Source organism: Muscardinus avellanarius, assembly GCF_963383645.1.
Source record: "Muscardinus avellanarius genome assembly, chromosome: 3".
Taxonomy (NCBI): Eukaryota; Metazoa; Chordata; class Mammalia; order Rodentia; family Gliridae; genus Muscardinus; species Muscardinus avellanarius.
In genome coordinates this window covers 27,856,356-27,928,444 of record NC_137788.1, presented here as the reverse complement: position 1 = coordinate 27,928,444, position 72,089 = coordinate 27,856,356, and the positions used below count along the sequence as shown (strand labels likewise).

Genomic DNA, 72,089 nt, shown 5'->3' with positions numbered 1-72,089 from the left:
ATATTTGCTTTATTTTAGAGGTCTGGAATCAAACCAGCACTATCTCCAGGGTAAATCTGTATTAGTTTTCTCTTGCAGATGTAACATATTGCCACCAATTTAGAGGCTTAAAACGATGCAAATTTATTAGTCTATAATTCTGTAAATTCACAGTCCAACACAGGTCTCATTTAGCTAATGTGAAGGTATCAGCGAGGCTGTGCGCCTTCTAGAAGCTCCGTGGGAGACTCTGTCCAGGCTTTTCCAGCTGGCAGGGGCCGCACTTTCCCTGTCTTGTAGCCCCCTCCTTCATCTTCAAATTCAGCAATAGTAAGTCAAGTCTTTTCCATACAGCATCACGCTAACTTCTATTCTGCATCCACTTCCGCTTTTAAGGACATTTATATTTTTTATTGGTCAGGTCCAGATATTCCAAGATAATCTTTCTACTTTAAGGCCAGGATATTAGCACCCTGAACTCCATCTATAACCTTAATTCAGCTTCTCTCTGTCACGTGACATATTCCCAGGTTAGATTTGGACATCAACATCTTTGGGGGAGGAGAATATCCTATCCACCACAAGTGCCAACCAGATGATGTTAGTTCAACTGGATATCCATCTGGAAAAATCAACCATATCCCAGCTACAAAAAAAAAAATGTTATCTTGAAAAGGAACAAGCATGAAAACTAAAACTTCTAAGAAATCTTTATAACCCAGAAGAGGGCAAAAGCTGTAGAAAGAAAAACTGGTAAACTGGTTTATGTCAGCATTAAAAATATTTGATCACAGGTTAAGCGAAATAAGCCAGACCCAGGAAGTCAAGGTCAAATCTCATATATGGAAGCCAGAGAGAAGAGGAAAGGATTTCATGAAAATAGGAGATGAGGAGAGGAGGGAAAGGGAGAGAGGAGAGAGTAAAACAGACCAATGTATGCTCTGTGCACGTGTGAAGAGAGCACAATGGGTCCCACTACTCTGTATAATTATGTCAATTAAAAATATTAAAAAAGAAAGTTGCTATTTTTAAAAATGAAAAGGCAAGTCTCAGACTAGAAGAAAGTCTTCACCTGCCTGTGCCTGACAAAGGGTTTGTATCCAGAATACATAAAGAATTCTTAGAACTCAGTAACAGGAAGATGACTCTCAGTTTAAAAATGAACAAAAAGTTGAAGAGACATTTCTCAAAGATTATCAAAGAATGGGAAATAAAGACATGAAAAGATGCTTGACATAATTAGCCATCAGGAGAAATGAAAATAACAAGATACCCTTACACACCCGATAGAACAGTTACAATTCACAAAATTGATAATAACAAGTGTTGCCAAGGACATGGAAAAACTGGAATTCTCGCTGATTCCTGGTAGGAATGTAAAATGGTGCAACCACTAGGTAAAACAGAAGTTTCTTTTAATGTTAAATCTCACTATCCTTACAACCCAGCAGTTCCACTTTCAGGTGTGTACCTAAGAGACATGAAAACATTTGTGCACACAAAGGCTGGTACTTAAATGTTCATGGCAGTTTATCCGTATTAGCCATTTGTCAGAAACAACCCAAGTATCTATCTTTAGAAAAACTGTAATGATGTACATAGTGAAATATTATGCAGTAGTGCAAAGGATAAGCAACTCTAAAAATCACATCAACGTGAATGACCCTTCTACACATAATATTGATTGGGGAAAAAAAACAAATCTCAGAAGAACACAAAGATTGGAGTCCATATATAAAGTTCATAAACATATATTTAACTTATGTGTTTTAAGTGTGTGAGGAAATTATAAGAAAAAGCGAGAAAATGGCTACATCCGTGCAGCATAGTGATGACCTCTGGGGCAGCTGAAGGAATATGGGTTTCAAGTGGGGCACCCAGGAGGAGGTGAAGGTTGGCAATATCCCTTCCCTTACACTAAATCATAGCAGTATTTTTAATTCTTCTTTATGAACATCCATTGTAATTATTTTTGTATGAATATAATATTAACATGTAAACATTTTAAATCACACAGCATTTTAATGGCGGAGCTGGAACATTAACCCATTCCTCTTGAACCCTGAAATCTCTGAACTTCTTGACCCTGAGCACCGAGGAGAGAAACAGATTTATCATCTTACCTGCAGACTGAAGTTGAATGAGGATACAGGTGGTGTAGCAGGTGGCTGGGGGACAGCTCTCACCCTCCTCTCTCCGTCATCCATGGACATAGTCGACACCATCTGCAGTCCTTTCAGAACTAGGACATTGGGCAGCAGATCAGATCCTGCACAGGCTAGGTCACTGGGAAGGGTTTTCTCTTTCCTAGTGGTGGTAATAGACAGCAAGGGTGCTGGTTTCCAGCACGTGTTCATTGTATCCCAAGACAGCTAGAATCTCAGGGTCCAGCAAGTCACATAAGAGGAGCCATCTTTGGGGCCCCCTTCCTAATCATAAGCAAAGTAGAAAACCACCTCTGATAGAAAGAGAGGGCTCATAAGATTTCCTAGGAAAGGTTATCGACCTACTACCCAACTTCCTGGTTGAAAGGAAGGGCTTATCATTTGTTCCTCCCTGAGGACTATATTAAGATGCACTTTCTTTACTTTGGGAAGCCTGCAGGCCCTCTCCCATTAGCTCGTCTACACTGATGAGATCAAATCTCTTTAGAGACTACTCCTTCATCCACTCATTAGTCCCAACATTTATTAAGTGCCTACTCATTACAGTCTCTGGCTTAGTGGAGGAAGAACAACTATAATAATGCAGTCAAGGTATTTTTTTTTTTTTTGCACAAAAAGCATCTAAATCGAAGGGGAAAACATGCCTACCTATAATTGCGACACAATTAACTTTGGTTCTAATTGAGTTTCGTACCAAGGAGAAAGTAGTCAAGCGCTGTACTCATTAGAAGAGGTGACATCTCAGATGGGGCCTGTATTAGGCAAGGTTTCTGGTGTAAGAGCATTCAGAGGATGTACCTATTATCAAGTCGGCTTACACTACAAAGCAGTGTAGTCCCAAGGGGCCACCTGCACCAGAGAGCCGAGGAAGCAGCAGCTGGTGGAGCCGTCCAAGAGCTGAGTCCCAGAATACAAGCGCAGCCTCAGTCCGTGATGGCAAGGCCAGGAAGCTCCCCAGAGAAACGTTGGTGCGAGTCCAGTTCAAGGAGCCAAAGGGCTGAAGTCCGATTTCCCAGCCTTAAGCTGACAAACCTTCGCTCTTCGCAGACACTTGCTTGCCTTCAGGCTGCTTCCTCTTCCTTTTTATCCGGGTCTCCAGCCTATCAGAACGCGCGCTGCCCACATCCAAGGCGGGACTTCCCCTCAGTCTGCTGTTCCACATGCCAATCATCTAAGTGACAAGCCCAAAGTCACAACAATCTTAGATGTTTTCTAAACCAGTCAAAACGGACATTCCAGTTTAACCATCAGAGGGCCAGAAAAGGGAGCGGGGCTGGATAGATATTTTCAGAAGGTGCAGAAAGTTCTGGTGTCTTCTGGTGAAACTAAAAAAGGCCCTCTGCTGGATCTTGGATCTGCATGGGAAGGTGGTCTTAAAAGAGGCCCTTTAGCCTGGTGTGGTGGTGCATGCCTGTAATCCCAGTACTTGGGAGGCTGAGACAGGAAGATGGCAGGTTCGCAGCCAGCCTCAGCTACTTAGTGAGGCCCTTCACAATTTAATGAGATCCCGTTTCGAAATAAAGAATAAAAAATAGTGCTGGGCATGTAGCTTGGAGGCAGAATTCCTATGGGTTAAATCCCCAGTACATGCTGGGCGTGGTGGCGCACGCTTATAATCCCTGCGCTTGGGAGGCAGAGACAGGAGGATCGCACTGGTTCGAAGCCAGCCTCGCCGGCTTAAGAGACCCTGTTTCCAAATAAAAAAATATAAAAAATAGGTCTGGAAGGAAGGAAGGAAGGAAGGAAGGAAGGAAGGAAGGAAGGAAGGAAGGAAGGGAAAGGAAAGGAAAAAAGACCCTTTAGGAGTTCTAGAGGTGCAGGGTACAAGAAGTTTAGGATTCAAGTTCCAGGCCAATTATTCCCAGCCTCCGAGTTCCCAAAGACCTTCTGGAGGCTATGAAGTCATATAAGGGGAGTCTTCAAATTCTGTGCACTGAGTATTTCCTGTTGAATGAATAAACATTGCAAATATATATGTGCACATATACATATTTATTATGTTAGTTTTAAATGTAAATAAATATTGCAACGAGTTTTAAAACTCATGCATTTAAACATCAGCATTTCCAGCAGAGCGTGGTGGCGCACACCTGTAATTCCAGGACCTGGGAGGCAGAAACAGGAGATTCACAGGTTCAAGACCAACCTTATCAATGCAGCAAGATTCTCAGCAACCTAGGAAAACTCTTGTTTCTAAAACAAAACAATAAAGAAAAAAAGGGGGATGAGGGTGTATCTCAGAGTGGAATACTTCTGGGTTCAATATCCAATACCAGAAATAATAAAAATAAAAAAGGTTGCAGGTATAGCTCAAAGGTAGATTGCCCCTGGGTTCAATCCCCAGGGCCAAAATAAAAATAAAAGTCAGTACTTTTCACCATCATGAATTTTGCCAACTGACAGTTACTAAATGTACAGCTGCTCTCATGGGTTCAGGTTCAGAGAGGTGTCTAGAAACTTTATGAAGTTAAAGATGGGGTTGATGGGCGTCCTAATTAAAGCCTGGGTCTTATCTACAGCAGCTAGGAGAATGAGACAGTTCTAAGTAGGGCCAGGACATTCCCATGTTTCTGTTTGGGAAAGGTCACACTGACCCCAAGGGGACAAGATGCATGACAGAGAGAACCCTCTTCCCCTGGAAAAAGAGCTGCCCATCAGCCTGGACACTCCTGCAGTGATAGAGAGCGGAGAGAAGGGTAGCCTGAGCTGACAGATGGTGGTGAAGATGAGGAGAGAGAGGCGTGCTCAGGTGACATTAAAAGGTAGTGATGATGGAATTTCGGGACCAAGTGGAGGTAGGAGGCAAAGGAGACCAAAAGGTCCGGGATGACTCCAGGTTTCTTGCTGAGGCCGCTCATCAAGGCTTTCTGTGTTACTTCCTGTTATCCTCATAGCCACCTGTGCTGTGGTCCAATGGTCAGCCTCATTCTAGAGATGGCCTGGGCCTTGATGTTGGGAGATCACTAAGCTCCACATTGAAAAGAAAAACCCGAACCAAACATTTCAGGCGTAAGGAAGCAAAAGGAGTCAAGTCACAGGCGTCGCTGCTGATGCATCCTTCAGGGGAGAGAGACCCAATGGTAGGTGGCTCAGTGCAGGTGAGCCCTTGCCATCTGCATCCTGCTGGGCCTCCAGGTCACGAGGGCGGCCTGTCAGCTGCTCCCACTTGTTCATGAAGTGATGTGCTGCCGCAGGTGACAAGGAGGATCATTTTGAAGCCAGGGCTCAGACTAAGTCACTGGCACATGGTTTCACAACCGGTAAATGGAAGAGGAAAGATTCAAATAATAATAATATCTGACATTTCCGGAGCACTTGCTAGGTGTCAAAAGCTGTTCTGAGTTCCTAACACATATGAATTCATTTAATAAACCTTCTAGCTACCTCCTCAAGGCAGTTTCTATCATCCCCATTTTGCAGATGAAAAAAACTTAGGCCCACAGAGGTTAAATAACCTATCCAACAGAACAGACATGGTCCGTGGAGAAATTGGACGTCCACAACCTCGCACCAACACCTGCTCCCTTAGCCTTGGCTCTATACCCCAGGTCTGTCTGTCCAACTCCAGGGACTGTACCCAACTACTGAGCCACACTTCCCTGGTAGAGCAGGAGCCCAGGTGTAAAGTGAGAAGGTGAAGACAATCCAATCCGAGGTGACTTTGTTCAGTGATGGGGGTTCTGGGTGGGCTTCTCAATCTAGGGAGCAGAGCAACAGCAGGATTGATGGCTACAGCCTACTCTGGACAGAGGATGAAGACGGCGAGGACTGCCAGTGTGCGCAGTTCCATCGGGGCCCAGGCAAAGGCATGGGGTGGGAGGGGCTGGAAGACTGGGGGCAGGAAGCTTGTTGGGATTCTATGGGGGCACTTTACAAGAAGAATCAGGTTTTCTGGGTCTTGTGAAATTGATTTTATTTTTATGTCTTAAGTTGGTGCCAGGATGTTATTTCTCAGTTGAATTCCTTTGACTACTTCTATCTTCAAATTACACTCTCATCTTCCTCCTGTAGCTGTGTATTCGTTCCCACTTGCAAACAGGGACTGCGAGCAGACAAGTCTTGTTTCCTGTAGGCTAAACATGGTGTCTGCCCGTTGGCCCTGACCCATAAGAGGAGCGCTCTTCTGACTCCGGCAGCCCTATGTTAAGCCAGACCTTTTCCCTTAGCTACTCACTGGTTTTATTTATTTATTTATTTTATTTTTTTGTTTTTTGTACTGGGTATTGAACCCAGGGGCATTCTGCCTCCAGTCTACACTTCTGGCTTTATTTTTTATTTTGAAACAAGATCTTACCAAGTTTCTGAGGGTCTCATTAAATTGCCCAGCCTGGCCTTGAATCTGCAATCCTCCTATCTTAGTCCCCCACGCCCCTGCCAAGTACTGAGATTATAGGCATGAGCCACCATGCCTGACTCCTTTTTATTTTTTCTTATTTGATTTATTAATTCTTTACTCCATAGTCCTTTTTTTTTTTTAACTACAGAAGTTCAGTGATATCAGCGCTTAAAAGTTCCAGAAGCAATCACCTTTGCTTCCTGCTTTTGCCCTCAGCTAACAGATACCATCTAAACTTCTGGGCAAGGCTTGGTTCTGCTTAAGGCTACTCCACCAACCCTCACTACGAAGATCTGATGCAAGAGGCTCCCTCTAATGGGAGCAGCCTCTGGAACAGCAGACGGGAAGCAGGGTAGGGGCCTGATAATGTGCCCTCACATACTGGATACTCTCCAGTTTAATATTCAGATTTTCTAAGTGTCTAAATCCATGGCAAGTACTTTATATACCAAAGTGAATTTAAAAAATACTAATCTAAGCATATTCTGGTGAAAACCATTCCAGACTCTCCCATCACTACCAAGATGGAGTGTTTACCAGGGTCTACAAAGCCCTGTGTGTTCTGTTCCCTGGCTATATCTGTCACCTCATTGCCCCCCCCCCTCCAACTTAATCCTAATAGTTATCTTGTAGGTCTCAAACCCAAAGCCATACAGTATGAGAGTAGAGTGATTTTCTACATGGCCTCTAAGGCCAAACTGGGTTCAGATCCCAGCTCCGGACCTGATTGGCCCCACCCGGATCAGGTGCCCAGGCATAAGCCAATCAGTGGGCAAGATGATGGGATATGCTAATTGGCTTAGCCAAGCTTCCAGTGCTGCCCCCTAGAGCTCAGGAAGGAAATTACTTTTATGGAGCACATGGGAGAAGAGATAATTGGCCAAAGCAAATCAGGAAATGTTGCCCCAGGAAGGGAACTCAAGAATAACAAATGACTGCTTCGATGTCAAGCTGTATTTTCCAGGCTTTGATCTTATGTTCCTCCTCCATAATATTTAGTTTGTTCATGTACCAAGCATACTATTATTTAATTAGCATTTTCCAGGCTCCTTTTGTACTTAGAGCTTCATTTTTAAATACATCTTTTTCTAATACTGCCGTAAATGGAAAAACCAATATCACTTGCCAAAAATAGGAGGTAATCTTCAATTTTTTTTGCAGTGAAAACAAAGCGGTGTTATTAAATTTATACTAGGGCCGGTGGCCTGCTAAAAACACGGAGACAGTGGCCTTGTTCTCTCTTTGTTAAAAAGAGAGATTATCAAGTGTTCGAGAGGTGTAAAGACATACTAACACCAAACTGAGCCTTCCTCCCTGATGTAATCAGAAGGCCTAAGAAAGAATTGAAAAGGAAATTACTTTCTCACTATGTGATCCAATGTGATGTGGTGCCACACGGCACCGGGAAGTCGTCTCCCATGCCACTCACGATCATCTGACGTCCCACTGGTGCTACCTGCTCGACACTTGAGAGAACACTGTCTCGGAGTGTTTGAACTTGGTCAGAATTGTTAAATGAATGACCACAGACAGGGAGACTGAGGACCAGTTGGTTATCAGAGAGGATGGTGCAGAACAACCAGTACATTCCATCAACAGAAAATTTCCTCTTTGTCTAATTTGTGTTTCCAGTAAAAGGAGGTAACTGACGTCATCTAGTTTCTCTCCCTGCAGGAATATCCACATATCCCCCTCGGTGTCCAGTGCCACTCTTCTCAGATGGAACCCGCCCAGTCTTCTGAAAGAATGGCCCCTCCTTCTGCCCAACCAGAAACTCGAGCTGTATCCCCGACACCTCCTTCACTCAAGCCCCTCACCCAGGTGATTTTTCTGGCACAGTCAGTCATTTCCACAGTCAGTCATTTCTTAAATGTCTTCTCTAATCTGTCCATTTCTTTCCCTCACCACTGCAATCACCATTATCTCCCTTCTGGGCCTCTACCACTGCCTCCTGTCATTCTGCTTCCTCTTTGCCCTCATTTCTCAATCCACTTTCCACCTGTCATCCGGAGTACCCTTTTTAGAAAGCGAACGGGAACATTCACTCCCCTGCATTAGGACTTCAATGGTTCTTTGAGGTTGGAGTGAAAGCTATAGGAAGGCCTACTAGCCTGTGTCATCAGATCTACCTTGATGTCACCGCTAACCCCATATCACCCATCTCCTTGGTCCCTGGGCTGGAGAGGGTCTGCTCCTGCACTCTGGTGCTGCTTCTTCTTGTCCTTATTTCAAATGTTGCTCCTTCAATAAAGACTTCCCTGTCCCCAATACAAAGCATATTAATTTGTCACAAGACCCCCGTTCTTTGCCTTTGTCGTGATTTTCATTATTTTAATTCTATATTTGTGTGTGTGTGTGTGTGTGTGTGTGTGTGTGTGTGTTTAGTGTCATTCTTCCTAGTCAGACAAAAAGCACCTTGGAGGGAGGAAAAATAATCTTTCTTATTTGCTGATATATTCCCATCCATTAGCCCAGAACTGGCACGCATCTGTATTTGTTAAAAGGCATAAATAAATACTTTCCATAAAGCAAATAATGTCCTTAATGTCTAAATTGGCTAAGAGGAAATGTGTTGGCTTAGAAAAAGAGAATTTGTAGGTTAAATATTAAATGTATTTTGTAAGAGATTTGGTGGTGGGTAAGGTTTAATTATGTGGCTTAAATATGTTTAGGGATGATTGGTGCTTTATGCTTTGTTGATGGAAATAAAAATATTTTAAGTTAGGAAATTCAACATGCAGAGTCCATTGAGACATTGGCAAAAACAGGTAAGAGAACTCAAAGATGTCAAGTGTTTGCCTTCTTGAGACGCAGGATTGAGAAAGAGGATGGAAAGAGGATGGATCTGAGAAGAGGTTAAGATGTGATACCATCTGGAGATGAAAAAGGGGTGACTAATATAAGGATCAGCAAGCCCATGTGCTTGATAAATGTTGAGCAAGATGCCTGATTACATGCTTCTGCTTTGAGCACGTGGCAGCCTGTGTTCGCCAGTTAAAGTTTGTGAATCCATATCTCTTCCTTTTCCTCATTGCCACAGCTACCTGTTGAAGAGCCCCATGGGGAACAGGGTAAGTAAAATCCAGTAGTATTCACCAGATTGTAGAAATCAGGAATCTTCTTCCCATCTTATTGAGATGATCAGTAAGGCCTGAAGATGTGATATGTAGACGGGATAAGCTTTCACGGGATTGGCGCGTAAATACTATGTGTGTGTAGGTAATCCACTATCTCCAGAACTTCCAATAAGTTAATTCTTTGACAGTGGATCATTAAATGTGTGAAATAGAGAGGGATTTTGACCATCAGCATGAGGCCCCAATTTGATAAACAAATAGTATGCTGAAGCCAGCGTATATGGCTTGCAAGAGTCAATTGTTCCAGAATTTGAACTATTTATGAAGCACAGACACTTGTGAAAAGTTAAGTTCTCTAAGTCCTCAACTAATTACATCTTATTAAAAACAAAGATAAGTATGCAGAACTCACCACATCCTAATTATTTGATACTTAACTACCATCTCTGCTCTTGAGATGAGTTGCATCTATTATATCCATATGGTGAAAATAGATGTCATGGCATGCTGCTACGCATCTCCTCCCAACTCAGTGTTCATTAATATCACATTGGTCGCTTGAAATGGCCACAGTGGAATATTTATACTGTGGAAATCAGAAAATGCTACAAATCAAGGCTTCATTTGTTGTTTTGTTGATTGTTAAGAAAGTGATAGAGAAAATTTCAATAATGCAGATTAAAGTTAAAAGTGTTGCTAGGCGAATGAAACAAAAATTGAAGATACATTCTTCTATTATTTGGAACACATTGTTCACTTCAGCAAAGCAGTGGCATCGTTAATAAACCACGGAGAGCCAGGATACTCATTGTTTTACTTTCATCTTATATATCAATGTAAAAGAATAAATCAACCAACAGTCATGTTGGAACTATATTATTCCTCAATTGTTTCCAGAGGTCAGCTATAGATAAAAGAGTTCAGTAAAAACCAATGGGAGTACTCTATGAGAACCAACTGGCTATATGAAACTGATATGAAACAGTAATGTGTATTTTATGATTCACATAATGTGTGCTACCTACCTTTTCTATCGGTGACTTTTTAATAAACTTACATATAGTCTGTGCACATCTTTTGGAGAGCTGCTATTTAAACATTGACTAACATACTACTTGTACTTCCCATACCAGAGCAGCAGATTGAGCATAAGAGTTCATCTTGTTCTAATCAATGACATTGATAGTTCTGAAGAAAAAGAAAAGCCAATGAAAGAAAACTATACTTCCTGAAGCTCTAAAAGAACCCAGGAAAGGGGAATATCACTATTTTTTCCATCCCTAACAGATGGAAGACACACTGTGACTGGGAGTAATAAGCATCAACAAGTTGCTTTATTGGGGGGAGAAAAAGGTTTCATTAGGTCTAACCATTGTCTAGATCATGGTTTCTCAGCCTTCATACTATTTTGGACCAGGTTATCCTTTGTTGCTAGGCAATGTCCTGTACATTGCACAATGTTTAGCAGCATCTTTGGTCTCACCCACTAGACGCCAGTGGTACCTCCCAGTTGTGACCACCAAAAATGTCTAAAGATAATTGCCCCAGGGTTACAAAATGTCCTCTGGTTAAAAATCACTGGTGCGGGTTACATATCACTTCAATTTCAATCAACTCAACAATCCCTGGTATACAGGATACTAAGTGAACAAAACTGACAAAGAGGCCTGTTCTCATGAAGCTCCGTTGTGTGTGTCTTTGATTACCCACTGAGTGGATTTTTTCCACCAGAATGTGAGGTTACTGAGAGCAGAAATTGGTTCTTATTTTTGGGACTCCAGCCTATCGGGGCACAAGGCCTGCTACCAAGATGCTTAGTGAAGGTGTTGTACTGAACAGACCTGAACTCCATATCCAGGTTGAACATGCACGTTCTCTATGGACACATTTCCCATCCCCACCCCCCACCCCTGAGCCCACATTAGGCATGCTAAGTGCTCTGCCCTCTTTCCCTTGGAAACCTCTCTTAATGTTGTTCCCTGGATGTGTTTGCTTCCCACTGATGCATAGAAAAAGTACTGCAGACATAGTCCCTTTAAAACAACACCCACTTATCATTTACCATCTCAGTATTTCAGGAGGCCAAGTCCAAGCACAGTGGCAGGGGTCTCTGCTCAGGGTTTCACACAGCTGAAACCAAGGTGACAGCTGCCTTTCTTCTCATCTAGAGCTCAGGGTCTCCCAAGCTCATTCAGGCTGTTGGCAGAATTGAGTGGCCTCCTCTCCATGGGGAATCACTCTCAGCTCCTGGAGGCTACTCTCCTGTCTTTGTGGCCTGGGCAACTCCATGTTCAAAGCCAGCAGTGGGGAACCTTCCCTGCATCTAATTCCTCTCATGCTTCCAATCCCCCTAATTTTGAGTGTCTCTCTCCAGAAAAGGGCCTCACCAATGTGTGTGTGTGTGTGTGTGTGTGTGTTAGTGGAGATTGAATCCAGGGGCATTCTACAGCTATACCCCCAGCTCTATTTTGTATTTTTATTTTGAAACAGTGTCTTGCTAAGTTGCTGAGGGCTTCGCTATGTTGCTGAGGTTGGCTTTGAACCTGTGATCCTCCTGTCTCAGCCTCCCTAGGACTGGAATTTTAAGTGTGCACCATCACACCTGGCTGAGCCTTGTCCCTTTTCAGGGCTTTTGTGATTGGGTCATTTAAAATGCCTTCTAATATAACCCAATCATGGAAGTGATATTTCATCATGTTCATAGATTTCTTCCTGCTCAGGATGGAGGAAGTTATAGAAAGGTATGGGCCTTTGAGGGTCATCTTAGAATTCTGCTGTCCACACTTAGGTTCCCCCAGTCCCCTTCAATTTCACTATCCCAACTTCCTCCTTTTAGTTCTCAGCTTAGATGTCTCGATTTAGTATTTACTTAATAACAGTTTGTGCTGCTTTTATTTTTTTCTGAGAGCCATGCACCACATTTTATATATATAATATTATATTTTCTTTTCTTAACAACCATAGAAAGTAGATGTTATTTTTATTCTTGGCATTTAGAATTTCCTCTGCCTAGCACTCTTCCCCCACATTATCTTCATGTTAATTCCCTCGCTCTTTTCTGGTCTTCATTCAAATATCTCCTTCTCAGAGAAGCCTTCCCTGATGACCCTCTTTAAAAATAGCTCATAGTAGAATGCCAACTAATGAATTCAGAAAAGAATGATGGAATTAAAAAATCACCATTGGGCAACCACTGAGTTAGTAACTTATTCAAGCAAGAATAATCAGTGGATGCTAAAACCAACACAACAATTATATAAGCTCAAAATATCCCCCCACCAAAAAAATACTTAATGGCTATTAGGAAAGAAATAGTGCCTTTATGCTGGAGAAAGTTAGTGAGCAGCACCTTAACCAGAGGATCAGAGTTAATATCACCAGTAATGGGATAAAGCTACCTCATGAGCATCCTAATATGATGTGCTGAGAGGAACACATCACTTCTGCAGTCCTCCTGTCACATCAGAAGTGCCCATATTGAGAGGTCACTCTGCAAAATAACTAGCCTGTACTTTTCAAGAACTTCAAAGTCATGAAAAGGAAAGAAAAGCTGAGCAACTACTCCAGATTAAAGAGAGATGACAACAAAGTGGAATGTGTGATCCTGGATGGGTCCCGGGCCAGGAAGGAACAAGCGCTTTAAAGGAAAATAAAGGACTTTATTGGCGCAACTGTTAAATTGTTAATGAGGTTTGTATATTGAGGAATAGCATCAATATTAATTTTGTGATTTTTCAAGCTATATTGCGCCTACGTAAAAAAAAAATGTCCTTGTTCTTAGAAAATTCATATTAAAGTACTTAGGGGTAAAGGAGCATCATATCAGCCATTTACTGTCAAATGGTTCAGAAAATAATAATATAAAAGAAAGAAGGATAAAGCAAACACAGCAAAATATTAAGTCAGGGTACCTGAGTAAAAGATACATGAGAGCTGTTTCTTGCAACTTTGCTGTCTATTTGAGATTACTTCAAAAAACAAAATTTACCAAAAGAAAAGAAGAGCTCATCACTCCATTCTTCACTCTTTTTGTGTGTGTGTGCATGGTCCTTATCATTACTGGTTATATAAATATAACTGTTTATATAAATGTATTTGGTACTGAGGATTGAACTCAGGGGCATTCTACTTCTGAGCCACACCCCCATCCCTATTATATTTTATTTTTTTATTTTGAGACAGGGTCTTGCTAGGTTGATGAGAATCTCATTAAGTAGCTGAGGTTTGCCTTGAACTTGCAATCCTTTTTTCTTGACTTGAAATTACTGGGATTACAGGCACACGCCACCACGTCCAACTAGAATGTATGTTATTTAACTCTTAGAACCAGCACAGAAAGTAGTATGTATTCCTCCCTGCCTTTACAATGGCCTCTAGCTGGAGCACTGTCCTCCTCCGGGTGCCTGCATGGACTCCCTCCCTCACCTCTCTCTGTTCTCCACTGAGCTGCATGGATAATAGCGGCCATGGCAATTTCTTCCTTGACTAGACTGCAAACTCCATGGGGGCAGGAATTCTTTGGCTGATGTTTTCTCAGCATTTTCCACAGCACCTGGTAAATCATAGACACTCGATAAATCTGTGTTGAGTGAAACACCTCCACTTCAGAAGAGAGACAGGAAAAATTGTAGATGGCAGAACCTCAGGAAAAATTGCAGATGGTAGAACCAGGCTTTGAATACAGATAGGATGATTTTGGAATCATTACCTACTCTGCTGTACTGACTCTGCTTTTCCAGGAAGCCCCTGGTTTGCCACATTCATAAGGAGACAACTATAGTAGGTAGCGTCTCACCTGACCTCCAAAAACCTCCACTTCCTGGGACTTATGCCTTTGGTGTGGACTAAATTTTGTAACTCACATCTAACAAAGTGAATGTGGAAAAAGTGTTGATTAGGTTAGATCCCAAATACTATGACTCCTTGCTGCCATGTTGTGAAATGCTCTCTGGAGAGGCCCACACCAAGGGAGGCCTCTAGCCAATGGCATACAAGAAAATGAATCCTGCCAACAGACACAGAAGTACTCACTTGGGAAGCAAATATTCCCCAGTCAAACCTTCCAATAAGACCACAACCCCGGCAGACAGCTGGGGAGATCCAGAAGCAGAGAACCCAGCTAAGCCATGCCCCAGTTCCTTACCCATAAAAAATTGCAAGACAATAAATGTTGGTGTTTTAAGACACTAAATCTTGGAGTAAATCATTCTGGTGCAATGGATATCAAATACTACAACCCTCTGCAGCTCTACAGTCCCTGTCCTTCCCTACAATCATAGAAATGCGTGGTATCTGTGTTTATCTGCATCTTCCACCCTCCCCATCGCGCACACTATAAACCCCAAGGGCACCAACTGTGATTTGCTTACCATCTTAGCATAGCACAGTGATGCTATTATACTTGGAACTCAATAAATGCTTGTTAAAAATTACTGAGGAGTATCTTGTTAGAAGTACATTTGTAGTTGGGTTTATACGTTAACCTATGAATGTAGTCCGCCCTCAGGCTCTGATCATGTTCTTGAATTTACAAAGCTTAGAAGCCAAACCTGAACCATGGGCACTTCTCCATAGCTTGGCTCCCCATGAGGCCCCATCTGGGTGGCCAGCTGGTCCCCTAGACAACATCTCTTCTCATCATCTCCAACATCGTAATTCTTAAAAATAGTGTTTGTAGTATTAAACCACACGAAAGGACAAAGTGACCTGCCCATCCGCCTGTTCTAATTAATATACTTTTAAACCTTTCAAGGAAAACCATTTCTCCTCCTTCCTTTACACCACAGAAAGATTTAGCCATAAAATTTCGGCTTAGAGTAATCACATCCTGAATCAATGGCTTCTTTTTTTGATTTTGAAAAAAAATCCCTCTAACATGTTCATTTTAATTTCAAAAATGCTATTTTAAATGGTAGGGAGCCTTTTAATTCCCCACTCCGGGTTATAAAAAAAATAATAGATAGGCAGAAATGTGTTATTAAAGCTATTTTTCTTGGCATTCTGGTAATTTAATAAACTGCTGAAGCTCAGCCTTAAGACTTTATGATGCAGCAAGAAGAAGACTTGTCTGTTGATTAATAGTTTCAGATCATCCCTCGCCCAATCCCTCTGCCTGCTGGGGTGATTCTTGAAGGACAACAGGTAATTTCTGAAGAATGAAGATTTGGGGAAACATCGTGTAAAAATGTCTCGTGCTAAGATTTTAATCGCCTCAGAAACCCTACCTACACTTCTTTGAGGCTGGAGGCGATAGAGAGCTGGTTGAGGTGAATCCCAGAAGATGGTCACTTCCATATTTGACAACTTCAGAGCAGTTCAGCAACCATGAGAAGTCTCCATGTCAAGGTCAATATCAGTTGTCTTTCTCTTCCCGACTGCCAAGACAAAATACTATAGACTTGGTGGTTTAAACAACAGAACTTTATCGCTCACAGTTTTGAAGGCTGAGAAGACCAAGGTCAAGTTGCCAGCAAGTAGGTTCCTTTCTGAGACCTCTTCTCCGAGCTCGTAGGTGGTCGCCATTTCACTCTGGTCTTGTGACCTCTTTGGGAAAATCTTCTGGAATTGTTGTTGTTTGGGTTTGTGAATGTTGTTTGGGTTTGTTTGGGTTTGTGTGTATATGTGGTACTAGAGATCAAACCCAGGGACGCTCTACCTGTGAGCTACACTTCCAGCCCTATTTTAGGGTCTTGTTAAGTCACCAAGGGCCAGCTTAAATTGCTGAGGCTGTCCTTGAACCTGTGATCCTTCTGTCTCAGCCTCTCAAGTACTGATATTACAGGAGTGTGCCACTGTGTCCCGTTTTGTATGTCTGTCTTATAAAGACACTAATTCCCACTTTCAAGACCTCATCCAACACTAATTATCTCCTAAAGATAACTAGGCCCCACCTCCAAAAACCATCACACTGGGGTTAGGAATTCACACCTGTGAATTGGGGGAGGATTCAAACATTCAGTGCATAACAGTGGGCGTTCCAGTTACTAGGCCTGTTACTTGGATCCAAACCCACTCCTAATGATTGTGAAACTATAAACCATCTCTGTTTGCCTGCTGGTCCTCTGGTAGGCTCTGCCAATAAGGGGCCCTACAAGGAGAACGAAAGCTAGAGGGTCAAGAAGGTTGTTTATTCCTGATTGGGTCCTATTCTGCTCAGCATCGACAGTTTTTCTCCCAATGTTACAACCAGTTTGCCATTTTCCAAACACTTGCAAAACCAGCCTCATGTGTCTCCATTGAAACTAGTACCAGTAGGCTACTGCCATTTTCTCACAGATATGGGTCCCTTCCCTACAGGGTCCTCCCCTGAGCCCAGATACAGGAACCAGGCAAATAGCCCTGTTTCCCAGATCCAGATGTTTGATTTCCAGCTCCCCAAGGCTCCACCTCCAGCCTTTATGGCTTTTGGTTTGGTTTGGTTTAGTTTGATTTGCTACTGGGGATTGAACACAGAAACATTCTACCTCTGAGTTATACCTACAGACCTTTTTTATTTTTTATTTTGAAACAGGGTCTCAAGTCGCTGACGATCTCTCTAAGTTGCTGAGACTGGCCTCTAACCTGTGACCCTCCGGTCTCAGCCTCCCAAGTACTGGAATTATAGGCAGCCACCACACCTGGCTGCCTTCTCAGTGTTAATAATTCTACCTGCTTCCCTTTGAGTGATAGCTGCTTCTTGCAGTTGCTACTTTGGGTTACCATTGGGATTCTTTTTATGCCGTTTCAATTTTTTAATACAAAGTTAACCATTATTTATATTAAATTCTTTCTGCTAAAATAACCAAAGTCACTTCTGGCTCCTGCCTTGGCCCTGACTGATAGTGGGAGCTTGGCCCCATTCATTCGAAAGAAAGATGCAATCCTACAAAATATAGACAGGCCACCTTTGCCTTCTCTAGGACTGTTTCTTCCTTTGTAAAGTGAAGCAAACCATAAATATGTTTCATTTATGAGACTGACCCCAGTAAGCCAAAATTCTATTTCTTACTTTGGTAATGCCTGGGCAGTGTGGTTTGCTCCTTGTTAAAGCCGTTCTTCTTTCAGCCAGTTAGCTCTGTGAGGGCAGAAAATATGATTGCCCATCTGTGCAACTCAGCACCTCACATCAGCCTGGTGCAAGGGAGGTGGTCAATAGATGTCTGCTAAGTAACTGAAGGAGCAAATAGAAGAACGGACAGGTGGGAGGAGGGATGGACGGAGGGAGGGAGGGATGGCTGTTTTGGTGGTACCTCATCTCAGGCACATCTAGTAGTGGGAAGAAGAAAGACTTTTGGAAAACTTAACATTCCTTCACTTTTGACCACATCAGTTAGGATTAGGATTGACTGAATAAAAGAGGGTCAAAATAACTCTGGTTTCTAATAGGAGTTCACTTGCCTCTCATGGAAACAAAGCCCAGGAATGGGCTCCGGGGCTTGTCTGGCAACCCTGCTGTCAGAGAGGTTCTAAGAGGCCCAGCCCCTTCGGTCTTATTGCTCTGCTGGCTCATGATATATCTTGTCCCTCCAGAAATCACACAGGGCACTTCTGCCGCTATCCCATTTGGCCAGAAGGGAGCTGCAAATTCTAGTCGGTCAGGCGTCAGTTTGAAAGTGTGGTTCAGTTACAAAGGAGAGATTGTGCGATGCAAATTTGACACCAACTGGCAAGCCATGTCAGTCCAAGGAACAAATGACACAGAGTGAGATTGCTCTCCCAAAGGGACTTTGGAGGATGATTTGAAGGCTTAGACGCCCTTGCTCCAGGCAGCACCCCACCAGCACTCCCTACAGAAGGGTCCCACACCACTTCCCTGCGGTCCTCAGTTTCTGCCCTCCACTTCTTATGACAGTGGCTTAATATTGGAAAATGACAGGCATCTTTTTTCTTTGTGCATGGTACTAGGGATTGAGCCCAGGGATATTCTACTTCTGAGCTTTAACCCCAGCCCTTTCTGTTTTTTTTTTTTTTTTGTTTTGTTTTGTTTTTTTGCTTTGAAATAGGGTCTTATTAGGTTGCTGAGAGTCTCAATATATTGCTGAGGCTGCCTTTGAACTTGTAATCCGCCTGTCTCTGCCTCCCTAGTACTGGGATTACAGGTGTGCGCCACCATGCCAGGCTACAGAAATCTTAATTGTCTGAAAATAAAGCCATTAATCATATGATGTAGGTTCTAAAAACATTTGTTCACTTAGGCTTGCTGCTAGCAGCAGGGAGACAGGAGAAAAAGTGGGTGAGACTGTTGAGTTTTAGTCACTTGCCAAATACTGTAAATAACTTAGTCACTCTGAACCTTAATTTTTGCATATGCAATAAATATATATCTCACAGAGTTATTATGAACATTAGATAATAAAGGTGATGTATATAGCACAGTGCCTGTTCCCTTGAAAGTGCTCAATAATTAGTAGCTGTGATTATTTTATAAAGAATTTCTTGAACCCACAGAAATACACTAATCCTTAACTTTGTTACTTAAGCCAAACATGGGTTATCACTAATTACCACTAGTTTTTGAATTTTGTTTTTGTTTTGTACTAGGAATTGAACCCACGGTACGTTCTACCTCTGAGCTACACCCCTAGTCATTTTTAATTTTTAAACAAGATCTCACTCAGTTACTGGGGGACATCACTAAATTGCTAAGGCTGGCCTCTAACTTGTGATCCTCCTGTCTCAGTCTCTCAAGTCCTGGGATTATGGGCACGGATCACTCTGCCCGGCTTTGTTGCTAGATTTAAGATTTTCAAATGGGGTTGTCCCAGAGAGGGAGGCTGTGGGGGTTATGACTTGAAACAGATTATAAAAGAGTTAGATGCAGGGACCCAGGATGTTAGGAGAGCAGACATCACTTGTCGGACCCTCTGAACTGAGCTAGGCGTGCCTGACACATGTTCTCTTAGTGCCCAGTCTGTGCCCTTGATAAGATCATCAACTTTTGTAGTAATTATTATTTTAATGACCATGCTTAGAAATTCCGTGTCTGTCTTTCCCACCACTGGACCTCATAAAGTAAGTTTACAGAAATATGTACATGCTTGAATGAAGGAGGTGGGGATGGGATTGTTTTGAAGGAAAGCAGAGAGGGGCTTGGAGTTTGTGATCCCCCCTCAGAATTTACCATCCTGAACTAGGAAAAGCACTCAGGGTGCCTCTTCACAGTACTCCCAACCATTTCTGGGATCCCCTGAGAGATGATCAGGGTTGGGGAGGGCAACATGTTGAAAACACATTGGGCATTGGTGCCGGGCCCTCCCTTAGCTAAGTTTCCTCTCAAGAACTTCCTAAAATGTTCCTAAGAACTTCTTGAGGCTATAATGGCTCTAAAGAGTCTGATTCTCACACAGCCTGGGACAAGGGCTTGGGCAGCTCTGGCCTCCAGCTGTGTCAGAAGGGAACGCAGCACCATTCAGCAAGCATTTTGACACCTACCCTACCGTGCGCCAAACATACTAGATGACATTCCACATGCAAATCTCTCTCTTTAATGTATATACTTATTTTTTAAAGTAATACATGCACATGGTTTAAAAATGGTAAAAGGCTCACAAAAAAAGGTATCAATCCTTGTGCCACTCTCCCTCCCCTTCCCCCGCCAAACCCATCCTGCATCTCATGGGCAAATCTCTCACCATCCTACCCCTGTATTCTGGTGTTCTTTTAATTCATTTGTTTAATCATTTATTTATTTGGTACTGAAGATCGAACCCAGAAGCACGCTACCACTGAGCTACAACCCAAGCCCTTTTTCTTTTCCTTTTTTTCTTTTTCTTTTTTGGTGTGTTTTTATTGGTGCATTATAGTCTCCCATCATAATGTAAATCATTATGGATTGGCAATGACATACATGTACACGAAACTTGGTTTCTCCCGTCCCCATTTCCCTCCTTCCCAATACAGAGTACCAGATTGACATTGGTATACAGTCACGCGTATACACATAGTCTATGGTAGTATTTTCATTAATGAAACCCAGTCTTCCTCCTCTCCTACCCTTATATCGTCTCCCTAAAGCTAATCTAGGTATCCATCAACAGATGAATGGATTACAAAACTATGGGAAATACACAGTGGAATTCTACTTCATAATAAACAAAAATAAAATTATGTCAATTGCAAGAAAATGGAAGGACCTGGAAAACATTATGTTGAGCGAGACTAGCCAATCACAGAGAGTGTAGGGTCATATATTTTCTGTAATATGTGCTGGATAGGAAGTAATTGGAATACAAGAGAGATTTTATTCTGGTGTTTGACTCCAGATTTCGAAATGATTCTGTGAACTCCACTGTTTCTTTAATGTTCCATTCTAGATGTTACTTCCTCTTTTGACAGACAAGGACTTTGCCCTTTTCCCACTCTTCTTTCTGCTCCCATCTCCCCACCATAGTTATCCCCCCATTCTCACTTATATCTACATTTGAGCCTTGTATGACTATGACCACGTAAATATTGTTCACTGCTGAGTTAGTAACACTTGTGTCATTTTTTATAAATTTATAGTTAAATCTTCCCACCTCACCAGCTGCTATAGAACAATTCTCAATACAATTTTACAGACTCAACTCTGAGTAACCTACCGTTTTTTCTGTCCTCCAGCCCTGCACCAACACACTCCTTTCTGGAAGTCGCTCACTTCCTGCTCCAATCTGTACCAGCTCACCCAGGCTGCTCTGTTTCTTGATTCCTAAACTAAGTCCTTTCTTCTTCCTCACCCCGGGAATCACCTGACTTTCCCTCCAGAACTGGATGTGCTTTCCTGGAGTCCACGGCTCCTTTCTTGCTTTAGCCCCCTGTCTTACTGGAGCATACCCTTTCCTAGCTTCTGTCAAAACTTCAAGGAGGCAATTTTTCTTTGCATATCTGAACACATCTTCATTCTACCTTCTCTTCTGTTAAGAGTTTGTGGTTATAATTCTAGGGGTTTGAATATCATTTCCACTCAAAGTTTCAACCTCTTTGTCCCAGGATCTTGTAGGTTCCGGTGTTACTGTTGAGAAATCTGATGCCAGTCTGATTCTTGAGCATTTGTATGTTCAAGGTCTTTCTGAAGATTTTAGCATTTTGTCTTTATCCATAGTATTCTCAGATCTGAAATTCCATAAAGATATGCCTTGATAGAGGTCTTTTTCATTCATTTTGCTAAGCCCTGGGTTGGACCATCCCATCTGGGAAGTTTTCACGCTTCTATTTTTTGTAACCTATCTGCCCTTCTCTATTTTTACTCTGAAGCCTAGACTTCTGTTAGCCAGATATTGGGTCTTTTGGACTTACCCTTGCTTTTTTTCATTCCTCTTATCTCCTATAATGTGTCCCATGTCATTTTTCATTCTTTTCATGAGATTTCGCTGATGTAACTTCCACCCCTTTCACTAAATAAATCAAACCACTTATCACTGTTTTAATTTCCAAAAACACTTTCTTGTTTTTATTTTTCAAAAAATACACATGCAGATATTGCCCTTATTTTTAAAACACGGTTTTCTCTTATCTCCTATATTGTGTATCTCTCTCTCTCTCTCTCTCTCTCTCTCTCTCTCTCTCTCTCTCTCTCTCTCTCTCTCTCCTTAGTTCCCTTTCGCCTTTGCTTGCTTTGATGTATTTCTTTCTTCTTGGAAACTTCCTACTAAGTATCACATCCTGAGAGTTGATTGGAAGCTCTTTGGGTTTTTTGAAATGTTTATTTGTGTGTTGCAGTTGTACAGCACAGTGAGGTTCAGTGTGATACAAACACACACGCATGCACAGCTTTGGTTGTACTTCCCTCCACATCCCATCCCAATGTCCTGTTCTTCCTCACCATACCTGCTGGTGAAACTAGCAGTACCTTCCTACATTGCCATTTATACTTGAACTCTTTCTTCCTCATCCCTCCCTTTCCCCCTCCCCCCCTCACTCCCCCAATTCCTCTCCACTATTCTACTGGTCTATCTCCACATTTATCCAAAATTCTTTGTGTTTCCTGTTTGCTTTTTACTTCCACAGGTGGAAGAAAACAAACAACCCACGACAAAGGGCATGGATTATAGGTTACAGCCACAGTTACCTTCAAGGATGATTAGGGCAATTCAGGGTCCAGGGGACCCTCCAGACTCCTGCTTCTTGGCGAGAACCTAGCTGCTGCTATCTGGCTGTGTATGCATATTTCACTGGATCGCCTTTTTCCACCTGGATCCCTCATCTCCATAATCCTAACACATGGTCCTAAGTCACCTCCCCTCCAAAAAAATGTCTGTCTCCTATAGACCTGTCTGTGGCCCTTGACTCTGTTGGGGCAGGATAGGAGCTACTTATTCCACCAACCCCTTGTCTCCAGGCTCAACTCTCATGCTGGCCAGCACCTGGAAGCTTCATCTCCTGGGACTTTCAGGGCTGTGCAGGGAACCATGCCTTGCTCCTCGTTGATGTCTCCTTGGCAAACACTTCAACATGATCTTCTCACTTACCATCCTTCCACTTAATTTCTGCCTTTGGATATGGGACAAATTGCTGACTTCTCCTGGTTCAGTGAGGTTAGAATTTGTATAGGTTTTCCTGATATTTGGGAGTGAGTTTCAAAAGAAGAGGAACAGAAACAAAGCATGCGCGTGTGTGTATGAATGGGGACTGACCCCAGAGCCCCTTTCCCTCTGAGCTACACCCCCAGCTCTTTTTTATTTTTACACTTCTATTGCTGTATTATAGTCTCACATAATAATGTAAATCATAGTGAGAGTGACATACGTACACATAGCACTTGGTGGGCTTTCCCTTGGCTCCCTCTCTACCTCCCCCTTCTCTATATAAAATATTAAGTTAGGCCAGGCGTGGTGGCGCATGGTGGTAATCCCAGCATTCAGGAAACTGAAACCGGAGATCACCATTTGCGGACAGCCTCAGCTACTTAGTGAGGCCCTCCACAACTTAGACCCTGTTTCAAAATAAAAATAAAAAATAAAAATAGGGCAGGGGTTGAAGCTTGGAGGTCGAATGCCCCTGGGTTCCATCCCCAGACCCACACAAAAAAAATTGAGTTATGCATTGGTATTCTCACATATGTACATAATGCCAGTGGACGTGTTTCCTTCATTATTTCTCCGTCTCCCCCTCACACTCCCGCAGACCTCCTCCCTCGCTCCACTGGGGTTTCTCCTCCATTACCTACAGTTCCTCTGGCATCCCAATGACTCCCCGGCTTCCGTCTATGAGAGAAAACACATGACCCTTCACTTTCTATGACTGGCTAACCTCACATAATATTCTCCAGGTCCATCTATTTTCCTGAAAATAACATAATTTTGTTCTTATTTATGCTGAGTAGAATTCCATTGTACATATATCCCATAATTTTGTAATCCATTCATCTGTTGATATACCTGTGTTGGTTCCATAATTTGGCTATTATGAATTATGCTCCTATAAACATGGATATGTATGTATTACTGTAATGCTCTGATTTCAGTCCCTTTGGAAAGATACCCAGGAGTGGTATAGCTGGAGCAGATGGTGGATCTATTCCTAGTTTTCTGAGGAATCTCCACACTGACATCCATAGTGGCTGTACTAAATTAAAAAACAAAAAAAACAGGCTCTTGTTAAGTCACCGCATTCTGGCCATGAACTCATGATCCTCCTCTCTCAGCCTCTCTACTATTGGAATTACAGCCATGCGTCACCATTCCTGGCTTCCTCTACTGTCTTCAAACCACAAGTCTACATTGAGTAGACATTGAGACTACAGGGAGTCTGTATTATCTTTTAATCCTCATGACTCTTACCATTGCCATTAATAGAACTGGACTTCAGAGAGGTTAAGTTCTCTGCCAAGGTCAAAGTTGGGAAGGGACTAAGAAACCAGATCTGGCCGAGGACAAATCCAGGTTCTTACTCTCTCCTGCCTCCCAACTTGCTGAAGTCAAGCAAGGGTGGTAAACTGTAGTCAAACTTGGATTAATACCTGGACGGATAATTTGAAGACACCCTTAGTGGGATACTGTTAATCAAGGATATCAAAAAGAAACAAGAAATACTTAAAGTACAGGCTGAAGGACCCATAGGAAACCCCAAATTTAGACTATGGGGAAAAGGAAAAGACATTAGTCCTAATGAAACTTGGGAGAGAAATTTATACCCAAGAATCCAGAAGGAAAGGCCAGTGAGGGCAATGGAGTCATTCCGTGAGGGTAGGAGAAACACTGCTGTGGGCTGGGTGTGCAGAACTATATAATCCTGGTACTTGGGGGTCTGAGACAGGAGGATAGCAGTTTCAAGGCCAGTCTCAGAAACTTAGCAAGGCCCCTAGGAATGTAGTGAGACCCTGTTTCAAAATGAAAATTAAATAGGGATAGGGGTAGAGCTCATAGGTAAAATGCCCCTGGGTTCAATCCCCTGAACCACAGAAAAAAAAGGAAGGAAGGAAGGAAGGAAGGAAGGAAGGAAGGAAGGAAGGAAATTTTGGGTACCAGCTTAAGCCCACTCTAAGACATGATGTCTTCCAGTCCGCCAGCCTCTTGTTGCTATCAGGACTAGGGCTTCTAATGATTCATAGACCTGGATCTCACTCTGAGGCTCAGCTTCCAGGTAACTAACACGGTTGTGCCTAGTTCATTTTTCTTAGACTAAAGAGTAATTTCCTTGCATTAGCCTCTCTTTAATTTTGTCTTGTTAGTGTTTGTTAAAGCATAGCCCCTGGGTTTCATTTTACAGACCAACTCTGGTCAGTGATGGCTGCCTGGAGCACCACAGGAAGAATGATTCTGCCCATGCTCAGGGGAATCAAATGCAGCCACTGATTAGTGATGCCTGCCCTGGGTGTAGGCGAGGAGAGCGAAAGGGCAAAAGCTATCACTAATTCATACAGTTTCTTCTTCCCAGATTCCTGTCCTCCATTAATGTGACTGCATGCTCTCAATGCTGCCCCTCAAGTCACTGATAAGAGTTGGGTAAGACAAATTCAAGGACAGTGCCATCGGGTGCAGCATCGAGAATAGGTTGGCCCTGATGTACACCCATCAGACGTCATTGGTCACTTAAGACTCATTTTGACATTGTTTTCCAGGTCACATGTTCCCATCCTGTGTTCAAGAGAGATTTTCTGTAAAACCTCCACTTAGGATAGAGCAGAGGAGGCACGTTCCTTTCATGATGCCCATTCTCGAGAGGCATGAATCAGTGTGTTGGGGAGTGAATATCTCAGAGTGGGAAAGAAATAAGCCCTCAAGCTCCCGAGGCCCAAGGTCCCACATTTAGACAGCAGCACTTGGAAGACTCCAGCCCAGGGTCTTCTTCCAGGTCCTGAGGAAATATTGAATCTTATGGGGAAGACAAGGGGTAAAGATTACACAGATCACCACCAAGAAATAAATAGGCACACGCCATTGCAAGCAGCTCATATTTTATCATAAAATACAAACTTTCTGAAATTAAGTACCTTACTTCTAGTTTATCAACAACAACAACAACAACAAAAATAACAACAAAAGAAATGACTCGTGTTAACTAAGTAACTCAGGTACACGTGTGGCAGAGCAAGTAAGTGTGAAAAGGAGGGTGTGCCTGCGGTCTGCGCTGTGCGTGACGGGGCCGCATCTGTCAGTGCTGGTCAGCAGATGGATCCGGTCTTGCTGTTTTCTGTCTGTGACCTGGTCGGAATCTTGGCTTTCCAAACTTCATACCAAGCTGCTGCAGAAACCAGAATTCCAGAGCCCATAGCCCCGATCCAAGGGCTGAGGGGGAGGAAGGAAAAGAGAAGGAAGTCTAAAAATTTATGCCATTCCCACTGGAGGAAAAATAGGGGCTGTTCACCAGGGCCCCACCAGACGTCGAGCTGAACCTGGAAGAGAGGAAGGAGGGGTGCCATGGTGAGCATTCTGATGTTATTATAGAGATGGGGGGGGGAGCAGAATATATTAATTCTGTGACTGTCAAAGACTATGAAGACCATGACAGACTTGGAGGCTGAAAGCTTTCGCATAATAAGAAAAAACTTTGGCTCTGGGGAAATAAAATATTAAAACGACATAATTAGAGGACAATAAAGAGCTTCTTCTGCCACTAACTTGGACCAGGAAGCCCCTGGGAGCCGGTGAGGATTGTTTCTATGGGGCCGACACATTCCATGCCAGAACCACAGAGCTGGAAATCTCCCTGGATCTGAGCACCTTACCTGTATGCCTAGGACCGCTCCACCTGCCTAAGAGGACAAGCTGTGTTTTCAGGAGAGTCCAGGACACCCGAGAGCACAGGGAGCAAGTCCTGTATTAGAGCTGAGAGTCCACACAACCCCAGGCGACTTCCTCTCTCACCAGCACCTGGCTAAACCAGGAGGCTCCATCTCTTTGCATCTGAGGAGCCTTAAGACATCATCGAGTGCCAGGAAGGAGGAGCTCAGAGGACTTGAGCCTCACCTTCTTGGAGCAGAAATGCACCTGCCTCTGCTTTTTCTCCTGGCACGCTCCTACCCACACTGCAAAAGAGGGTTCAAAGCTGTCTCCTCTGAGAAGCCTGCCCTGGCCTCTCCAGACAGAGTGATTTATTCATACTTCTGGGGTCTGATTGCAATTTCTTCACTCATCTGCTAGGAGACTTTGAATGAATGGGAACAGAGCTCACGACAAATTGCCGCAGAGCAAATGGCTAGCTTTAGTCTAATCTAGGGATTCTCAACCACTTTTCAGCTGGGCAGATGCATATTACAAAAGAGATCCACATTCAAGGCGCCCTCCCATGAACTGATGCAACAATACAAGTGGAGGGGTGGTGGGGCGGCGGGAGAAGCAACGGAAACAGACTCCTGCATTAATTTGCAGGGCCTCCACTGGGAAATAGATCTGTCACTCTCTGGGAGCATCCGTGGCCCAGCTAGGCTTTGGGTTTTGTTTCATCCCTTCTCACTAAAATAAGTTCCATCAGAACAGGATCAGCACCAGGGCTGGTCACTCAGTGCCCAGCCCCGAACCTGGCATGAAGTAGGTGCCTGCTAAACAACAAATACTAGTAGTAACCACATCTCTTTTTCTCTCTTTCAAAAATCACATCAGAATATAAATAATTAGAAGTGATATTATTTTAGGGAGACCTTGGATTCCACTCTGATTTATACAATAATGTCATAACCCATAACAGTTATGAGTAAACAAATGGCCCCTGACTTGTCTCCGCATCACCACACCCATGCATCTAGGTCCCCCAAGTTCAGAGCTTCAGATCAGATCAACTGTCAAAGGCCGGGTCCCTCCAATATGTGCACTAGAGGGCCAGGAGGAAGGAGAGCTTCTCCGGTGTGATGAACGTGTGCCCTGGCTTGCCTGGGACAACCTCTACAGTGCTGTTTCTGGTGTCCTTATTACTTGGGTCCCTTTTAATACTCAAATTTATTATTGCATGGAAGATAATTATAGGATTACCTCACACTGATGGAGGTATGCAAACTGACTGGACAGAGGCCAGGCAGGGGTCTCCTCCAACTCCTTTGAGAACGTGGAAGCCCCTTGCTCCTTTGTCCCCCACTCCACACACGTTCATCTCTTGCTTTCTCCCCTTTCTGTCTCCCAGACCAAACTCTCCATGTGGGCCCATGTATTCTTCCTGGTGTAGCCTCACCTAGATCTTATTCCTCGGGGCAATACTGGTTACCCCAACAGCACCCCTGTGCCTCCTGCTTCTATGTTCCCTCTGGCAGTTATTTATCCTTCCAGCTTTTCTCCAGGAAACATGTCCTACACTGGCTTCTGGCAGGTACTCTGCCTGGTTCTCCTGCTGTTTCCCCCACAGCACTAGAGGCTCCTTCCTAGAGCCTCTGTGGGTCCCCAGAATCTCCCCGTCTTCCCACCTACTGGATGCCCCAGGGCTCAGTCCCTGGGTCTCTTCTCTATGTACACATACTCCTGGCAATCTCATCCCATCCCATCTATATGCTAATGACTCCCAGACTTTCCTCTGAGCTCTAGACTCCTCCATCTACCTGCCCATCAACAGTTCCACTCTAACAAACATCTAACAAACATCTCCAAGTTCACATGTCCAAGAACAAACTTTTTTTTTTTCTTCTGGCAGTACTGGAGTTTGAACCCAGATACTCACACATGCTAGACAAGTGCTTTTCCAATGAGCTGTAACCCGACCTTTTCTCTTGTCTTTTTATCTTATTTTGTGACAGAGTCTTACCTATGTTGGCCAGGCTACTCTAGAACTTGAGATCCTCCTACCTCAACCTCCCTAACAGCTGGGATCTAGGCATGCACCACCGTGCCCAGCTAGGAAACAAACTCTTCCTTTGTGGGGGGATTGGGAGTTGCTTGGGATTGAACCTAGGAGTGTTCCAAGTTATACCTCCAACCCTATTTTACTTTTTGTTTTGTAACACAGTCTCACTACTGTGAGAGTCTCCCTACTTGCCTGCCTCCCTACTTGCTCCCTAAGGCTGGCCTCCAGCCTTCCATCCTCCCATCTCAGTCCCCCAAGTACTGGGATTCAGGCCTGCATCACTGCACCAGGCAGGACCAAACTCTTGGTAAGCAGATCCTTGCTCTAGTGGTGTTGACACTGGCATTCTGGCATCGCCATGCATCCATTTATACAAGTCCAAAACCTAGGAATCTACATTCCTCTTTTTCCACATTCCACGTGGGACCATCAAGTTCTATCAACTCTGCCAAGGAAATGAAAGTCGCAGGTCTTTTAATTTGTCCCTTTCCCTTGCAATGCTGGGGACTGAACCAGAGCTTCACACCTGCTAGAGAAGTGCTTTTTTTTTTTTTTTTTTTTTTTTTTGGTGGTACTGGGAATGGAACCCTTCTACCTCTGGGCTACACTCCCAGACATACATATATATATATATATATATATATATATATATATATATATATATATTTTTTTTTTTTTTGGAAACAGGTTCTCTTAAGCCAGCGAGGCTGGCTTTGAACCTGCGTGATCCTCCTGTCTCCGCCTCTCAAGCGCGGGGATTACAAGCGTGCGCCACCACAGCCGGCTAGACAAGTGCTTTAAAAAAAAAAAGAGAGAGACAGTATTTAGGGCTTCTGACCTGCCCATCTTGCATTATTTCTTATCCCCATAGTCCATTTTATATAGAAAATTAGAATATTTCCTTGCCAATTTCAAGGCCTTCCTGGCGTCCCACTATTTGTTTTTATTTTTTGTTTTGATATTAGAGGCTGAACTCAGGTGTGTTCAACCTCTGAGCTATACCTCCAGCCCTGTTTTATTTTTTATTTTGAAACAGGGTCTCACTAACATGCTGAGGGTCTCGCTAAGTTATTGATGCTGGCCTCAAACCGACAATCCTCCTATCTCAGCCTCCTGAGTACTAGAATTATAGACATGTGCCACCATGCCTGGCCCCATTGTTCTTAAAAGAAAACTCTTCCCAGGCCTACCAGGCCCTATCTACCCGTCCCTGGCTGCATCTCTGATTTCAGTTCCACCCACTCTCCCCATCCCTCCTTGTAATCCAGCCACATGCACCCATCTGGGAGCCTCTGTGCTTTCAAGTCTTCCTGCTTATCCCCCATATATATGCGTGGTCCACTCTCTCATCTCATTTAGATCTTGGCATAAGAGTCCTCCCTTGGTTCTCCCATCCTTTATCCCCAGCTCCTGACATTGCACCTTTGCTTATCTCATATTTTCTATGTCCCCTCACCCCCAGCATATACTTTTTCTGTCTTATTCACACCAGTACCTTAGACAGTGCTAGGCACGAGAAGATGCATGGCTTGTTTTGTTTTTTTAATGAAAAGTCATCGCCTTTGGAGACAAAGACCAGCACACCCCCCCCCCCCCCGGCATCACTGTGCTGACTCTGCTGTCCTGCCTTCCCACCCTCTGGGGGCTCCATTCCTGCCAGATGACTGCCCCTCCCTCTCCAGTGTCTCTTCATTTCTCAGACTCCCCTTCCTGCTTCCCCCCCTTCTCTGCAGACCTCCAATCTTGGCCATGTGTGTGAATGTATGTATCTCTCTGTGTGTATGTGTGTGTGGCCCTGGGGCTTGAACCCAGGGGCATTCTACCTTGGCACTACACCTCCAGGCTCATTTTTTTTTTTTTTTTTTAGAAACAGAGTCATACTAGGTTGCTGAGAGCTCACTAAGTTGCTGAGACTGTCAACCTGTGATCCCCCTGTCTCTGCCTCCCAAGTACTGGGATTGCAGGCCTGTTTCACCATGCCTGGCTTCTTCCCACCACTCGTCATGCTCCCAGCCAGTGCCTCCCAATGTCCACCCTGCCTCAGCGAAGACTCATTGGGTCTACCACCCCTCCCAAGGACAGCCGGTCCAGCCTCTGCAGTGAGTCTCTTCCTGAGCCCACAATTTCAGGGTGGACTGTGTGGCCTGCAGGTTGTTTGTTAGGGTCCTCCCCCGCCCCCAGTCTCATTCATTCTCACCTCCAGGAAGGCCATGGCCCCTCCTAAGAGCCCTTGTGTCATCTCCAGACCACGCCCCATTGCCTTCCACCCATCAATACACTCTGCTGAACAAAAACCTTCATTGGCTCCCCAAGCCCAGCGGCCAAGAGCTTGCAATAATCCAAGCACAATCTCCCCGTTCCAATCCCATTTTCTACCTTTTCCAGGAACAAATCTAATGTTTCGACCAGGCATCTTTATCTGGGGGCCTCCAGCTCACCCTGTGCCTCCCTGCCTGAGAGGTCCTCTCCCAATCCTGCTCCCAGGAACTCGCCCTGCAGGGAGGTGTGTGTGTGTGTGGGGGGGGGGGTCTTGCCTATGGCCTCAGGCCACCTTGATGGCCTTCATTTTGCCAGGGCCCTAACATTGTTGTACCCTCCCTCATCTCATCTGATCTCGGCCCTATGAAGGCAGGAAGCGTGTCCTATTCATCTGTGGGTCCCCGACAGGTTAAATTCAAATTACATGAATTAACACAACACTTCCCAGGGTATGCTGGGTGCAACACGCCATGATGTGCGGCTCCACAGAAAGAAGAGAGGGAGGGAGGAAGAGGATAAAAAAAATAAAGAAATAACAAGATAAAAGGGGTTGTGGATATGGTGTTTGAATAACACTATCGACCACCTTCCTGAACATTTCCTACGCACCCTAGGAAATCAAATGATCTGAGGATTCCAGCAGTTAAGAAATCTGTTTATCTTTGTCTCTCACAGCGTTTCCCAAACCGATCTGACTATAGAAACCTCTTTCGAGCATTTATTCCTTTTAACAAGATATTCAGGGAAATGCAGATTGAAAGGCTGCGAGTCTAGGGGCCTGCGGTGGACCTTCAGTGGAAGGCCTGTGATGGGAAGGTGGGAGGACTGCGTGTCAGGCTACAGAGTTTGATCCTAATCCTATTAGCTGAATTTCTCAAACTGGGGCACATACGCCCTGCGGTGGGCCTGGGAGACCCAGATCCACAGGGAGGACACAGCACCTCCTGCCTCTTCGAGCATCAGTATTAGTTGAAGATGTAGTGGGTGGGATGAGTAGCTATCTATTATTATATTAAAACCAGCACACATTTGTTATCCAAACATATGTAAAATTTCCGCGGGTCTGCCAACTAAAATATTTGTTTTTAATATACTGGGGATAGAACCCAGAGGCATTCTACCCTGGAACCACACTCTCAGCCCTCTTCTTCTTTTTTTTTTAAACAAGGTCTCTCTAAATTGATGAGGGCTTTGCTAAGTTAATTAAGGCTGCCCTTGAACCTGTGATCTTCCTGTCTATGTGTATCACCACACCCAGCTAAAACATGGGTTTGTTTTTAGCTGTTTTCTACTAAGCCCTCAGACCATCCCAGAAATAAGAGTCTCTCCCCTCTGTTGTTTTGGAGGGCTTTGGTGGAAAAGCATGAGCAGCTGTGCTAGGCAGTTGAAAGCCCTTTGATGGGGCCCATCAGGATCCAGTGCAATGTGAGGAGACTAGTTAACAAGGATGAGTCCTTGCCATGTGGGTATGACAGCCATCAGATTATCATGACAGCCATTACCTGGCCATGTCCCCTTGGGGCCCCGGCAAACGGGTCAGGGCACTGGGCACTGCGTACCGCTCCACCGCCCGCCACTGACCATAGAACTGGCCACCCCTGGGCTTCTGACCAAGCAGTTGCCCTTCTGCAGCCAGACCAGGAGCCACAGCCCCAAATGGAGCTACAAAAGGGGCCTCCCAAGCCCCATTCACTGCTAACTCCACACCAGGTCCTTCCAGGACCCCCGGGTACCAGCCTCTCCCCCCATCCCAGCCCCGGGACTCACAGGCCAGGAAAGGCTGGGTGAAGTCCTCCCACTTGCCTCCTTTCCCTGTCCAGTGTGGGCTGAGGACTCACCCATATCCCTGGGGGAAGAGGTACTGCGGCCCATCCCCGGCCATGGGAGAAGGGTCTCGGGGGTTGCTGGACAGCTTTTGAGGTGTCCTCTGAGGGTATGGATAGTTGGGCTGGATGAAGGGGATGTAGCTCAGCAGGGGCGTGTAGGAAGAGCGGAAGATCTGCTGTCCCATCTGCTGTCCCATCTGTTGTGGGTTGTAAGGTGTCACCTGCAGGTCAGAGAGGAGAGAGGGGCGGGGTCACCATTTCCCATCCCTAACCCTAAATCCAGCTGACACTCCTCAGCCTCAGGGCCCCTAGTCACCCCTGGGCACATAGGAGATAATGTGTTGGGATGGAGAAAGCCCAGGGCTCAGCTTCCGTAGTGAGCTCGGCAAGTTACCTAATTTATCTGAGCCTCAGTTTTCTCATCTATAAAACGGGCGAATGTTGCGTGGAGATGGAGCCAGTAGATGCAAGACACAGACACATAATAAATAGCAATGAAGTATCATTTCCACTTCCTACCTTTCCCTCTGTCAATAATCTCTCCCCAAGCTCCTTGTTCATTTTTAAGTCTTTCATTATCCCCTCTCCCCAGCTGGTTGCAATTTATAGGGCTCTGGCTTCTATCTCAGGGTCTCAGCAGACACCAGGAGCAAGGCAGTGCGCCCAGTGGAAATTCCTGCGATGGTGGGAATGTTCTATATCTGTGCTGCCCAATATGGTAACCGCCAGCTGCACACGGCTGAGCGTTTGAAATCTGGCTGTGTGAATAAGGAGCCGAGTTTTGAATTGTACTTAATTGAATTCATTTAAATTTAAATAGCCACACAGGGCTAGTGGCTATCATAGTGGACAGTGTGAGTGCAAGAGAAAGGGGAAAAGGAAAAAGAGGAGGATGGGGCTCAGGTCAAAGGCAAGAAAAAGACAGGAGGGACTCATTGGGGACTCTGAGGCGAGCTCCAGCAGGAACTGGGGCTCCTCCCGCTCTCTGGCTCCTGATTAGGTGAGGACCTCATCTGTCTTATTTACTGCTATCTCCCCAGCTCCAAGACAGTGCCTGGCGCACTGCCTACTCCATAAACAGAAGCTAAATAAACTGAGCATGACGGCACACACCTGTAGTCCCAGTGACTGGAGAGGCCGAGGCAGGAGGATTGCAGGTTTGAGACCAACGTTGGCAATTTAGCCAGACCTCAAAAAGAAACAAATAAAAAGGGCTGGGTATTTAGTTCAGTGGTAGAACACCCCTGGGTTCAATCCCCAGCACTGCAAAAGAAAACAAGGGGGGGGGAGAAGGTGAAAGAAATGAGGAGACCCCTGAGTGTCTGCTTAAATACCTGTCATGATGGGGAGCTCACCACATCAGGAGCACTGCATTCCATTACCGGCAGCTCCAAATAGCAAAAAACATTTTTATTTTGTAGGATGCTGACACCTAATCTCCTGTGTGCTGAGGGGAGTTTCAATCTAAACTAGAGATGTTTCTGTGTTCCACTTTAACAGAGAAAGCCTGCAGTCCCCGTGCTCAGGGGTTCTGCACCGGGCCAGCCCTCTCTGTCCTGGGTACCCTCGTCTAATATACCCCCTCGGGAAAGTCCTTACTGAGCGCTCAGGGCATGCACTCGGCCCTTTGTGTGGGTTCTCCCCTGACACCTCCAGACAGCCCTGCGGGGCCGGGCCATTCTTATATCCCATGTTGGAGATGAGGAAATTGAATTGCTGAGAAGTAGAGGGACTTGCTCAGTGTCTGCCGTCCTGAGCTGCAGTCAGGACCCCGGCGGGGCAGGCGAGCCCAGGGCCTGTGCCTGCTCCAGACTCGCTCTGCCTGCCATGCCCTCTCTGGAGGCTGGGCCCCTGCCCCACCCTCCTCATCACTCCTACAGTGGGAAGGCAGGCTCTGGCGATGCTGGACATGTGCGCCAGGACCCCAAGAGGGTCGGGAGTTCCCAGAGAGACCCTGGAGGGCGCCTCCCAGGCAGGCCCCTGTAGACCACATGGCAGAAAATCCCCCTGGTCTTCAGGGTGGGAGGAAGTGCCTGACCCCGCAAGAGACAGGAATGGAAGAGGCAGGTCCCAGAGCCCACACGAGCTGTGTTCAAACGTGTACCCAGGATGCCACAGAACTGATAAAAAGCATCAAACGGAGCTTTATATATTTCTCTGGAACCATCTCCAAATACACTCTTCACTCACAAAAGCAGCAGAGCGGTGTGCCCAGAACGCCACATTTGTATAAAAATGTTTATATAAATAGATGTCACTGGAAGGATATATAGGAAACCAGTAAACAGTGATTGCCTCTCTGTTTTTAAAATCTTTTACCATGTTTTTATATTACTTTTTTTTTCAAATATATGCTCACATGCACACACATGCATAATTGTCTAAATAGGCTCTTTGGAGCTGGCCACAGGTCTCCCTGTTGGTGGGGCACTGGCGATGCACTGGGACTTCCTAAGGCAGGTCTCTCTCATTTCTGCTTCATCTCGGCATGCAGAGGGCTCCTACTGCTCATGAAGTAATCCCGGCCAAGGTAATAAAGATGGCCTACACCTGTGGGCCATTCTCTACCCTCTAGAACATTCTAGCATATTTCAGGTCAGAGGTACAATTTGGAGAGAGAGAGAGAGAGAGAGAGAGAGAGAGAGAGAGAGAGAGAGAGAGAGAGAGAGAGAGAGAGGGAGGATGAGAATATGAATGATGCATCTCTGGGGAGAAAGGAGAGACAGAAGAATCTGGAGAGTTGGGGCACAGGAGTGTCCATCTGGCTGAGTGTGAGATGCAGTGCCAGCCTGCGGCTGTGGCAGGCTGGTCTTTGGTGGCCTCTCTCTGCCCATGCTGGCCTCTATCTCTGCCCCAAGGCCCCAGTGCCTCTGAACATGACTTCTGTGTCTATCAGTACGGGCCCTCTCAGACAGCCTGGGGGTATGTGCATAACCGTGTCTGTATTTCTATCTCTTTTGGGTGTGTGTATTTGCACACCGTCTCTGTTCCTCTCTTCCGATACTGTATTTGTATGTGTGCGTCTAAGAGGCGGCAAAGCATAATGACGGGGGGTCCCAGGCCGCCGGGGTCAGACCCGGATGGTGCTGCTGTGTGATTGCCCAGCGGTATTCATTCTGGACCTACCTGCAGAACTAGTGTGACAGATTTAGAAAACAACAGAACCTCCAGTTCAATTTGGATTTCAGATAGACAATGAAGGAGTTCTTAGTCTGTCTAAAAATCCCAGTACCTCTCATGCTGGGCAGAGGGCGTGGTTGGCTTTGAGCAGCGGGAGGTGGGTGGGATCCCCTGCCCTGGCTCCGCTCTGAATCCCATGCACCTCTTTGGCTCCTGCCACCCACCACGGGAGCAGTGACCGACCCTGCATCTTCAGCCCAGACCCCAAAGCAGAGACACAAGGGGCAGGGCCAAATCTGATCCACAGCCCAGATCAGCCGATCCCTACACTGTGAATGAGAAATACCTACTCACTGTTCAAAGTCCCTGAGATGCTAACGCTATTGGCTGCCACAGCAAAACCCAAGCTGTATGTTAACTTGATGACCTTGGGCAGGTTGCTTGATCTCTCTGTGTCTTGGTCTCCTTGTCTATAACCTGCCTCCGAGGGTAGTGGCAATGTCTCGATGAACACAGGCAAAGCCCTTTGGAGGAGGGCCTGGCACACAGGAGGGCCTCTGTCAGGAGCCAGCTGACATGGGCAGGGCACCAGATTCTGTTTCCACACACATTGGTGTGTGTGTGTTTGTACTCTGCAGCTGATGGTGCGACACAAAGCATAGCTAGTGACCAGCTGGACAGAGATGAGGGAGCAGATGGCCCTTGACTCCAAGGCCTTCAGGGGGCTGGGACAGAGGAGAGGAGGGAGGGGGCCTACTCACCTGTCGGGAGTAGCATCCGAGCTGGGGGTGCACAGCCTGCTGATAGGGCATCCTGGCGGACCTCTGGGGGTACAGGCCCTGAGGAGAAAGGGAGAGAGAGGGGCTCAGTGCTGCTGGGTCAGGGTCCCCAGGCAGAAAGCTGCAGCTACTCTGCTCAGCCACCGCTCACACGCCTGGATCTGCAAGCTGGGGTCAGTTCGTCCTGTCCTGCTGCTGGCTGGACCCATTGACTGCCTGCGGCGGGCTGGACTCAGGCCAGGACAAACACGACTCACACCACACGGAAGCCCCTCTTGGGCAGGCTTCACAGCCTTTTTGGTGAGTGTTTAATATAAAAACTACAGGAGCCAGGCTGCCCCCTGAATCTCTGATCTGCCCCTTGGCAGCTCTGTGACCTTGAGCAAGCCAGTTTGCCTCTCTTACCCCTTGTCAACAGAATGATGTGTGTTCCGGGCTGCGAGGCCCGTGAAGACAGCCATGCTATCTCTGTTGCTATCTGTGAGCCTTTTCTTAATGTCTGTCCCCGGGCCCCTTCCCTGCCTGAGGACACAGGTGTGCAGACTCATCTGGGTGAGAATGTGTGAGGGTGCTTACCAGTTGTGTCCATGCTCATTTAAGAACACCAGCAGATGTGTTTGTACCTCGGCCTAGGTATTTGTGCGTTTCTGTGCACGAATGTGCAACCGTATGCTCAGGTGTGTTAGTGTGGGTTTCTGCTGGTGTGGGCCTGTGAGTCCTTACATATGCCTGTACCCATAGCCCACCATGAGGGTCTGGGTAGGGATCAATGAAATAATGCATCTAGAGCTGAGAACAGTGCCCAGCACTTAGTAAAGACTGGGTAAATGTTAGCTCTGTCTATCATCTCTCTCTGCCCCCTGCTTTGTAAAGGCTGCCCAACAGCTAAGCCAAATGGGAAATGGGAATATCATTCACAGTGCTGTTTGGGGGAGCCTGGGGTGTCCACACACAGATACGGGGCACACACACACACGAGGCCCTAAGTCCAAAGCACCTCTCAGTGCAGGACCTCTTTCTAGAACATTCCACACCCCTAGATTCTGCCCCCATCCTGGGCTCAGCTTGTGCAGATGACCAAAGCGCTGAGGCAGGAGCTGTGCCCTTGAGGGGTTCCCTCTGGTCCCTGGCCCCTCGTGGAAGGATCCCAACCCCTCCCCCAGCTCTCCTAGTGTTCCACTTTCCAGAGAGCACAGCCATGAGAGCCCCTCCCTGCCTTGCTCCCCAACACCGGACACATTCCAGTCCTGGGCTCCTCCCTGCTGCCAACCCTTCACCTGTAACCAGGTCCCTCCGCACGACGACCTGGCCTGATCCCTGGGACCCTTGTTGTGGCCCCAGCCATGACCAAGGAGCCATGCAGAGGGGGTGGCCTTGCCCATTCTTGGACTTCAGTGAGCTGCAAGGCCAACTGGGGCAGTCACTAAGCGCCCCTCTCCTGGCCCACCACCTTTTGCCCCACGAGCACTTAACTGTGGCTCCCACAGCCACCTTCCCCAGGCCAGAGAAGGACAGGCAAGCCTCCAAGTCCCTACCCCTCTGCCATCCGTGGTGGACAGAGAGCCAGCCGCCTGTGCAGGGGACAGGACCCTGTTGGTCAGTGTGAGCAACACTGCCGGACTTTGAGGACATTTCCAGTTGTTGAAATCTCAATTTTGTAAAATCACAAGCAAGGTGAAATAAACATTCGCTTTTCTCGACTTGAGGCTGTGGCCTCTGCCCACACAGCCTCCCCCCTCAACTGAAGCAGTATGCCTTTATGCCCAGCGCCCCCAAGCGGCCCAAGCTCTTCAGCCTTGGGGCCTTCCCCTTCCCTGCCTGTCAGTCCCTCCACAACAGAGCTCCGAGTAACTTAGATATGAGATCTCCTCTTTATTCTTTTCTTCGGGGGGGTGGGGTGGGGATGGAACCCAGGGGCATTCGACCTCCAAGCTACACCCCCTGCCCTATTTTTTATTCTTTATTTTGAAACTGGGTCTCACTGAGTTGCAGAGGGCCTCACTAAGTAGCTGAGGCTGTCCTCAAACCGCGATTCTCCAGGTCTCAGCCTCCCCGAATGCTGGGATTACAAGTGTGCGCCACCACGCCTGGCTCTCCTCTTTATTCTTAATGCCAAAGGGGAAAGCGATCAGGGCGGACTAGTCCTCCCTGACCCTTCAAGGTCTGCAGAGCTTCCCAGCCCTGTCCACATGGAAGATCAGGGCTGAAAAATAACTTCAAAAATCTGTATCACACTTCAGATTTTACAGAGTCCTTTTCTATTCATGGACTCGATCAATCCTCATAACTAAGTCAGTCTACTTCCTACTGCTGCTGCTGTAGGAAGAACCCATTTTACAACCCAGGAAACTGGAACTCAGAGCAGTTAAATAACCTGCCCAAGGCCACTCAGCTTGGAAGCAGCAGGATCTTTACACCCAAATCTACAGATTTTGAAATCTTCCTTCTTTCTGTAACCTCAGGCCCTTTGATCAGCTGTCTTGAAGCTAGGTAGTACTGTGAGATCATGAGAAGCTGCGAGAAGGTAAATTATGTTGTCTTTTGTAACTACCTGGGAGGGCCAACTCCTTTTACAGCCGACCTCGGCTGGATGCATTCCCTGTACCGCCTCATAGAACCCAGCAGGCCCTCCCAGCCAGGGTCCTTTCTCTGCTTCTCCCTGGAAGCAGGGGAACCTGGTTGTAATCTGTCCTATGAAGCAAACACTGGTGTCTCTGAAGGCTGGGGAACTTCATGCTCAGAAACTATGTCCAAATCTCATCCACTCTAAAACATCAAGCCAGAACATCTCAACACAACCAAGAGATAGCATCTCTGCTTATTACAGTAACCACCACAGATTGGCTTTCCATGGGAAGCCCTGGGAGAGCGAATGCACTGGCACCCAATAAAACTACACGACTGCTTCTCTCTTGGAGGTGGAAATACATTCTATGGCCTCTGATGTACTCCTGAACTTGCCTTAGACTCAGAGCTTCTTTGACATGTTCGAATCTCCTCACCTAGCACAACACTCAGCCTACAGTGAGTGTGAAGCAAAGGTTTATTTTAATCCCTTAAATGAATGAATGAATGAATGAATGAACAGAAGTGAGTAGACAAATAAATGCTCAGTGAATGAGCAAGCCCCAAATCACACTGGTAGAAGAATATATATTGGTGGAGTTAGTGAGTCGGCGAATGGCCCATTTCTTCCAAGATCTGTGTAAAGACAGTATTGCTAATATGAGGCTGATATGCTTTAACTCCCCCCCCCCTTAGATTACCTTTCACTGCAATCTCTCACTTAAATAGTGGGGCACCAGGCTTTTTGTACCTGGGAAACTTTGGGCACCTGTTCTTTTTAACAAACGAGCGAGCTTGAAAACAAAACAGAGACTTGGACACTTTGCTGACTTCCTTTAAGACTTGGGAGCTCAGTTGAAAGTGTGTCTTCATGACGTGGAGGGGACCCCTTCTGCATAGGACTAAGACGTCTAAGGAGGAAATGACTGGGGCATCAAGGGGTGGGAGGGACATGGAGGAAGAGAAGTCCGATGTGCTCTCAGCCCCTTCTCTGCATCCCCTTTCCAGGCTTTGCAGCCGAAGGCAGCTCGTGACCAAAGTCCTGGATGTACAAATTCAAGTTCCCTCTCTTCCCCCTACAACTATGCGCCCTTCTGGAGAAGAGCTAGAAAGGGGAATAGAAGACTGAGGAATCTTAGATGTTGAGCATCTTCTCTCAAAAAAAATGTTGAGACTACCTAAAGGGACTGCTTAAGTTATTGGATTGGACAAAGGCTTAAACTAGAGTGGACATTTATTTGATTCTTTCCTCCTTCTACCGAGTGGGCAGCAGCTCTTAAGGGATATTAAGTTAAATGGACAAAATCAAGAAACTACATTTTCCCTGCATAAATAAGCTCTGTGAGTAAAATTTCAAACCCTGCTACAAGCGCTTCACCATCCCTTTGTGTCTGTCTACTAATTCCCTTTTAACCAGGAGCCTGAGACCCAGGATGTTGTGTCCAGCCATATTAGCTGGTACCAGCTAAGACAACTTGGATATAGTTTAGATGAGATGGGAATAACTTTTCATCTAAACCAGGATGTTTGGGAGTGAAAGGGGGTGCCGTTAATAATTATCCTGAGGACCAAAGTCCTAAGCTGGGACTATTTCAAGGAACCTAAGATGTGTGCCCTCCAACTTTCAAGGGGGCCACAGGAAGCAGAGAGGAAGCGAGGACCATGCCTGCCCTCCTCCTGTCCTGGGGACCAAGCGCTTAACTTACCAAAGCTAACAAAGAGCTCTGTAATAAACAGAGTGTGAACTGGAATTCAGGCAGTGAAAAATTAGAATTATATCTGCGTGTGTGTGTGTGTGTGTGTGTGTGTGTGCACGCGCATGTGCGCATGCATGCATGCATGCATGCCAAGTGGTTGGTCTGATGTAGTCATGGTGAAAAACACAGAGAGGCTAACAAGTTGGTAGTGTGCTCCTGCCATTACCATAGATTCCCTGGAGCCTAGAGATGGCATTCCAAGGGCGTCCAAGGGCTCTCTGTGATAAGGGCTTCTGGCGAGCCGCACCCCCTCTGTGGCAGGAACTCATGCGGGTGGATGCAGGGAGAGTATAAACCTTAGCCTACGGCTGGAACCCAGTCCAGGTGCAGGGCAGCAGGGAGAGCCAGCCCCGTCTAGCCACTCACCTGGTACTGCGGGAAGGTGGAGTGATTGGCGAACACCGGCGGAGGGGGGCAGTTCAGGTTGAGCCAGAGTGGCTGGTTCACGGTCGCCGAGGTCAAGGCTGTGGCAAAGCGTGGGGTGAAGATGTTCCCCGCATACTTAAGGTTGTTCTTGTCAGCCACTGCGACAGGAGGGTTAACTGTAAGTGAAAGATAAGGTAAAGTTGCTCAGTGTTTGAGGCAGGGAGAGGCTACTACCCCTGTCCGGGGATTAATATTCTCTCGAAGGTCAGGTCCTTTAAGCTGTAAGAGTGTCTTTCAAAGTCTTGGTGAATTTCCAACCATAGGAAAACATGATCTAGTTCACACCTTGCCCGTTTTGAAGGGACGGAAATCCCTGCAGGACTGGCTTGGGGCTTCTCTTCCTATCACTTGCTAGTAAAGGTGGCAGGTTAGAAAGGGCCAAAGTAAACCGATTGCTAGGGCTCTACTTCACCTTGGTACAGTGCTGAAGTCTTCCAGGCGCTTTAGAAAAGTCTAGCTTTATACAGACAGGAGCTGTGCCATTGGGATTCATTCTTACAGATTTCTAAAGCAGCCTCCACTAGGGCCGTGCATTCAGCAGCACTGAGAACCTTGCATGGGTTTTTGTATTTACTGGGAACAATTAAAAAATATTAAGCTGGAGCCGGGCGTGGTGGCACACGCTTGTAATCCCCGCACTTGGGAGGCAGAGACAGGAGGATGGCGCTGGTTCTGAGCCAGCCGCTGGCTTAAGAGATCCTGTTTCCAAATTAAAAAAAAAAAATATATATATATATATATATATATATATATATATATATATATATATGGTCTGGGAGTGTAGCCCGGAGGTAGAAGGGCTTCCAGGAAGCCCAGTACCACCAAAATAAAATAAAATAAAATAAAATAAAAATTAAGCTGGGCCTGGTGCCACATGCCTGTAATCTCAGTACTTGGGAAGCTGAGACAGGAGGATGGTAGGTTCAAGACTAGCCTCAGCAACTTAGACTATTTCAAAATAAGAGATAAAGTAGGGCTAGGGGTGTAGCTCAGAGATAGAATGTCCCTGTGTTCAATACATAGTAACTAACACACACACACACACACACACACACACACACACACACACACACGAGATAATTCAGTGTTGAATGACTTAAAATTAGTCTAAAACAGTTAGGTTAGGTTGAGTTGTTTCTGGATGAGTCCTGGATTCTCCCCCTCTACAAAATGCCCTGAGGTACTATGAAATCAGAAATGGGAGTCAGACACACTGGCACACACCTGTAATCCCGGTACTTGGCAGGCTGAGACATGAGGATCACAGGTTAGTAGACAGCCCCAGCAACTTAAGTGAGACCCTGTTCCAAAATTTAAAAAAAAAAAAAAAGCCAGGCGTGGTGGCGCACGCTTGTAATCCCAGCATTTGAGAGGCTGAGACAGGAGAATCATGGTTCGCAGCCAGCCTCAGCTACTTAGTGAGCCCCTTCGCAATGTAGCGAGACCCTGTTTCAAAATAAAAAGAATAAAATAAAAAATAGGGCTGGGGTGTAGCTCAGAGGTACAATGCCCCTGGGTTCCATCTTTAGTATAGTAAAATATATATATATTTTTAAAAAGGGCTCAGGTTATAGCTCAGAGATGGAATGTCCCTGATTCAACTCCAAGTACAACAGATACATATAAATAGATAGATAGATAGATAGATAGATAGATAGATAGATAGATAGATAGATAAAGTAAAGGATCCTTAGTTTCCCCTTACTGGCATCTTTTTGGGGAAGGGCTTTTGACAGAAGTTGTAGTAGAGCAGGGACATGAATAACCTCAACATAAAAGTAATCGAATACACGGATTTTCCTTTGGCCTGGGAAATCTGGGAAGCTCTACTATTGTTCTGGGTCAGGGACGTATTTAAAATCAACCTCTGATAATGCCTATTTGACTCCCCAAAGCCAACTATGTTTCTCTAGCAATTATATTTCCGATAAGGAACACAGGGAGAACAACGTTTCCCCCGTTCCGTGGATTCTAAAAATCTCGACGCCAAGGAAAGGCAGTGACTTGCCCGCTGTTGAGACGGAGCAGAGCCCCGCCTGGACTGCCAGGGTCTCTGGAAGACCCTCCCCTGCGGTTCCTCCCAAAGTAGGGTCACTTACTTCTCAGCTCCAGCCCATCCACCTCCACTTTGCTGCGGAGCCTCAGCTGGCTGCTTGGATTCCTTGTGGCTCCAAGGAACTCATAGAGCAGGTTCTTCTCAGCTGGCCACGCGGGCTTCTTGGTGAAGACGGTGCTCACTGGGTCACTGCGGCTCTCTTCGCCACAGCTGTCCTTCCGGCTTTGGGGCCACTGGCTGGGAAAGAGACACTCCCGACCCTTGGTCAGCTCCTTGTTGCTGGGGTTCCGTTCTGTTGCAGGAGGGAAACTGAGTCAGTGCTTCTGGAAGGCCAAGTGAGAAGATAAAGAGAGCACCTTCTTATGAACTAAAAGGACGGATCCTCCACAGTGCACACCTGAGACTCAGAGAAGTCTAGGGACTCTCCTTCTGCTGAATGCAGCCACAGTCTCTTCCTGAAGCCTGCCATGATTAATGACCATTCTGGCTTTTCTGACTCATGAATCCATCCATCCACCATCCATCCATCCATCTATTCATCCATCTTTATCTTTCTTCTTCCCTTCATCTCTTCTAGCCATCCACAGTGCCAGGCTGGAGACATAAGGGTGGCTCGGACACAGTTCTCACCAGCACATGGTGTAGGAGGGAAGACTCGTGTCCCTGCAGAACACAGACTGAGCCAGGCAGCTTGGCTCCTCATCGTGGCTCTACCTCTGCTGTGCTGCTCATGGGCATTTCAGCTGGCTCATCAGTGCCAGGCCCTGCCCCGAATGCTGGCAACACAGGATGAGTCAGAGCCAGACCCTGCCCTGCAGGAGCTCACACAAGGGAGACTAGAGAGACATGCCCAGAATAGCTCAGGGACAAGGCAGACAGGCACCAAGAGGTGACAGAGGGATGCAATGAGAGAAGATGCTGGCTGAGATCACTTCTGTGTGAGAGGGTCCTTCCTTCAAGTAAGGAAGAGGGTCTCAGTGAGGACCTGCATGCAGGGCTATCAGGAAGGATGCTACCACAGGGCTGGGAGACTGTGGGCAAAGCCCAGGGAGCATGAGAGAGACACAGTGAGTCACTGGAGATGGCTGGAGTGTTCAGGAAGGACACAATCAGTGCCAGACTCAGGTCTCCCGCCAAATAGACCAAGTATCTCCTCCAGTGTATGGCAATGTTTTGCCACAGTAGGGCTCCCCAAAGAGCTTCCACCCCAGTTTCCTGAGAGAGAGAGAGAGAGGGAGAGAGAGAGAGAAACAGTGGATGGGAAATACTCTTTAAAATGTATCTGAGCTGGGCATGGTGGTGCATACCTATAATCCAAGTACTTGGGAGGCTAAGGTAGGAGGACTGTAGTTTCAAGGCCAGTACATGGTAACTTAGCAAGATCCTGCTTCAAAGTAAAAAATAAGCCAGGCGTGGTGGCGCACGCTTGTAATCCCCGCTCTTGGGAGGCGGAGACAGGAGGATTGCACTGGTTTGGAGCCAGCCCCGCTGGCTTAAGAGACCCTGTTTCCAAATTTAAAAAAAAATATAAAATAGGTCTGGGAGTGTAGCCCGGAGGTAGAAGGGCTTCCAGGAACCCCAGTACCACCAAAAAGAAAGAAAGAAAGAAAGAAAGAAAGAAAGAAAGAAAGAAAGAAAGAAAGAAAGAAAGAAAGAGAGAGAGAGAGAAAGAAAGAAAGAAAGAAAGAAAGAAAGAAAGAAAGAAAGAAGGAAAGAAAGAAAGGCTGGGGGTGTAGCTAAGAGGTAGAGCATCCCTAGGTTCAATTCCCAGTACCACCATACACAAAAAATATGTCTGTACTGAACATGTACAGACTTTTGAGTGTAACATCTATGTATATAGCATTTACATTGTATTGGGAATCGTGAAATCTCTAGAGATGGTGTTAAATATACAGGAGGATGTGCATCTGTGAATTTTGGTAGTTGAGAGGGGTCTTAGAGGGAAAACCTGTGTGAAATACATGCACGCACACACACGCATTCTAGGGCAATGTTCTAGTTGAAGCAGGGAAGAGGGTCATGCTTTTCCAGCCCCCTGCTGGATAGCTGTGTACTGCACTGGACACACCCGGCTCCTGGAAACTCTGGTCATGTCTGGATCAGAGGACCCAGGCCTCAGTGTTACCTGTTGAGAGTGAACCTGATCCCACCCACTCTTGGGTGTCCAGCCTTGTGGCCTTGGGCTGAGTCTGCACTGGCCTGAGCTCACCCTCCTAACTCTAACCCAGCAAAGGAAAGAGCTTCTCCAGCCTGGACCCACTTAGGAGACAATAGCATTTTTAGCAAAATGTGTCCCTTGAGTCTCTTCCAAGTGCTTTTTTCTGGTTGTTGAGTTTAGCCCCTGGCTATTGTGCCAAAATAACATACCCACTAATAATAGCCCTTTCCCCAGAGACCTGTACACCTGCAGCCTCTCCCAAACCCGTACAGTCTCCTTAAACCTCTACAAGGCTCCCTCCTTCAAATCCTGGGTCCACACACATGCATACACATGTCCCTGCCTATCTTTCCTAGGCCTCACTCACACAGGAAGCAGCTACACACACATGCACCAACGTGTACACACAGCCACACCAGAAGCACCACCTCTGCACATTCTCTAACAAATCCACTCACGCTGCCCAAGTTCCCTTTAGCACACATTGGCCCACACATTTGTACACAAAGGCACTCACAAATAGTGGGGAGGGTGGATGGGCAGGATGACCCCCAACCTCAGGTGCCCATCTAGCAAGGAAGCATCCATGGGCGCGGGGAGGGGGGGGCTCCAGGAGAAGGAGGGGAGGAAGGTCGGCCTTCTTCCACCCATAGCTCATCATCCCAAAGCTCTCTGGCTCCTCCAGGCCTCTCCAGCACCTTGCGCTGCCCCTTGGCCTCCTACAATGTTTCAGAATACAGACTGTTTCTCAGGGGTCACTTTGCTATCTCAGGGAGATGGATTTGGATGTAGGCATCTCTCAGTTATCCATCTCCTCTTGCAGGGTGGTTCTTCTTTTGGTTGGCATGAGTATCATCTATTCTGCTAGTGACTGCTGCCTGGGCAAATGCCACTGCTAGAAGATTACTTTCTTAGAATTATCTAGTCTAATGGATCAGAACAAAAGATGGAATCCTATGGGTAGGAGGAGGAAAACTTGGGAGGTTGCTGGATTTTCTGGGAAGCAAGTGGATTCTTCAACTAGGGCATGGAAATGCACTTTTTCTAAGCCCTTGTAATCTCAGAGAACAGATCCTAGGACCAGCAGTGTGACTTATACCTGGATAACTAACACATCTACCTCCTGCCCCAGAGAAAGAGGATCAGACCTGACAGCCAGAGCAGGTGCCTCTATCCATAGCTAAATAATCCCAGCTGCCAATCAAATTCCTCTCTTAGCCTTCTTAAAGACCCCATGCTGCAGCCTCACCCTGGGATTAGCTGGGGTAAACACTTTTTGCAGTATATTCTGGATACCTGATAGCATCAAAAACGAAGCATGATGGCTCATGCTTGTAATCCCAGCCTTTGGGAGGCTGAGACAGGAGGATTATGGTTTGTGCACAGCCTCAGCTACTTAGTGAGGCCCTTTGCAACCCAGTGAGACTGTTTCAAAATAAAAATAGGGCTTGGGTGTAGCACAGATGTAGAATGCCCCTAGGTTCTTTCCTCAGTACTGCAAAAAGAAAAAAAGCTAGTTACTACCTATATTTCTTCAGAAAGGGGGCTGGATTGGAACCCCTGCTCACACAGGGCTGTTCCCTGAACATGGAAACTGAGAAGAGCAGGCCTGCAGGGCTGAGAAGGGCCTCCAGAGCCTGCACCTGGGAGCCTGTGCCCACCAGAACGGCTGCTTTGTCCTGCTTTGCACAAAGATGCTCTATGTGTGCACCACGGCCCCGAACAGCTTCCTGGGAGGCTCACCTCCTTGCAGGCCCCTCTGTTCCCCTGTTCCCCATCACCCCACTCACCCATCAAGTGGTGCCCCTCCACGGCAGAGTCAGCCTCGGTCTTAGAGCAGATCTTGGCAAACACAGGGAGCTGCCTCTTCTGAGCGGGGAGCTCCAGGAGCTTGTCAGGGGGGGCAGGAGAGGGTGGGGGTGGCAGCAGCAGGAATGGGCCCAGCCCCGCAGGCTCCCTGAAGCTCCCAGAGCCACTGAACATGCTGTTCTGCAGGAAGTCCTTGATCACCCTGGCCTCCTCCAGCACCCTCTTGTTGTCAGGAGCCTTGGACATCTCAGTGGGCTTCAGTGGGAACTGGGCCAGGAGCTTGCTAATCTCTGAGTTGGAGGTACCCAGGCTGTGGCTCTCGTCCTCAATCCCCTTGGTGCTTCTGACCTTGGCGGCACGCAGAATGCCCGTGACTGTGGACAGGGCAGAATCGCAGTCCTGCCGGCTGCTGATCATGGACATGGCCACCTTCTGCTCTTGGAGCTTGTCACTGCCCATGATGGAGGCTCTTGGGTGCTCACTGCTGCCTGCCACCGAAGGAGGCTCAAGAATGAGGGGAACCAGCTCTCGGGTCACCTGGCACGTGCTGCCTGGTCCCTCCAGGTCCTCCGGGCGCTCTTTGACCAGTATGAGGTGCTCTTTGGTGAGGCTCAGGAACTCCTGCTCCACCAACAGGGAGATCTCATCTTTGCCGCTGCTGAGCTCCATAGCTCTGCAAAAAAGGCAGAGAGACAGGCGACATTAGTGCCTGCTCACCAGTGGGTGGCTGTGCAGCAGGACATGGACCCCTGGAAAACGAGACCCCTGCACAATCTCATGAGAACATGTTTCCTGGTAAGAGGACCTACTGCTTTCTCAAGCAAGGAGAAGAACTCAAGCAAGTAGACCCCCAAGAGGGCTCAACACCACCCAGTGGGGTGTAGTGCTGACAGCACCCATCCTTTCCTACACCCAGGAACTACACCCAGGACCTGGGCAACCAAGACCCAGAGAGAGGTGGTTCATCAGGGAAATTTTCCCAGCCATCAGGGGGTCTGGAGTGAGTCAGTAGCTCCAAGTACAGAGTCCAGAGTACTGGGGCTGAGCCCTAGGAAGCTGGAGGAGCACAGCACAGCCTGTCCCTTCTTGCAGAATGGTCGGAGGGACAGCCAAGCTTACATCTTGCCTCTGTCACTTCCTTGTCTCTGTAGCCTGGGTAGGCTGATCAGGACCTCATCATCTGATTAGTAGGATTATCATATAGATAGGTGCAAAGCCCTTTACAGTGTCTGGCACAGAGCAAAGAAGACACAAGTGTCATATGTTACATTTGCACACTGCCAGCCTGGCCCCTAGACCCTGAGTTCCACACTGTGGCAACACGGCTACTGTGCCCACTCATGCTGGCCCGGCCTCTGTCTAGACCATGGCCTCTGGACTAGCTTCTCACTGTGGGTGGCACCAGAAGTGGGTTGGTACCTGTAACAAATCATAAGGCTTCCCAGCACCCAAATACTGCCCTCTTTTTGACACTCAAGACTCTGGACTCCCAGATGTACCTTGCTGACCAGCAGCATCCCGATGTCACCTGATGGCCCCATGAACTCCTGGTGGGGTGAGGGTAGAAATCCTGTAGTCCTACCTACCTACAAGGGGCACCTTCCTCCCAACACTCCCAGGGGGAACCAGGACCACCCAGCTGAGAACCATCCCTACTTGATGGGTTCCTGTAAGGGGTGGGTGAGGTGGCCTGCACCATGAGCATTCCAGAAACTTGCTAAGTGCTTTATTTATCCCTGGGGATGCCAAGAATGAAGATGATGAAGAAGAGGCAGAGGAGAGAATAAAGGAGTCCCAGGAGTGGAGCCCCATTGCTGTGACTTAGGCGTGGATGCTGGGAGACACAGCGCATATTCCCACTCTGACAACCCATTCAGAGTCCCCCACACAGCGTGCATGGAGAGCCCCCAGCAGGGAACCTGCCTTCCTGGTAACGTCGTATCATGTATGTGCACGTGTGCACACACACATGTATATTTGGTGCATACACTTGAACAGAAACAGGCAGATGCGTGACTCACATGTCACCACACAGAGAATCAAGGAAGCAGCACCTGTATTTGACAAGGTGCCAGAACAGGCACCTGCTACAGTCCTAGAGGCTTCCAGCTGTCCCCACCTGAACTCTTTAGTTGCTGGCCCTACTAAGGCCCAAAGGTCCGGGGCAGTGCCCAGGTAGCCAGGGCTCTAGGGAAGCCGTGGGAGAGCGATGTCCCAAAGATGCATAGGGAGTATGTAAATATTCCAACCCCTGAGAAAACCACGATGTTCCTGAGCCCCAGCCCTGGGCATGACCTCCCCAGGCTTGGAGGCAGAGCGATGCCAGGAGCGAGATAGCTCCAGACAGACATGAGCTGGAATCTGACAGCACCGTTTATTTCACGCCAGGCCCTATGTCTTAGTCAGCTCTCCATCGCTGTGACCAAAATATCTGACAAGAACAACTCAGATGAGGAAAGGCTGATTTTTCTCATGGTCTCAGAGGTTCAGCCCAGGACCACCTGGCTCCGAGGCAGAAGCACCCTGATGGCAGGGCGTGGTGAGGAAAGCTGCTCAGCTCTCGGCAGCAGGGGAGCCAGGAGGTGGCCAGGGACAGGTAGAATCCTCAAGGCCACGTCCCCAACCACCTGCCTCAGACACACACCCCCTGCCTCTGGTTCCCGCCCAGTAAATCCATTCAGATGATCAGTCCATTGATAGAATTCCTTCACCTCTGAACATTTCTGCATTGCCAACACATGAGCTTTTCTGGGAGACATTTCACATCTCAACCATGACACCCTGGAACCTCAGGGTTTTCTCCTATAAATGGATGTGACACCTAACAGCACCTGCCTTGAGGGATGGTTGGGAGAATGCAGTGGGGTAACCCGCACGTGAGCCCATTCAGTAAATGTTGGCGGTGAGCACTGGCTGATGGGGGGAGGCTGGCCAGGCTCCGGGCCATCAGGGCTGTGTGCGATGCAGGGCCAAGCCCTACTCTTGATTTTCCCCTTCTCTCCTCCTCTCCCTCTCCCCTGTCCTGTCACTTACTCCCTTCTTTTTGCCTCCTTCCCATGTCTAGACTTAGAGCTATAAATAGGCCCCACTCTCATTGCTGTGCCCCTGGAAACAATCGAAATAAAGACCTTGCCAGTCCATGGTCCCAAGTATCAGAATTCCTTCCTCCTCCTCCTCCTTTTCAGGAATTGTGAGTCTACAGTCCTAAGAATCAGGCATTCAAAGGAGTGGTTTTTGCCTTCCCTCCCCACACCCAATGCCTGGCAAAGCAGGCTTTATGCTAATAGCTTTTCTGAAGCAAAAAGACTAATTGCCATTATTTTAATTTAAAAAAATGTGATAATGGCATTGTGTTTATACTTACAACCACCACCACCACCACCACCACAACAACAACAACAAAGGAGTCCTTATCTCTCAGGGACACATAGTAAAATATCTATAGATAAAACTATGTATAGGATTTCCTTTAAAATCCAGTAGGGAAGAGGAGTATAACAGATGAAAAAAAAAAGAGAGAGAGAGAGAGACTGGTCATACGTTGGATATGTTGATCACCACTGACACCCCGATAGGCACAAGGGTCAACACATGCCAGCCACTTTGCTGTTGTGCATAGCTGATTTCTGTTGTTATTTTTTAATAAAAATGTTACACACACACACACACACACACACACACACAGGCTTGCCACTGAATCCTTTAAAGTGTCAGCTCCAAGAAGCAGAAAAGAAGCTCCTAAAAGATCCAGGGAGCTCTGAGGCTGTACAAAAAACAAACAACAATAACAACAACAACAAAACACACGCAAAACCAACTCTAGATAATGTGGTCTCTCCTCAGCAAATGACTGATAACTGACTGTTTCTATCACTCCTAGCGCCGGAGCCAGGCGGCTGGAAAGGAGCCACAAGCTCGGAGTGCAAGTCTCACATGGCCATAGCTGCCATCCAAGCCTCGGATCCCTCATCTGTCCAGTGGGGACCACACCTGCCTCCAAGGCTAGACTGTGAAAATGCTTCGAGATAAGTTACACAGAATACTCAGTAGAAGCTGGGTGCACAGCCAGCCCTGGAGAAACGTTCCCAACAGAATTACTACAATGTTATTGTCAGCGGTTAGAGCTCACTCACGGGGCAACGCGTGTGCCTCTGCACGGCAGGGTAAATGCAAGTGAGCCTGTTCATTCCTTCAGTCAATGAATACTTACGGAGCTGGAGTTTGTGCTAAGCACTATTCTAGGCTTAGAGGCCTCGGTGCTGGACAAGACAGAGCCCCAGTCTTTGGGGAGGGAGGGCGTGCTTCTTTACAGAAGTTAAGGCACTTAACTATGTGGCGGCACCACAGTGGTACCTGGCCAAAACGAGTGGTATCTGGCCATTTCCCCTGCATCCCTGGGGGCATCTGAGTAAACACTGGTATCCCAGTTGCAACCACCTTCCTCTCTCCATTCATACTCAAGAATGGCCTCGGGGGACACAGCCTCCAGACCCCACCCCTCCTGGCCATTTTCCTGTGGATTACCCCCACAGTGGCTCTTAGAAAGCTGGTGTTGCTAGAAGGGGTAGCACTGGGCTGAGAACAGAGGGATCCAACCTGTGCCCTGTAAGGTCACTGGAGCATCATTTATCTTGAGCCCACCCAGGACCAGGAGCAGGCTCATATTTGATCCTCTCTCTCTACAGCGGGGGCAGGACATAGGAGCATCCTCCTTTTGCAGGTGGGACAGTGACCCTGAAGGACCCAGGACCTTGTCACCGTGCCAGGGAGGAGGCTGGCGTAGAGACATATTTGCTCTGGCTGCCTCCACTCCTCCCACCGAGGCCTTGGGAGCCTTCGCCAGCAGGTCCCAGGCTGACTGCAATCAGGGATCCTGCCGCCCTCATCCCAGCGCTGCGGCCAGCCGGCGGAGGATCATCACCGTGAATCTTGAGCCTGTCATCCGTGGCATTAGCTGTCCCTGACAGCTTCGTGTCAGCTGCATGTCTGATGAGCACGTCGCCAGAATCTTCCGCCAATTTACAGATAGAAATGTTGAACCGGTGAGAGTCTGGGGCAGGGCCGTGGGGGACGCGGCTGGAGACTCTACTCCCAGCCTGACAGTAATCCCGGATCAACACTTTGGGGAAAATAAATCAATCCAGTACTGTCGTCCTTTCTCCACTCTTCCGCGAGAGCCTTTACCAAACACCCCACTGCAATCAAGAGCCACTGGGTGGTTAGAAGTCTGATCCAGGGCCTCCCCCTCCTCGCCCCCCCCCAATAAAATAAGACTTGCTCGTTCTCATTTGTTCTAGAAAAACACATGCTCGCAGAGCCAGGACATCCTCAGAACTCAGATCAAATCCTTCCCCTGCTCCAACCCCTCTTGTGGATTCTCACTGCACACAGAATAAAATCCAAACTCCTTTATGATCCCCAGGACACTACACAAATTGGCCCCAGCTCCCCCTTCTTCCAGCCGCACTGGTCTTTCATCTACTCCTTGAAATGCCAACTTCATTCCAGCCCCACGACTGCATTTCCTGTGGATACCCCGCCCCCCTCACACGCACATTGTCCCTGGACTGGCTTTTCCTCATTATTCAAGTTCAAGAGTCATGTTCTCAAAGTGGCCTTCCCTATCCATTTTACGGGGGCCAAGGCGGGGCAAAAGGGAGTATTAGGGGTTGAATCCAGATGTATTCTGAGTTATACCCCCAGCCCTTTTTTATATTTTATTTTTAAAACAGGACCTCCATAGTATTTATTATTTTCACATAGTATCTTTAAGTGCCTTAACTTCTGTAAAGAAGCACGCCCTCCCTCCCCAAAGACTGGGGCTCTGTCTTGTCCAGCACCGAGGCCTCTAAGCCTAGAGTAGTGCTTAGCACAAACTCCAGCCCCATAAGTATTCGTTGACTAAAGGAATGAACAGGCTCACTTGCATTTACCCCGTCTATCTCTCAGAGGTCTGCTGTTCCTTGGTGCACACTCCTGTCCCTCTCCCAGGCCAAAGGCCGCCAGCTCCTTTTATTCATTCCAAGTTGTCAGGCTTTGGTTGTGTTTTCTGCCCTTCTATCTCCCGCTCCACCTTTGGCCTGGCATCCTGTGTGCTGATCAGAAGATGAGGGTAAGCATCCTGCTTGGCCTGATCCTAAGAACTCCTGTCTGTTGCGAGGCAGTCCTGAGGTCCCCACACAGAACCCAGGCTGACTCAGAGCCGTCACTTGGGGCTCAAAAGATTTCTCAAATGCCCTACAACTCTGCTGAGTTCAAAATTAGGCATACATTTCCTGAAATCTAACTTTAAAATGTTTTTTTTTTCCTGCTAGACACAGTGGCACATCCCTGTAATCCCAGTGCTTAGGAGGCAGAGATAGAAGGATCAAGAGTTCAAGGCTAGCACGAGCAACTTAATGAAGCCCTCAGCAATTTAGCAAGATCCTGTTTCAAACTAAAAAGGGCTAGGAGGTAGAATGCCCCTGGGTTTAATCCCTAGTACACACACACACCCAAAAAAAAAAAAATTATTTTTTCCTGAGTTTTGCCAGTCCTAGCACCTCTCCTGTGCAGTTGCTCTTCTCCTTTGGGTTGGTAAAAACTATAAAATCTATCAAATTCCATCCAATAAATTATTCAGGGAGGGCAATCCAGCTCCTGGGCTCCTGACAAAGGAAGGAAGTCAAACTCGGTGTGCCAGGGGCTCTGGGGCTCCAGCTCCCACGCTGTCACCTCGGCCTCACCCACCTCTAGAAATGACAGGGGTCTGATGGCGGCTCTGCACTCAAATGCTATGCATTAATTCTGCATTTGCAGCGTACAGAGTTGTATAAAAATAAAGGCTATTGACTGGCTGGCACCCCTTCCCAGAATAATGACTAAGCAGGCATGCTGTTAGCTCCCCCAGCAGCAGTTCTGTGTACATGATAACACAGCAAAGATGAAAACTGCTATTCGTCGCAGCCAAACAACAGAAAAACGCAGGCCGAAAATTGTTGGCGCCGGAGGAGGACACCAAAACAAATATTTTCTTCCAGCTATGGCACTTGAGATCGACGACAGATGGATACGGTACCCAGGCCGGGTACCCTGGCCGCAGAGCTGATCGAAGAGTGAAAGGTCTCACGGAGACCTGAATTCGAATTGGGGTCCGTCTGCACCTGGTGCCTTTGGGTGAGATCCTGCTTTCTCTGTGTGTCTGTGGGGGTGGAACAGCATAGCAGTATGGTTAAGAGGTCAGTCCCCGGAGGGAGACAAGAACTAGATCCAAATCCCCACTGCTTAATGGAGGCCAAACCTTCAACAAGCTGCCCAATGTCTAAGCCTCAGGATCTATTTCCCAAAATGATAAGAGTTAGAATTTATTGCCTGCTAACAAACCAAGACCCTGTGCTAAGCCCTCTTCAGGTAAACTCTCATCACAGCCCCAACAGGGTACTGAGATAGACTAATCATAGTAAGACCCCCGTGCTTCCCCCGCCTTCCTATATCTGCACCATTTGGTAGTTGCCTTTGTTCTTGGTTCTGTAAGAAGAGTCTTGAAATATACTTGAGCATTAGGGCTTGGCTTCTTCTCTTGGGACTAGGAGCCTCCAGGCATACAAGCCCAAGCTAGCCTGCAGCAGGAGGACACATCAGATGGTCAGATGGAGGAAACCCCTCCCCACAAGGTGCCGTGTCCAGCAGTCGGCTGGACCCAGCTGGGTGCAGCTGCAGGAGTGAGCAGGAGCCAGGCTCAGCCACGCCCAGTCCGTGCTGGGAGAACCACCCTGCTGAACCCAGGCCAAATTACTGAACACAGAAATGAAACGAGGGCTGAGTAGACAGCTGGAGTTTTGAGCCACCGAGTTTCAGAGGCATTTGTCACATGTTGGAAGTTAACTGGTGCCGGCAGATCCAGTCAGCCCACTTCTTTTTAAATGAAGACACCAAGGGATGGAGAGGTGAGGCACTCTTCTCAAAGTGACGAAGTTGGGAGGGACACGGCAAGTAAATAGAGGTGATGGAGCGCAGACACCACTTGCTGAACCGTCAGGCTCTCCTCTGAAAACCGAGAGCGCGACGACGCAAGAGAGAATTCTAGGAACGCCACACATTTATGTTAGGAGTGCAGGGAAGGGCTCCCCACGGAAGTGTCGTTGAAGTTGGGCCTGAAGGATCCTAAGTGTTTAGCCAGAGAAAGGATGCAAAGTTTCCAGACCCAGGGGGCAGCAGCAGGTGCAAAGACCACAAGATGGGAAAGAGCTTGGCACAGTGATGGCACGAAGCTCACGTGCGCAGGGCACATGACCCAGGCAGGGGAGTCACAGAAGATCAGCTCAGGGGTCAGATCTGCCAGGCCCTAGAGATAATGCCAAGGAATTATCATCTAAAGGCCCAGGGGAGTCCTAGAAGAGATTTAGGTAGGCAGATAGCAGGCTCCAGTGTCCAGAGGGGAGGGGCATTTCTCCCAGGGAGCAATTCAGAGGAGTGACCACATGGACAGACGCCTGAGACAGTATCTACGATGACCGTGCTAGGTAACAGGCATTATAATTGTCATGTATCACCACAACTACCAGAAGGGATAGGAAACATCATCATTCCCAATGTAGAAAGAGGTAACTGAGGCTCAGGAAGGTTAAAAGACTTGTTCAAGCCACCCAAGGAGATCAGGACCCCAGACCATGTGGCTCCCAAGCCTCTACTCTTAACCATTGCCCCCCCCAAAGCGGTCCAGGTGGGGCACTCTAGCCTTCCCAACAGTCAATGCCCTGCTCTAAGCCTCAGCTGCAGGGAGGACAGGAGCCTCCAGGGATCAACCAGGGATCAGGAGGGTGAAGCAGCAGGAGACAGAAGGTGAAGGGCTGGCAACACAACAGAAACTCATGGAGCCGCTACACCCAGTAGAGGAGGCAGCCAAGCCCCAGACAAGGAGGGTCCTCCTCGTGTTGGTGGAGGTGCCAGTGTCCAGCAGCATCTCCCCAGGGGAGCCCCACCCTGGCTCAGACTGAGGCTGGGGGATATGTCTAGGGCTTCCTATCTGCACAGGGACCAATGGTCCACTTTATTCTCCCTGGTGTATACCCCACCGCACTCGGGGTCGCCCCTGACCAATGTGGAGGGGAGGGAGGCAGCCACCTCTGTCAACTTGACTTCTGTCTTCTTCCATCTTAAACACACACACATGCACACACACACATATACACATACATACATACACGTCACAGCCATGCATCCCCATGTACCTATGCACATGCACACGCCCAGCCATGCACACACATGAATGCACCACAGCCATGCACACACATATTCACATCTACAAACTCCTACACTCATGCACACCCCAGCCCTGCATGCACACATACATGTACAAATGCATACCACACCCATGCAGGCATAAACCACCACCAGCCACCAACTGCCTTCTTGCTTGGAAAACCAGCAGGAAGGAAATAAACCAGAAAGGAAGGTGCAGCCACCCCCTGAGAGGCCAGGATGACTGCTTTCTCTGTTCAGGGTGAAGGGGCAGCTGAAGGAAGCTGCAGACTCACTGGGTATCCTGGGGCTGTAGCCTGCTTCCCACAGGTGCCTGGGAAACTGCTGAACTCTGGGGATGGGACTGCTCTGGGGGGGGGCAGGGGGAGCAGGGGGAGCTTTAGGCACCCAACCTCTAGCCTTCCTCCACTCTCCAGGCCTCTGCGAGGATTAAGGGAATTGATAAATGTGAAAGCACTTGGTAAATTGTAACGAGTGCTCTGCAAATGTTAGCAGCTCTGACTGAGAGACTATGGTGTGCGAGCTGCCCTGGCCTCACCTCTGTCAAGGATGCCCAGAGAGGCCTCGCTTACCAAAGGTGCAAGTCCCGAGTCATCTGCTAAGTGGGGATGGGATGGTGACAGCCAGCCAGGGTTACAGGAGGCAACGCTGGGACACCTCAGCTCCTGAATGCCAAGCCTGGACCTGTGCTCACCTAATTTCTTAGCAAAGGTCTTCACGCATAGTAGATTCTGTTTTTAAAAAAGTCCCTGGCCTATACTTAGAACTCAAAAAAGGTCCATTTCTTTCTTCCACACTTGTCTTTGAAATACCTCCATTTCAGCTATGCCCCACGGGTGTTATTTGGGTCCAAGGTGCCTCCTCTTGGACTCCTGAAGTAGCAGAGAAACTTCTCTTCCTATGCCTAAGAGGCCTGTATGTTTGTTTCCAATGCAGATTCCTGGGCACCCTTGGAGCAAGGCAATGCAGTGGTCTGGATGGGGCCTGGGCATCTGCATTCTGAGCAAGTATCTTTTCTGTTTCCCCCTCCATGACTTCGCTGCAGGCACCAGCAGGGTGGAGACACCTGGCAGGTGTGAATTTCCCTCTAGATGCAACAGTTCACTACCTGTCAGCGAGGGCAGATGGGACAGTCTTAGGAAGCACATTGGCACAAGGAAGTGAGCTAGCTCTTGCCTGGCACCCCCACTTCCTTGGGGAAGCAGACACTGAGTTGGGCCAGAGACTGGCAAGGCTGGGTTTGGGGGATTTGAGATTCAGTGAGCTGGGGAATGAGACAGGAAATACTGGGGAATAAATACAGCAATAAAGGAGCTTCGGCTGGGAGCTACAGAGTGATTCTTATTGTTCAAATTATCTTTAAAACTTTTCATTTGAATCTGTTTAATAAGGGAAGGCTTACCCTAAGGAAGAGGTATTTTTTTAATGTGACTTGGGAGCTGAGTTGGAAAGAACGTTGCAACAAAGATATTAAAAAGGGGATTAAACCAAACCACTGGTGGCCCATCTCTGCAGGCTCCCACAACCTGCGACACAACTCCTGAAACCATAAAATTAAATTATAAAGGGGGACATGGGAAGTGGGGTGTTAATCATGATTCATCTTCCCTTGATGCTCATGGTTACCGGTGCTAAGCAGACATGGTAGGCTATTCTAAAGGGCTCCCCGTGTCTCTTAGAGCTCAGACCTGAAAGTCTCGTGGGGCTCCTATCCTTGCTCTGCTTTCTCCCATCTGGGTGTCCTTGGCCAAGTCGCCTAACCTCTTTGAGTCTCATCTTCATCATATATGAGATGGGAATGATACTGAGCATCTATTGGGAAGGGTTGCTAAGACAATGATGTAAGGCAGAAACTTAAAATGTAGAGCCTGGCATATCCAAGCTGCTCAAGATAATACTGGTTCCTTTCTCCACAGCCAAAGGCAGAAGGGGAAAAAGGCTGCCGCGTCTTGGCTTATTGATATTCTGTCCCAAGTCCCTCTGTGCTTTCTCCAATGGTCGTGACCCTTTGCTTGGATCCTGGCCACCTCTGGGCTTCACCCTCCTTCGGGTGGCATTTTAATGGCTCATCCATCAATCATTTCCTCATTCATTCATATACACTGCATAGTCACCGACTGCCAGGAACTTGGCCGGACACTGGGGAGACGAAGATGAGTAAGACACAGCCCTTGCCCTGAAGGAGTCCACGGTCAAGCTGGGGGAAGGCGTTGCTGCCATGAGGCAGGTGCAGTTGTGCCACTGACCGCCACTGCATCAGAGGTGCTTGGAGCATCATGTCCTCTACTCTGGCCAATGGGCAATGTGAGAGCTGGTTTCATTCCAATCTTTCCATTCCGTTGCCCTTATATGAAGGCCCATACCTTGTGGTCCTCAGAACCAGAGATGCTTGTTTCTTGTGATGATCTCATCTGCTTTCTCTCGTTAGATCATATTCGTTATGAAAACCAACTGTTAGGTTTTCCCTGTTTGCCCTGGCTTGCCAAGAATCTCAAAGCAAATGCTGCCCTCACTTTAGTTGTTTCCCTTAGCCTATGTTTCATTCTTTCCTTTCAATTCTTCCTCTCCTTCTCCTCCTCCTTCTTCTTTTTCTCCTCTTCCTCCTCCTCTTCCTCTTTCTCCTCCTCTGCTTCCTCTTCCTCCTCCTCCTTCTCCTCCTCCTCCTCCTCTTTCTCCTCCTCTTATTCCTCCTCCTCCTCCTTCTTTTCCTCCTTCTCCTCTTCCTTCTCTTTCTCCTTCTTCTTCTTCTTTCCTATGTGTTTATGTGGAGGGGTGGAACCGGGGACTGAACCTAGGGCATTCTACCTCTGAGCTGCATCCTCAGTCTATTTTATTTTATATTATTTTATTTTATTTTATTTTATTGCAGTACTGGGGGTGGAACCCAGAGGCATTCTACCTCTGAGCTACACCCCCAGCCCTATTTTTTAATTCTTTATTTTGAAACAGGGTCTCACTGAGTTGCAAAGAGCCTCACTAAGTAGCTGAGGCTGTTCACGAACCCAGATCATCCAGTCACAGCCTCCCAAATGCTATGATTACAAGCATATGCCACCATGCCTGGCTTTTATTTTTTAATTTAAAACAAGGTCTCACTAAATTGCTGAAGGCTTTGCCAAATTGAGGCTGGCCTAAAATCTGCAATCCTCCTGTCTCAGCTCCCAAATCATGAGATTACAGGCATGTGCTACTGCACCTGGCTTAGCCCATGTTTCTTTATATACAAACTCTCCTCTCCCCATATTATTCATATCTTGTCATTTTATCCTTGATAATAACAGCAATGATGAGAATGATAGGCATGATGGTGGTGGTGATGGGGATGATGGTGGTGGTGGGGATGGGGATGGTGGTGGTGGTGATGATGGAGATGATGGTGGTGGTGATGATGGAGATGATGGTGGTGGGGATGGGGATGGTGGTGGTGGGGATGGGGATGGTGGTAGTGGTGATGGGGATGGTGGTGATGAAGATGATGGTGGTGGTGATGGGGATGGTGGTGGTGGGGATGGGGATGGTGGTGGTAGGGATGGGTTGGTGGTGGTGGGGATGGGGATGGTGGTGGGGGGATGGTAATGGTGATGGTGGTGATGCAGATGGTCGTGGTGGTGATGGGGATGATGGTGGTGGTGATGGGGATGATGGTGGTGGGGATGGAGATAGTGGTGGTGGGGTTGGGGATGGTGGTGGTGGTGATGCGGATGGTGGTGGTGGGGATGGGGATGATGGTGGTGGTAATGGGGATGGTGGTGGTTGGGATGGGGATGATGGTGGTGGTAATGGGGATGGTGGCGGTGGTGGTGGGGATGATTGTGGTGGGGATGGGGATGATGGTGGTGGGGATGGGGGTGATGGTGCTGGGGATGGGGTGATGGTGGTGGGGATGATGATGATAGTGATGATGACAATGATGGTAATAACAGTGGTGGTGATGGCAGTGATGATTCCAGTAGTGATGGGAAGAATGTGATGATGATGATAGTGATGGTAACAGTGATATGGTGATGATTTGATGATGGCGATGGCTATGGGGATAATGGTGATGAGGACAGAGATGGTGAAGATGATGACAACGATGGTGATGGTGATGATGATAATGATGACATGATGAGAAGGAGGCTGAAGGAGGAATGGCCAGGTGACCTGAAGCCTCTTTCCATCAGCACTATGGCATGCACTAGCTCATTTATCAGGCAATGTTAATGTAAGAAGGTGCTGAGACCTGGTACTGGGGGACTCAAGGGCAAAGTACTTCACAGCTCTGTAATAATTCCCCAAATACTGAGAGAGGCGGAAATGTGCTTCAGGCAAAGGGATGTCCAACAGCTTCCTCAGACTCTCAAAGAAGTGTCTGGCTCCTCAAAGGGAAGAAAGCACTAGCCTGGGGGCTGTAGACTCCAGAGATCTTCAGGGCTGGCTTCAAGTTCCTGTGTATGTTTTTTGTCCTTTTCACCCCATCACCAGGTTTCAAGCTTCTAATGTAACAACAATAACAACGGCAATAGAGGATAGGTATTCCAAGAAAACTTTCCAGAAAAATAGAGTCCATCCACTTGTTTAAATAACAATAGCAAAATAAAATGGGTTTGCTGGGACAGCGATTCAAATAATGCCAGGTAATGCCAGGCCTCAGGTTCCCAATTCTCAAAGGCTCCACCAGGTTGGAGGAGTGGCTGATGAGAGCCGACAGTGAGTATCAACTCAATTAAGTACAGAACAGTCTCTTCCTTCTCATGACTGTCCAGAAAGATGCCCCTCAGGAAATGATTTTTGTTGTTCTTATTTACATTTAAATAAATTTCTTTTCTTTCTGAAGATTTATCTTCCTACTAGGATCTGACTGGAAAGGATGCTGACCACCGCCTGGGACTCTGCAAGCCAAGTTCTGTCTGATTTGCATAGAAGGGAAGGTCTCAGTACTCACTAGGACCCTGGAAGTAGCCAAGGAAACTGACCACACCAGCCAGGAAATGGTACCCAGGACTTTCATCATATTCACAGTGTAGGCATCTCTTCTGTTGACCCCTCAGCTTACTTCTCTCACTCCGTTGAGGAAGACTTTCCCGAGTCTCAAGCCCAACTCAGGTCACATTTCCTTGGTGTGCTGCCCCAGCACTATTTCTTCTTTATCAGAGCACTGATTGTAATGCGTTTCAGTCTGCCTTTAACAAGACATTGAAGGTCCACGAAGGAGGTGAAAGGCTGTCTCCCCCTTTCCCACCACTGTATGTTTTTCAGACATTGTCTGCCAGAAGTGAATTCATGGTACACGTCAGTGGGACAGCACTATTGTCGGCTGAATCTGTCCATCCTGTCTGCTAGACTGGAAGCTCGTTGAGGACAGGACTTCTGTCTTACTTATCCTTGCATCTCTGGGACCCAGCCCCAGAAAGCAGCTGTAAGTAAGTATTTGTTTAAGGATTCCCAAACTAAAGGAATTAGTGAATGCTTTTTCACAGTCAGGGCATGAAGTTAACAGAAAAACCCAAAGCCCCTATTCTGAGGCTGGGAAATTTTAGTGACAACAGGAAGGAATGAGTAAGTAATCCTTGAATATGAGTCAGGAAGCAGCTTGCCACATTCTCAAAGCTCAATTTTAAGACTAATTAAACGATAACTGAGCAAGATTATGGAGTTTAATTGGCACTAGACAGAATTATTGATTTCTTGCCAAAACCCATTTCATACCTACCTCTATTCTCGGCCAACCAGGGGCTCAAGTTAGACACCTAGGTTCAGCCCTATGCTTCTGTGTGCCTCAAACCATCAGCAGGTCCACTGGCTCATCTCAAATTTCACACTGAAGCCCCCACTTTTTCTGTCTGTGCTGTTCTCACTCTGGCCCAGCCACCGCCACCATCTGGTCTCACCTGGACACCCATTTTCCTCTTTCACACGCCTACTAGCTATTGCCATACAAAACCTGGACAAATCTTTAAAAAATCATCAATCTAGCTAATCCCAGTGATTCATGCCTGTGATTCCAGTACTTGTGAGTCTGAGACAGGAGGATCACAGGTATAGGCCAGCCTCAGCAAATTAGAGAGACCCTATTTCTTTCTTCTTCCTCTCTCCTCCTCCTCCTCCTCCTCCTCCTCCTCCTCCTCCTCCTCCTCCTCCTCCTTCTTCTTCTTCTTCTTCTTCTTCTTCTTCTTCTTCTTCCTTCTTTTTTTTTTGTTGGTACTGAGGTTCCTGGAAGCCCTTCTACCTCCGGGCTACACTCCCAGACCTATTTTTTTATATTTTTATTTGGAAACAGGGTCTCTTAAGCCAGCATGGCTGGCTTTGAACCAGCGCTATCCTCCTGTCTCCGCCTCCCAAGCACGGGGATTACGAGAGTGCATCACCATGCCCGGATACAGACCCTATTTCAAAATAGAAAATAAAAAGGACTAGGGGTATAGTTCAGAGGTAGGATGCCCCTAGGTTCGATTGCCAGTGCAAAATAAACAAAAATTAAAAAAAGAATCTGACTGTGTTATGAAAACCTCCAAAGCTGTCCATCCCCTAGCATGCAGAATAAGACCTGAGCTCCCTATAGGGATGCTCTAGGCTCCTCAGACCTCACCTGTCCAACTCTGATATTGCCTCATAGCATGTATCCATTATTCAATGCCCTCCAGCCACACTGCTCCTCTCAAAGCTCAGAGTCCTTGCACTTGGGCTCCCTTCAGTCTGAAGTTCTTCCCAGAAATCTCACCTCTCTGGCATCCTGAACTCAACTCAAAGGATCTGACACTCCATCTAATGGGGACCCCACTAGAAAACAGTACTAGAAAACAGTACTTCGCCGGGCGTGGTGGCGCACGCTTGTAATCCCCGCGCTTGGGAGGCGGAGACAGGAGGATCGCGCAGGTTCGAAGCCAGCCGTGCTGGCGTAAGAGACCCTATTTCAAAAATATAAAATAGGTCTGGGAGTGTAGCCTGGAGGAAGAAGGGCTTCCAGGAACCCCAGTGCCACAAAAAATAACAAAAACAAAAACAAAAACAAAAAAAAAAAACAGTACTTCGTTCTGTTTTCTCTCCATCATTGTACTCATTGATACCTGAAATTATCTCATTTGTTTTTATGTGATTTTCACTGGGTTCCTCCAATGGGAATACCAGTTCCTCTCCCACTCTGAAGTTAGAGTTTTTATTTACTTACCTGGTTCACATCTCTATCCTCCTAGCTTTTAGCACAGTGACAAGCACATAGTGGGTGCCTAATAACTATCTCCTGAATGAATGAACTCAAAATGTGTCTGTAGAACAAAGTTAGTGTGGAGAGAAAAGTGAAGGGGCATGAGTTACCATTTATAAAATACAGAGTGTCTAGAAGGAGAAGCCAGTGTGCATGCATGGGATCAGACTTGGTTCTTGGAACCACACTGCCACGAAGACCAGCACTGTGGACAGGAGAACGACTAAGTTTGTAAAGAGAAACTTAGAAAACTAGGGACATTTAGCTTGTAGAGACAAGAAATTCTAGGAGGGATATTATGGCCACCTTTTTACCACCTAAAGAGCTATTGAGAGAAGAGAGGACAGATTTGCTTTGGAGACCTCAGGACAGAGTCTAGATCAATAGATATTAGTTTCACAGAGACAGATTCCAGTTACAGGAAGACCTTTTGAGAGTGTTCTTAGCAAGGGAAGGGGCTGCCTTAGGAAATGGTAGCTCCCCATCCAAGAACCTGTAGGTGTGGACAGCATGCAACAAAGATGCTAAAGAAGCGATCCAAGCAGCAGAAGATGCCCACATCTCACTCAAACTTGAACCCTCTGGGTTTCTGTGGTGCATAGAGTTAGGGTTAAGAAAAACTTTTGGGCTAAAAAGTGTTGTAGAGCTTACTTACCTAGCTATCCTGATAGAAGATGCCATCAAAATCAAGTCTAAAAATTAAGCAATGGAAGTACTAGTTGAGCCTTATCTTGTAGGTCCGAAAGCATCCCAGATGCAGGGTGGCACCCTGGATTTGAAATCTATGCGTGATCATGCAGAGCATGAGATCCCAAATATGTTAAGTATCCAAAGACACTGCACACTGTAGGGGAAGAATCTTGATCATCATGACTGAGTATGGCTAAGCTGGCCTGGGTTTCATTTCTGAAACACCAACACTTCCTAAGTACATGACCCTGGGCAAAGAGATGGGCCTCTCTAAACCTCAGTGGCCTCATCTGTAAAAAAGAGTTTTCATTTAAAAGTGGGTTGAGGGACCTATTGAAACCAGAAAGGCACAACTTGATAATTATTGAAGCTCAGAATTAGACACATGGTTGTTCACTATACTATTCTCTGTTTTGTGTTTGAAATTTCCACAATAAAAAGTTTAAAAATGGGGAGTTACAAATGGTACCCACCTCATGTAGTAATTGTAGGGCTTAAAGAAATGTTTACCATCACCCTTGCAAAAGGAATTTTTTATGAATCCTAATTATCACCAAGACGGTTTAAATATTCCATTTAGCCACCCCAACGACCCTATGAAGTGCACAGTAATCATCTCCATTTGGCAGATGAGGAGACCAAAGCTCAGATAAATTAAACAGTTACAAATTCTGCAGCTGGCATGGGGCTGCGATGTGATCTGAAACCAGAGTTACCTGACTCCAGCGGCACAGCTGCCTTTTATTTCAAGAAGAGCTCATTGTGTTCTACTTGGTTGATATCTACACGATTATGATATCGTTTATTCATCTATGTCAGTGATTTCCCCAGCTCTTTTTATAGTAGCAGAACTCTTTTCAAATGCAGCCTAACTCAGAACTCCAGTAAGTAAAACTGATAAAAGCTCAACAGCTCTAGCTGAAGTGGGGCACTGGGTCCGGAAACCAGCCCACTTGACTCTGGAGCGGCCACTTCAACACCCTAGGGTTTAGGAAGCAGAGTGAGGAAACCCAGATCGAAGCTAACAGCAATAGCACACACCCCAAACTCTACGAATTACAGATCAAGGGCAGCCTCATTTGTATAATGCATCTTTCATTTCCTTGTCTCCCATCACATTTGATCCTCATTATCAGCTTGAAGGTGGACAAGGCAGGGCATATCACCCTCAGTTTGCAGATGAGGAGATCAAGGCCAAACGAAGTTAAGCAACTGGCCAAAGGTGCACCAGTTCAATTTTCGGCCAAGTGCAGACTGGAAGTAGAGTCTGACTCCATTAATTCAGTGTGACCTGGCAGAGAGGATGCCATCTACTGGAAATTGCTACTGACCCTTGTCCACAAAATGGACAATCAACTCCTTGGCCACTGAGAGCTGAGCATCCCCCCCACCCCACCAGGGCCCTGTCCCAGAGAAGATGGTGATGAGCAGGGAACAGAGCTCAACGCCACTGAAGGGCCTGACCGCAGGATTTGGGCTGTAGACAGGCCATTCTGTCTGAGCCATGTCATGCTGAGCATAGAGCAGAGGAGGCAGCAACAGCCAAAGTGCCTTCCACCTTCATCTGCAGCAAGGAAATAAGCCCGCAAAGGGACAGCAGGCAGTGTAGACCTAGGTGACAGTTACACTTTGCTTTTCCGCTTAGCTCTCGCTTAGATAACTGGAAAGCAGATGATAAATGCCTAAATGTCCCCCCACTCCAGAGCATCTCTGAACTGAGCTGGAGCATGTGTTGTAGCAGACAACACTTAATTATCACTTAGCCTTTAATTAGCACTTAATTATTAACACTTAATCCATCTGTAAAATGGGGATGCTAATACCTGCTTCATAGGGACTCAGGGAGGATTAATTAAGGTTTGCGGCCCACTTTGAAGATACAAAGCATTGAAGAAGTGCTCAACGGTGGCATTAATAACCACGGCAGATTTACTTCCTTTTCTTAATGAGGTTCCTCCTTCCTCTCTGCTCCTTTTTCTCCTCGCAAATATTCATCCCCAACAACATCCATGCAACTTTGTCCTGGGGGAGAAACACTTAGCTCTCTCTGTGTTTCCCCGATACAGGATTTCCCATCCAGGAAACCAGCTATTTACAGCCATCTTCCCGCACTTTAATTTTCTATTATGTCCTCTGAATATGTCAATGCCTTCCCAGTAAATATTTTGATGTGCGCTCTTGCAATAGCTTGTGTGGAGGCTGAATGGGACAGCTGCTCCCTGTATTAGGGGATTCCAGATGTGGTTTAAAACCACCAGACTCATCTGTGGGAATGCCAGGCCTTTGCAGGGGAGAGGGGGAAAGGATCTTCTATTGGCCTCTGGGGACAGCCATGAGCCATCTAACCCTCAGCCTTGGCTATGGTGGGTTTTCAAGGACCTCAGAGCCACATGGGATTGCCTATGCATTTAGGATGAGAAATGTCCCCTTAGTGGCCTGGTGAAGAGGCAACCTGGAATAGGAAGCTGGTCTGGCCCTTAGCCCAGGTAATTTCAGGACCTTGGTCAGTTCTTCTGTGCAGACTGGACAGAACAGTGCAGGGTGGAGGAAAAGTATACAGGGATTGGGGTTTAATCAGACTGAAAAGTGGGCAGAACATTCCCCCAGAAGGTCACACTTCATCCCTCCCCTCCTCCTTTGCTGCCAGGCAAATAAGGGGCTACTTACTCTTCTTGCAAGCTGAGGTCGTGGTCTCTTAGAGTGCCAGCTGTGGGGGCTGAGAGCTGCTCCATGGAGGTCCTGGGCTGCAACGCCTCGGGCAAGCCCTGAACTCTCTTCCAGATTTCATGGCAAGTCTTGTCTAAGCTGTCTTGGGGTGTGTCCTGGTGGATCCAGACGTATCTGGGGAACGGGCCCAGGGCGGATGGGCGCTTGGCCACCAGGGCCGAAGAGGAAGGAAGTCCATTCCCACTGGCCATCCTCCTCTTTTCTTTCTGGAAGCCCCTTTGTCCACCCAGGGCTTGCAGACAGAGGGACCATCCACTACCACCCCTCATTCACCAGAAAGGGAGCCGAGGGTGGAGCTGGGAAGCAGATCAGTCCTGTCTTGGTGTTGCTCCAGCCAGCTTATGGTCAGAGGCCTTGGGTTTATGAAGGGTTGGTGGGTGGGGGGCAGCTTTCTTTTGGGGAGGGGGAGCTTCTTTTGATTTGTTTTTATTTGCTCTTTCTTGACTTTTGCCCCCCTCCCCTTCTCCCTTAGTAAAAAATATTTAAAAGTCAACAAAAACCAGTAGCTTAGTAACTGTGGAATCCCCCGGAGCTCAGGAACCAGACACCTGGGCAGGCAGAATGACATCTGGAAACAGCTGGCGGGGGAGGACTGGATCTCCCCGCAATCCCTGGCACTCCCCCCGACGCGACACCCCCGTGACACCTTGGGGCACCTGGGGCTCAGCCCATTCTCGCCCACCGAGTCACAGGGATGGCTGGGTAAGGGCCACGGGGTACTATGCTAGGCTCCTTGGGGGCAAAAGCAGGACATGAAGTTCTCAGCTCGAGCCTTGGCAGTGAACCCGCGCAGGCCCTCTGAGCGCCAACGGCCTCCGCCCTCCCCCGGAGTCCTGACTTTGGCAGTCCCTGCTAACCCCTTCTGCCCCCTCTCCCGCGGCTGCGCTTTGGCCTGGCAAAGAAATCTCCAAGATGCCTATGGGCTGGGAGCCCACCGGGCCGCTGACCCCCAAGCCGACACCTGCCCCGCCCCGAGTCCGGGGCGAACGGCACCAGGTAGGGTCCCACCCCTAAAAGGGCGTGGTCTCGGCGGGCTGGGCGAGCTGGGCGGGGCGACTTTGTCCGACTTGTGCGCCAGTGGCTCCCACTCCCCGGGGGCTCAGTGCAGGAATTCTTTCTGTGGGGTTCAAACGCAACGGCTTGGGGCGCGGGGCGCGGGTTCGGTGCCCAAGGCCCGCAGGTGGAGTGGGGGTGGGGTGCGTCCCGCAGGACTCCAAGGATCTTTTCCTATTAGAAGTCAAAGCTCAAGGCAAGCAGGGCAGCTTGGTGGCTTGTAATCCTAGTACTTGTTGGAGGCTGAGACAGGAGGATCACAGGTTCGCGGCCAGCCTTAGCTACTTAGGCCCTTTGCAACTCAGTGAGACCTTGTTTCAGTAAAGAATAAAAAAATAGGGCTGGAGGTGTAGCTCGGAGGTAGAATGCCCCTGGGTTCCATCTCCAGTACCGAAAAAAGAAAAAGAAAAAAAAAAAAAGAAAGGAAAGAAAGAAAGAAAGAAATTCATACCAATTTTGATGATCTCTCTACACAATGTGAGGAAACTGGGTCTCAAGGTCATGACGAGTCCTGTCCAAGGCCCCCTAAGAAGCAGGGAGTTGAGATTCAAGGGGCAGGACTCTGAGCCTGATGGGGCACTTGGCAGCAGTAAGTTTTGTGGGTGGGGGGGCAGGGAGGTGCAAGGGGAGAGAAAAGGGTTCAGTTAACTGTTTGCTGATCAATAGGCCTCTACTGTCAGTGAAGCAGCTTTATTAAATAGAACGGACCCAGCACCTGAGCTCCAAAGTCAGTGATTATCCCTTCAGTCACCCTGGAAAGGGGAAGAGGGAGAGGGAGAGGGAGAGGGAGAGGGAGAGGGAGAGGGAGAGGGAGAGGGAGAGGGAGAGGGAGAGGGAGAGGGAGGGAGGGAGGGAGGGAGAGAGAGAGAGGGAGGGAGAGAGAGAGGAGGAGGAGGAGGAGGAGGAGGAGGAGGAGGAGGAGGAGGAGGAGGAGGAGGAGGAGGAGGAGAAAATAGAGGAAGCTGTAGTTTAGGAGCAGGGCTGCCTTGGTCCTCATAGCTGGGTGACCCTAGAGGACTTTCTTCCTGCATCCAATATCATATGGATGAAGCCTTTGCTCTGTGCCAGATGTCACTGGGGACTGGAGAAACAGAGGGTGAACAAAACTGGCCTGGTCCCTGTGCTCATAGAGCCCATATTGCAATGGAGGGGCATAGATCACAGCATAGCAAGGAGCAGTAATTATGGATGAAATAAAGGCTTTGGTAGGAAGTAAGCAAGGCAGGGGGAAGGGAAGGGAGGCAGCACTAGACGGTGGTCCAAGCTCTTTGAGGAGGCAGCACCCGAGATGAGATGGAAGGATGAAAGCAAATCCCTCTCTGAAAAATAGTGTTAAATTATTTTGAAGATAACATGTCTGGCACATAGTAGGCACTCATAACTATGTTGGATGCGCTAATGGTGTACTGTATGCAAAGCGTCTGGCATACAGTAGGTGCCTCATACGTGCCCTGCTCCTACAGAGGGGCTGTGTTCCTAGAAATGTTGACTCTGAGTTTTGAAATCTGAGCTTCATTACCTTTTGGTTTTCATTATAAAATTGAAGATGTGCTCCTTTGGGGAAAATTCCTTGGACCTAGACAGAATAAAATTATAGTTAAGAATGTAGAAAACCTTTTAAGATAGTGTATTTAAAGGAGAAGTGATCATTTCTGATGAAATATTAATAGTTCTGAAAATGTCACTCAGTGTTTGTGCTGCTTGGCATTTGGTTGGCTAACACCAGTGCTTAGAGCAGAGCGCCCACGACCCCGCGCTGCCCAGGCCACGGGATTCTGGAGAGTCTGCCAGCTTGCTCCTCTTCCCCTCTGCAGGAAACCAGGCAACCGGGTACAGTAGAAAGGACTGCAAAAAATTAAATACAGTAGGGATAGAAGTATTATTCTTTCTCTTTCTTTCTTTTTTTCTGTTTTTCCTCTCCTCCTCCTCCTCCTCCTCCTCCTCCTCCTCCTCCTCCTCCTCCTCCTCCTCCTTCTTCTTCTCTCTCTCTCTCTCTCTCTCTCTCTCTCTCTCTCTCTCTCTCTCTCTCTCTCTCTTATTCTCTCTCTCATACTGTACTAGGGTATGGTACCTGCAAGTACACCTCCATCCCTATCTTATTTTTTGTTTTGAAACAGATTCTCTTGGCCAGGCATGGTGACGCATGACTAATCCCAGTACTTGAGAGGCCGAGACAGGAGGATCACAGGTTCAAGACTAGCCTCAGCAATTTAGTGACTTAATGAGACCCTGTTTCAAAATAAAAATAAAATAGGGCTGGGAGTGTAGCTTAGAGGTAGAACACTCCTGGTGCAATCTCCAGGGCCAAAAAAACGAGAAGGGGGGGGGGGGACAGAGTCTCACTAAGTTTCTGAAGCTGGTCTTGAACCTCTGATCCTTCTGTCTCAGCTTCCCATGTACTGAGATTACAGGTGTGTGCCACCACAGCCAGCCAGAGGCATGGTTCTTAAATCACCCAGAGGGAAAAGGCTTCTAGAAGGTTCTGTGCAAATCTCAAATACTATAATTAGAAACTTTACAGAACTACATCTAATATGATAGCCATGAGCCACATGAGGTTGTTTAATTTTAATTGTATTTTAATGTTTGTTAAATATTCATTTTTTACACTAGTCACATTTCAAGTGCTTAATAGTGTCATGTGCATAGTGGCTACCATTTTGGATTAAATAGAGGCCATTTCTACATTATCAAACATGGACTCTAGAATCAGATTATTTGGGTTCAAAATCTGAGTTAGTAAAAATCTGAGTTTTCTGCCACTGTGGACTGAGGTAAATTCCCAGAGACCTTGGTCTGTTGTTTTCTAGGGTTGCCATAACACAATACCACAGGCCCTGTGGGTGAAAACATAAAATTTTATTTTCTCATAGTTCTGGAGGGTTCGAGATCGATATGTCAGCAGGGTTGGTTTCATTCCGAAGTCCCTCTCTGGTGTATAGATGGGTGTTTTCTCCTTGCATTCTCTCTCTGTGCACGAGGCTCCTCTTCTTACAAGGATCAAGGCCCACTAATGGCTTCTTTTTCTCATGACCTCCTCTTTGAAGGCCTTATCTCCAAATACAGCCACCTTCTGAGAGATCAGCAGTTGGGACTTAAGATATGAGTGTTGGGAGGAACAAGCATGCCTGCAGCACTCGATTTCTTCATCTGTAAAATAGGATGATATAAAGAACACTTGCTTTGTAGAATTGTTGTAGATGCTCTATTACTAAGTAATTGCTTAACACGTAGTAATTGCTAGAACAACACCTGGCACATAAGAGGCACATAAAAGTGTTATACATTGGTTTGCTTGTTGATTACATTGAACTGCATGCCTTTGGAGTTTCTGAACAACAAACAGCCTTTGTGTTATGCATGGAGAAGGAGAAATTTAGGTGTACTGGGGAAATTGTTCTTCAGTGGAATCAAATCATCACATAAGCCTTTCCAGGCTTGGTGTTTTGGTTTGTTTGTTTATATATTTATTTATTTGTGTGTATGATCAGCCATGATTTCTCAACAATCTTGGTGCCTACTTGGGAAATTTGCACAGTGAGAAAATTCCAACCTACAAATCGTGTCAAATGTAATGAAATTTTTATGACTGCTAAATTCAACAGTGTGTGTGTGTGTGTGTGTGTGTGTGTGTGTGTGTGTTACTGTGGTTTGAACCCAGGGACATTATTTTGTCTCTGAATTATACCCCCAGCTCTATTTTATTTTATATTCTGAAAC

At 47.1% G+C, this 72,089-nt stretch overlaps 1 protein-coding gene across 1 annotated transcript; it reads right to left on the bottom strand.

Annotated features, from left to right (window-relative positions):
* Positions 1-26,270: 26,270 nt before the first annotated feature.
* On the bottom strand, positions 26,271-67,585 carry LOC308260824 (uncharacterized protein C1orf94; the record flags this gene model as incomplete). The annotated part of the gene is made up of 7 exons (XM_080692372.1): positions 26,271-26,346; positions 32,816-33,024; positions 36,685-36,762; positions 41,391-41,566; positions 43,550-43,798; positions 47,458-48,149; positions 67,257-67,585. 7 exons carry the CDS (start codon positions 67,583-67,585, stop codon positions 26,271-26,273), a joined length of 1,809 nt encoding a protein of 602 aa, XP_080548498.1.
* Positions 67,586-72,089: the final 4,504 nt, after the last annotated feature.